The 63,828-nt window shown below is 41.4% G+C and overlaps 1 protein-coding gene across 1 annotated transcript; it reads right to left on the bottom strand.

The window, feature by feature from the left end:
- Positions 1 to 3,183: 3,183 nt before the first annotated feature.
- On the bottom strand, positions 3,184 to 19,609 carry LOC139643568 (amyloid-beta A4 precursor protein-binding family A member 1-like; the record flags this gene model as incomplete). Its single annotated transcript, XM_071518742.1, has 4 exons — positions 17,990 to 19,609; positions 5,641 to 5,739; positions 5,453 to 5,492; positions 3,184 to 3,329 (listed from the first exon to the last, which is right to left on the bottom strand). Coding segments are annotated over exons 1-4 (1,905 nt in total), but the record flags the coding sequence as incomplete, so codon positions are not given.
- Positions 19,610 to 63,828: the final 44,219 nt, after the last annotated feature.

Here is a 63,828-nt window from a genome sequence, read left to right as displayed (position 1 = left end):
CCTCACATTTAAATGAATTCACTCCTTAATTCATGCAAAATCCCCTTAAAATGAGTTAAGGGCGTTATTAATGGAGGAGACCCATCAAAACCTCCTTAAACACCCCTTAATGTTTGACTCATTACTTTCTAATTTAATGTAAAATTCAGGGAGACAGGAACTTTCCATTAATAACTCATTAATAGCCCTATAAGCCATGCACAAAAGTCTTAAAAAATCCCATGATTTGTAGTGTCTCCATGAACCAACCCATGAATAAATCCCTGAAAAACCCATGATACTAACCTTACTGTTTTTTAAAGCTATGTTATTTTTAACGGATAATTCATGTTTATGTAATGAGACATTGAGTTGTGGATTTCAGCTTTAAAACACGTTCCCTCCGGCTGTTCTATCTATATTTACCGTAACTCTTTGACTAAGGAACATAAGCCTTAATTGGTCATCTAGGATAGATTATTACATGCCCTCCCATGAGCCCCATCACTGCTGAGAAGAAGGGAAGTGAGGATAGATTGTGCACAGGTCCCAAATCTCAACTGAGGCTTTGCGGTGCTGTGACACTATGATAGATAATACAGAAAATCATTTCACTGTGCTTGTGTGTGTGTGTGTGTGTGTGTGTGTGTGTGTGTGCGTGCGTGTTTATGAGCTCCCCCTGAGGCCGGAGGCACTGCATTTTTACTGCTGGCTGAAAAATGCTGAGTCACTGTGAGCTATGGACTGGACGAGTGGTGGGAGGGTGGGGTAAGGGGGCTGATGCAAACAGGGTGATGACAGCAAGACCCTGGTCATGTGACAGGACGTGAGCGAGGGGAAGTGAAACATAGTCATAGTTAAACATTGCAACAGTGTATATCCATAGAGGTCCACTGTTTTTGCTCTTGAGTGAAACCCTGTCTGGAGCATACAAATTAAAAAAATGTTTTTACTGCACATGTATTACATTTCATATATTGCATTTTTACACTAGCCAGTGGAAAGCAGTAGGGTGTTAGAGATTGTCAAATCTGACTATCAGTCATCACAGCTCATGGCTTGGCCAGCTAAAAAGCAAGATACATCGTAAATGCACATCAAACAGTATCAAAACGTCAAACCTCATTAAACTTATAATTCCATGAGGCAGAATAACAATAACAATAAGAGTAATACTAACAATAATAAACGTTATTTATATATATTTATGTAATGCGTAACTAAAAGTGGGATGGATAAAGTGCTTTACAGAAAAATTAAAACTGAGAATATTAAAATACATTATGAGGAGATAAAATTAGGAAGCATTTTCAGGAGATAATGGGTTATAAAAAAAGCTTAAATAAATACATAAAATGAAATGAAATTGACAAAACACAAGAAACGACACAAAACTAAAAGAAGGCAAGATAAAATACAATTATATAAAAACGAGTCTACAAAAATAAATTTTAAAAAGTGATTTAAAAGATGAAACTGAATTAGCAGCCTATTCCTCACGCAGGACATTCCCACAGTCTAGTGGACGTGATGGAAAAATCACCTTTAGTCTCGAGTGTAGACTGAGGACAGTCAGAATCAATAATCATTAGTCTTGAGTCTAGACTGAGGACAGTCAGAATCAATCACATTTAGTCTTGAGTCTAGACTGAGGACAGAATCAATCACCTTTAGTCTTGAGTCTAGACTAAGGATAGTCAGAATCAATCACTTTTAGCCTTGAGTCTAGACTGAGGACAGTCAGAATCAATCACCTTTAGTCTTGAGTCTAGACTGAGGACAGAATCAATCACCTTTAGTCGTGAGTCTAGACTGAGGACAGTCAGAATCAATCACCTTTAGTCTTGAGTCTAGACTAAGGACAGAATCAATCACCTTTAGTCTTGAATCTAGACTGAGGACAGTCAGAATCAATCGCCTTTAGTCTTCAGTCTAGACTAAGGACAGTCAGAATCAATCACCTTTATTCTTGAGTCGAGACTGAAGACAGAATCAATCACCTTTAGTCTTGAGACTAGACTGAGGACATAATTAACCATCTTTAGTCATGAGTCTAGACTGAGAATAGTCAGAATCTATCACGTTTATTGTGGAGTCTAGACTGAGGACAGAATCAATCACCTTTAGTCTTGAGTCTAGACTGAGGACAGTCAGAATCAATCACGTTTAGTCTTGAGTCTAGACTGAGGACAGTCAGAATCAATCACTTTTATTCTTGAGTCTAGACTGAAGACAGAATCAATCACCTTTAGTCTTGAGTCTAGACTGAGGACATAATTAACCATCTTTAGTCATGAGTCTAGACTGAGAATAGTCAGAATCTATCACCTTTATTCTTGAGTCTAGACTGAGGACAGAATCAGTCACTTTTAGTCCTGAGTCTAGGCTGAGGACAGAATCAATCATCTTTAGTCATGAGTCTAGACTGAGGACAGACAGAATCAATAATCTTTAGTCTTGAGTCTAGAATGAGGACAGAATCAATAATCTTTAGCCTTGAGTCTAGACTGAGGACAGACTCAATAATCTTTAGTCTTGAGTCTAGACTGAGGACAGAATCAATAATCTTTAGTCTTGAGTCTAGACTGAGGACAGTCACAATCAATCACCTTTAGTCTTGAGTCTAGAATGCAATTCTGAACAAAGTCTTGTCAACTGCTTCACTACAGAGCTAGTAACGTCTTGATTGCCTGGGCACAGCTCTGCAATACAGTCATATGGGGCCGATAGACACTCCAAAATCAACCACAAAGCAGTCAAAGCATGTCTTTTTCAACACATTGATTACCACTCTCTAATGATACAGGCCAGTACAAAAGATGTAAATTAAAATTGTCAAAAAGTCATGGCTTTCTCCTACAGTTTTGATGCTACCTTGGCCAGTGCTTAGGCACTTCCCTGTTCACTCTGTTGGGGTTGGGGTAATGAAGCAGTTGATGAGATTTTGGTCATAACCGATCGTTATGATTAAAAAGATGGGACAATAGGGTCCTAGTCAAAAATGTCAGTTATGCTTTAAAAATATAGATTGTCTCTTCGTTTGGTACCAGTTAAAAACCAAGCTGCTGCATTCTGAATAAGCTTGAAACGTGTGAGTGATGTGACCGAGGCTGGCAGAAGGAGATGTCTTAGGACTTGAGGAGAGTGTGTGTACATACGTGTGTTTGTTTGCGTGTGCACTGTGTGTGTGTGTGTGCTTTTCACCTTGATGCGGCTGACAGCCTCCTGGGCCTGCATCATGCGAACATTCTTGGAGGGCGTCTTATCCGACAGCAGCTGGGTGGAGCCCAGGTAGTTGGCCGCGAAGATGATCCCATCGATCAGGTCCTCGGGGTCACACGGGCCCGGTACTGGTAGGGGATGATGGGAGGGAGGGAGAGATGGAAGGGAGGAAAAGTGGAGACCAGGAAGAAAGACGCAGGGAGTGTTTTCATTCTGAACTTCTGGCTGGGAGAGAGACCACTGAAGCAATTTGACTGGAACCTCTGTATCCTTTACCTTCCCTCTCTTCCTCACCCTCTACCTCGCTCTCTCTCTCCCTTACCCTCCCCTCTCTCCTTCTCAGTCCATACTGGCTCTAGAAATCCTTGACATTTAGAAAGTGCTGACGCGGCATTCACATCAGGCTTAGATCAGCAGTGCAGTTCAATAAGCTGTGTATTAGGAATCAGTGGGGAATCAACAAACACTGACAGCAGACGGTCTACAAGCGCAGAGGTTTAAGAAGAGTGTGCGTAAGCCATCCTCTATCCGTCCTGCATCTCCATGTCCTGATGTGTCTAAGAGCCTGTAGGGTTTTTTATTAGGTCCTTGTTGAACTGCCATGTCTGAAATGCCTGTGGTAGTGACCTTTATAGATCAGCTGATGCTTTTGCTGCCGCTAGTTTCCACTACATTGGAAGATTGATTTTTCCATTTTTCCAAATTTCAGATTTCTTGTGGAAGCATTTAGCTAGCTAGTAGGAGATTCATTTCAAGTTCCCTGGTTTCCTGAAATGGTAAGCTGTGTCATTTTTCATTAGATTGAGTTAATTAGGATTTGTATATTTGTTAGACTTCTTTGTTGTAAATGGGCTTAATCCTTTGTTGAACATGTAATGTTAGCAGCAACATTAGTTATGAAGTTGTATTTATTTCATTTTTCATTGTTATACATAGTGGGTTTTCAAAACTGGAAATTGTGTCGACTGTTTTGTGTTCTTTTGTTTGTAAGTGTTCAGCTTGGTTAACACTGGTCAACACTGTTGGCTGTGGTAACTTTGTAATAACCTAGACGGCTTGGTAGTGACGATGTGTCTAAGAGCCTGTAGGGTTTTCATTAGGTCCTTGTTGAACTGCCATGTCTGAAATGCCTGTGGTAGTGACCTTTATAGATCAGCTGATGCTTTTGCTGCCGCTAGTTTCCACTACATTGGAAGATTGATTTTTCCATTTTTCTAAATTTCAGATTTCTTGTGGAAGCATTTAGCTCACTAGTAGAAGATTCTTTTCAAGTTCCCTGGTTTCCTGAAATGGTAAGCTGTGCATTTTTCATTAGATTGAGTTAATTAGGATTTGTATATTTGTTAGACTTCTTTGTTGTAAATGGGCTTAATCCTTTGTTGAGCATGTAATGTTAGCAGCAACATTAGTTATGAAGTTGTATTTATTTCATTTTTCATCGTTATACATAGTGGGTTTTCAAAACTGGAAATTGTGTCGACTGTTTTGTGTTCTTTTGTTTGTAAGTGTTCAGCTTGGTTAACACTGGTCAACACTGTCGGCTGTGGTAACTTTGTAATAACCTAGACGGCTTGGTAGTGACGATGCTCACAACTAGCGAGCAGTGAACTAGTTCTAAGCTAGTTTTCAACTGTTCAGACAGTGAACATGGCCAAGAAATTTTTGACACCAATACATCAGGCCCAGCCATCCCCCGTGTCTCAAGATCTTTTAAGACTTCTTCACTTGAGCCGCATGTCTGAATTTAAAACCATGTGGTCACAGGACATGAACAGGCTCAGGAAAATCTATGTATTCCAATGATGACATGAATTTAATTAATATGGATACTGATATGACTGAAAAATATACAGTTTATTGTGTTAGAGAGCAAGAATTCTTTTGAGGGCACTGTGCAAATATGCAATACGGCATTAACTCTCTTGACTTATCAAACACACAACTCTGGAGTAATTAATAAATTAGCACCTGTATCATTTAACACTTGACTGATAACAGATACAACACACGGACATGCAACCAGACACTGAACTGCTCACGGTTAAAGAAACGATTCGCTCTGAATTTTGGAAAGGTTCGAATGGTGAAGTACAACAAAACCAAACATGCACACTTGCTGAAAAAATAAGATTTGCAGTAAAAATCAAGCATCAATGTCCCTGGAAGGAGCTTCTCCTTCAATCAGTGAACATGCGTTTCTGTCTCCTGCAGCCAGAATGTCTATGAATGCACCATAACATGAAGCACTCACCTTCTACGTATGTGGGGAAGGATGCAAGGCTTCTCCTAGACTATGAATAAATAGACAGGACAAAGCGTTATGATTTATTCAAACATGATTTCAATCTGACAGGCAAAAGTGAAAATCAGATGCACTGCAAGCTATAATGAATGAATGTACAGTGAATATCTAACTGTATATTGCAATATTGAACACACCTCTTTATTGGAGGGAGGGGATTCAAAGCTGTCATCCTGTAACAGATGTCGGCTGGATGACTCGGCCCCTGGAGGAGAGGACGAGCCTGAACCAGGAGACTGGAGAGAGAGAGAGAGAGAGAGAGAGAGAGAGAGAGAGAGAGAGAGAGAAGTCCCACTAACTGAGATGCCATAGATTCATCCTGCACATTTTACAGCCACCTTTAAAAGAAATATAAAAAGGTATCAAGTTACATCAAAGGAAGGCCACTTTTTGTGGAAAACGTTAGATCTTTTGCCTCTTTCGTTTCTTTAGTATACTTTGGTATAAAGCATCTTGGGCTTGGGCGATATCCAAAAATGTATATCACGATAGTGTCCTGCCAAAATATCATGATATACAATATTATCGTGGGGGTTGTTTTTTAATAAATTTTTTTCAGTTTTTTTTTTTTTTTGGGGGGGGGGGTTGTGTTTTTTATTTCTTCAAAATTACATCAAATTTTGAAAAATCGATATCGCAGGAAATATCACGATATTCACAAACTATCGCGATAATCGATAATACCGAATATTGGCCCAAGCCTAAAAGCATCACAGACCAGCTGGATTGGTAAATGAGGGGGTCGTGGGGGTTGTTTTTTTATTTATTTTTTCAGTTTTTTTTGTTGTTTTTTTTGGGGGGGGTTGTGTATATTATTTCTTCCAAATGACATCAAATGTGGAAAATTCGATATCGCAGGGAAATATCACGATAATCGATAACACCGAATATCGGCCCAAGCTTAAAAGCATCACAGACCAGCTGGGTTGGTAAACGAGTGCTGTGTGCAGTTTACTGATGTCACCTTTCCATGGACGCCCAACAGGCTGCAGCTTTGCATTCCAAGACTACAGCAGCTGTTTTCACTGATTAACCAGAGAATTATAACTAATTAGTGAAATCATCTGGGGCAGTGATTGGTTGGAATGAAAACCTGCCGACTCTTGTGCCGCGTTCCCGTCATATCAGAAGAAGCGGAAGAAACAGATGCCGTCTCATTGCTACAACTTGGAAGCATTTACGTGTTAAACTTGCTGGTACTCCCACATCCAAAATCATTTTCATTTATGAATTTAAAATCAACCTGAAATAAACTCCAACAGCTGTTATCATACTGCAGTATTACCTTGGACTGCTAACATCGGTCGATTTGCTGCAGTGTTTGAGGCTTGTGTTGACACACTTCCACAATTCATGACTCAAAGTGGAAGATATCGGAGCCTGCAAAAAAATCCTGCAGCCTACTTGTAATTAAAACTAGTGGGCTGATGTGTTTTTTCCCAGTTGGAATTGGACTAGGCCTGAACGATTTTGAAAAAATATCTAATTGCGATTATTTTGACTGATATTGCAATTGCGATATGATTTGCGATATTAGAGGGAATGATCATTTTTACATCATTATTCTCATTTTGATTGAAAAACTTATTAAAATGATTATGGTGTGATTTTTTACGGGGGATCTGTACCAAACAAAGATGTTTTCTTAAGTCTGTAGAATATGATGTGTAGGCCAGGACATCTCTGCAGCACCACAATATTTCATTTAAAATGCTATTTTGACACATTTCACCTTTGACAAATATTGCGCCTCCTGCGATTTGAAAATTGCAGCAGGCCATATCGCGATTTCGATAAAATTCCGATTAATTGTTCAGCCCTAAATTGGACCTTGATGGAACACATGGAACCACTGCGTTGCCTCATTTCTGGGTTATGAAATCCTCAAATTTCAGTTACACCACTGTCATTTGGGGCTGCTAATGTGCAAAAAAAACTGGCGTAGTGCAGCTTTAACGCCAGCAGAAGACATAAAGCCAGTGCCCCAAAACACGAAGACAAGAACACACAAATCAGCTCGGACACTTCACGTTGCCCCAACGCAAAGCGCGTCTACCGGTTACATGACAGCATCCATCTTGTCCGCTCGGAGTCTAAACCACTTGGACAACGGTAAGGCAAAACACACACACACACACACACACACGCTGTGACGAGGTGAGCCGAGACGCACCGGCGAGACGACTCACCGCTCACAGGCAAAAACATCACAACTCATCACCTCCACGCGGGAGAAAGAGCAGCATATGTCCAAAACACAGAAAGGGAACACCCACCCGCTTTTGGATCGCAGCTGAAATGAACAGCATATGTGGTAATGTCTGCTGCAGTGGATTGGGAGAATATACACACCAGCATGAATCACTGGTTCTTGCCAACTGGGACAAATAGGCCTATGTGTCTATTTAATCAAATACACGTTAGGGCTGAGCGGTTAATCGAAATCTTATCGAAATCGCAATATGGCCTACTGCAATTTTCAAAGGAGGCACTATATTTGTTAAAGGTGAAATGTGTCAAAATACCATTTTAAATGAAATATTGTGGTGCTGCAGAGATGTCCTGGCCTACACATCATATTCTACAGACTTAAGAAAACATCATCTCTCCGCAAAAATCCCACCATAATCATTTTAATACGTTTTTCAATGAAAATGAAAATAACGATGTAAAAATGATCATTCCCTCTAATATCGCAAATCATATCGCAATTGCAATATCAGTCAAAATAATCGCAATTAGATATTTTTTCAAAAATCGTTCAGCCCTAATACAAGTTTCAATATTAAAATATTAAAATCTAATCGGATATGATTATAGCTAGTTCTGGTAATACCTTCTGGTTTTACAATTTTTTCACAAAATTCACATCATTTTCATGTCACTACTGTGTCAATTCCATCAAAATCAATACAGCTGTATTTCTATTTTGTACAAAACAGATTTAGAGCCAAAAACCTTCCTTTCTGCCCCATATATACATAGTATATGTGCAATTAAATGTTGATTTATGTTCATTTACTGTATCACACTACACCAAATATACTGCTTTTAAGTCTCCCACCTTATCTAACTTTATCTTTAGCATTACAGATAATCATTTTGAACATCAAAAACAATGTTTTGAAGTTTAAAGAGATAAATGCTCCGATAGTTTATCTCTCTCTGTCACGCACAAACACAAACATAATTCACCTGCTGCATTCATTAATCCGGCATTTCAAATCCACAAAAAGTCCATCTGACAGATCTGGCAAGGTGACAGTGGGCTATTCTCTATTTTAATATTTTAATTACTCCATTAATTAGTCGATTATTGTTCAATCCGACTGTGTAAACAAATTCAGTTAAAACGTGAGAATCATCAAAGCTAGCGTGACAGCAGTGGTATATGCAGTATAGGAGTTGTGGAGGGAGTTTTTGGACATTTAGAAATGTAAGGCCAATACATATCATTGATAATAAAGTAGAATTTGAACAATCAAATTTGAACAGAATTTGATCATCATAATATAGAGGGAGACAGAGGGTGTGAGTGTGTGTGTGTGTGTGTGTTGGGGGTGGGGGGTGGGGGGGGGTATTGTTACGACAGACAGCTAGATACCTAAACCTGCCTAGTGTGATGTCATTTCAGATGTAAGTGGAGCAGTGTGCTTGTGTGTGTGTGTGTCCCTTTTCAGTCTCAGTCTGTTGTCTCAGTGTCGGATCAATGAGAAATGTGATGCCGTATCAGTGTCAGATTTGAATGAAACTAACATTGGAGTCCTAACGTTGATTCTACGTTGATTCAGTGTTAGTTTTCTGCGTGAGACGCCAGAAATCTGAAAAAAATGATGAAAATAAGTACGACTAACATTCCCATTTGAAAGCAAGACTTAGTGCGAGGAATATCAAGAGGTGACAGTGATCTGATGGGAGGCTTTTTTTCTCCGGCTCAAACACAAACTGTAGCGGTGAGCGTTGCCAGTAACAGACAGAACAAGAGCTCAAAGGGTGCAAGGGAGCGTTAGATCACTTTAATACTTTTTGACAACTTGCAAGCTATTTAATTAGCATTAGCTGGCTAACCTGAAGCAACGACAGGGATAATGTTGTCGAAAAATAAAAATGGACAGGAGAGAGTTAGCAACTGCTCTGCTTGCTGTTGAAGAAGTGATTCTCGACCTTTTTCATATCAAGGACCCCTAAGTTAGTCCACATTAGGGCCACTTTTATTGTTAGATATGATTTTGTCCAGAATTCCATGATTATCTGTATTATAGGTAGAGAGATAACGGTGAAACTATGATCAAAACAATCATTCTTCTACATTCCCTAATTGTGTTAACTTCTTGTAAATGAAATAATGCTGAAGTTTAACAATTCATCAATTTGCTTGGGACCCCCTTGGAACCCCCTCAAGGACCCCTGGTGGCCCCCGGACCCCACGTTGAGAACCACGCATAGTTTGGAAGAGACGCCTGCCACAACTAACCCATTGAAAACAACTGGAAAAAAAAAAAAAGGGCCCAGGCTCCCCTTCGCGATCACGGCTGACTGGCGTTGTCGAAAAACCAACCTGCTATGAAAGATAAATAATGAGCGACAGAAGTGCCATGAAAGGCCTCGTCGCAGCAGTGTGCAGAGTGTAATATGTGGAATAGCATTATTTACAGCCTGTTTCATAACACCTAATCCCTTTACACACCCATAATGCTTTAAGTGTGCTAATGCGGAGAATGTCATCCGTGGTAATAGACTTTGTAAAGCTATAGAAATGATAATGCTTGGAATGTAGCCTGCAATAAAATACACTCCTGGATGTGCGCTATACATGAAATAGAGCCAAACAGGCAACCTATTGTAGGTGCAGCCTATTCAAAATGATTCACGTGAAAGCTAGTTATTACAGTGCTCTTACTCTATAGGAAATCTGTTTCTCAACACTGCAAATTTGCAAACAGGCATCATTCCACAAAAATATAGGTAACACTTTACAATAAGGGTGACTAAGTTAAGGGTTACCCTTAATTAACAGTTAACTAATGTGTCTGGTAATCATTTAGTAATGGTGTTCATGTTAACTAAGGTATTAATTTATACATGATTTAATAGTCATCTTTATAAACTATTAAATAATGTATAAATTAATACCTTAGTTAACATGAACACCATTAGTAAATTATACATTAGTTAGTGTTAACTGTTAATTAAGGGATAGTTGATGCTTATTAAGCATTAACTAACCCTTAACTTAGTGACCCTTACTGTAAAGTCTTACCAAAATATATATATGGTATATATGGTGATTTGGCTATACATTTATTTATGCAGCTTATAATGGGGAGGAAAGGGACCTGTAACCTTATAATTGTCCAAGACCATCTTTCCACTTTCCACTATTTCAAGCTAATAGGGTCAGCCATTCCTTTAGCCTATGATTGTTGGTACAGTGTGGTTTTTGAACTGTTGAGTGGGCTGTTTCAATTGTCGAGACCGATTATTGGGTGTAATGTTGTGCGGAGCCTGCTTGATAACCAAAATGACACTCTTTATACTAGGATTTTCAATAGGTGCTAAGTAAAATAGCATAAGGCACAGTTACATGATCAGATACTGTGTATTGGCAAATGTCTCAATATTTCTATAAGCCATTTTAAGACGTCATTAATGCTAACTGGAATTGAATTCAAGACCAGTTTAAAAATTTAAATAATGAAACAAAGCTGTCAAAACCAGCCTATTCCTGATTGAACATGGCTAATGAAAGTTGTGAAACTATAAATTGGCAGAATAAGAAAAAGGACACCAGGGAATTAATTGTTAAAGGAATAGTTCACCCAAAAATGAAAATTCTGTCATCATCTCCTCCCCCTCATGCCAGTTGAAACACAGGTGAAGTTTGTCCATATAACACACAGGGAGGCTGCAGCACAACTCCATAGCAGCCTTCTCCAAAACAACTGAAGTCAGTGGGGACCAGTTCTTCAGAGTTCCAAAAAGACCTACAGTATATTTACACCATCATTTAGTGCAAATCTTAACTACAGCTGATTGATTTGCAACAAATAATGGTGTATAGGTCTTTCTATTCACAGTGTGATTGTTTGGCTGTTTTTGTTTTGGAACTCTAAAGAACAGGTCCCCATTGACTTCAGTTGTTTTGGAGAAGGCTGCTACCAAGTTGTGCTGCAGCCTCCCTGTGTGTTATATGGACTAACAAATTTCACCTGTGTTTCATTTGGCATGAGGGTGAGTAGATGATGACAGAATTTTCATTTTTGGGTGAACTATTCCTTTAAGTGACATGCAATCCACTTGTGCTTAGTAAAGCGGATAGGATGGATATTGTACTACTAACTTTGTTCTGTATCCAGAATTGACATGCAGTACTCTGGATACAGAAAAAACACAACCTCTGTAGTTTAAGACATTTTAATACTTTTTAAGGCTTTACATTTAGATTATTTATTTTATGACCTTTTCAGACTTTTTAAGCCAGTGTATACTCTGCCTTAAGATATCGACCATGTCGATTAACAAATTAAAGTTGATGATGTAAGAAATATGAAGCCACATTTGGCTTCAAATTGAAAATTTTGTGCTTACAAAAATTAACAACTTCAATTCACAACTTCCCACATGTCATAAGCCTCTTCAAAGAATTGATAGACACTGCCTCTGATTCAACTTTGACTTTTGTACCCGTGTATCCATCACTTCAACACAGGGACGCATTATAATAAACTCTTCAAAATGTCCAAACCCGATCTCCATCATGATCTTGGTCAGGCTGCTCCTGCTGCTTGGCTTGTTCCTCCTCGTGCCTCTCTACTTGGTACATCCAAAAGTTCTCCATCGCTCTCAATGAATGGGCAATTCTGGCTGAACCTGTTAGCGCTTCTAGGAACTTCTAGGTCCGAGATGAACAGCGGCTTACTGTTGAGAGTGGTACTGAATAGTTAACATAGTCTGCAATAGATGGCTACGAGCAGGCGGGCAGCTACTCAGGTGACACTCAGGTATCAGGATTCACCATGGAATCAGTGGGGTGTGCCTGTCTGTCTTTCTGTTGGTCTGGATTTGATTTGCTAAACATGACGCTAAAAGAATGAATGTACATGCCAAATCATCAGGGAAATATTCCTCTGGTTCTATAAAAAACATCTTGATGTGGAAATGCTATCCAGTGCAAACCAGGCTACAGGTATGTTCTGCGTATGTGTGTGTGTGTGTGTGTGAGTCATGACAAGCAGCGGAAAACAGCCGATCTCCTCCTGAGTTATTGGATCCTCGCTGAATTATTTAACCTCTCTCACCCTCCATCTTTCTCTCTCTCTCACCCATGCTGAATAAATCATTGGGAGGGTGGGGGGGGGGGGAGCAAAAATAACATGTGACAAGAATATACTAGAGGAGGTGGAGAAGGTGAGAGAGGGAGAGAAATGATATGACTATTCTGGCCTAGAGCAAAGTCCAGAAAAAAACCACCCTGAAGATACAGCTGCGTAGGGAAGCCCGGTAAAATGAGGGTCTGCTGCTCTGTTGCAACATGGCTGAGAACAGCTGACTGTGTTTCTACTAGCTAATGTTACGTAGCTAGTAGTGGCTAGTTGCATGTTAACATTAGTTGGGAGTCATTACTATGTTCCCAGGGTCCTATGTTCCCAGGGTCCTATGTTTCCCAGATTTATATGACACATAATGGGAACATGACAAAGGGTCCTATGTTCCCAGGGTCCTATGTTCCCCAGTTCTAGGGTTATGTTAGGGTTAGGGTTAGAGACCTTCAAAATCAAATAAAATGAGAACCATTGGTTTTGTTGTGTTTATATAGCTGTTTTGAAGCCTTGTTCCAATAAAAAAAAACCTGGATAATATTTATGAAATATTTGAACTTGAAACGGGTCAAATTTGACCCGAACACAATAGGAGGGTTAATGTGTGTTAACATAGGACCCTGGGAACATAGGACCTTGGGAACATAGGACCTTGGGAACTTAGGACCCTGGGAACATAGGACCTTGGGAACATAGGACCTTGGGAACATAGGACCCTGGGAACATAGGACCCTGGGAACATAGGACCTTGGGAACTTAGGACCCTGGGAACTTAGGACCCTGGGAACATAGGACCCTGGGAACATAGGACCCTGGGATGTGTGGGAACATAGGACCCTGGGAACATAGGACCCTGGGAACATAGGACTTTGGGAACATAGATACGCTCCCCATTAGTTGCTGTCAGGATTCCCACTGGTCATTGAATATCTGGAATATCATGGAATTTTGAGACGTGTATTCCAGTCAGGGAATTTTATAAATGGGTCACTTTACAGGAATAATACACCAGAATATATTTTCCAAACCAGTCCAAAGCAGAGACTTTAGAAAAACATTATCAAACCAGCAGCCTGATGCAGCGGCTGAACGTGCGTTCAATGTTAGGGTGTAAAGTCTACATCAGTGGTTCTCAACGTGGGGTCCGGGGACCACCAGGGGTCCTTGAGGGGGTTCCAGGGGGTCCCTGGAAAATTGATGAATTTTTAAACTTCACCATTATTTCAGTTACAAGAAGTGAACACAATTAGAGAATGTTGTAGAATGACTATATTGATCATAGTTCCACTGTTATCCTCTACCTACAGCACAGATAGTCATGGAATTCTGGACAAAATCATAACTAACAATAAAGATATTCTCAGATTTGGGTCCGAGAGACAAGATCTCGTCAAATGGGGGTCTGTGGCCTGGATGTGTACTACATTTGGGGTCCTTGATATGAAAAAGGTTGAGAATCACTGGTCTACACTATCATGTTGAAAATAGTTTGACAAAATAGTTTACACATTAGTCTTTTTAACCTGAACCAGTGTTCGCTAGGTTGTCACATTGTATTGGTCAGATTCGTTTCACATTGCCTAATATCAAGCAGACCTAATGAATTACCATTGAACGACACTGTAGTATTCCGGCGGACTTTTAATTTGACCATGTAGTCCTCTGCAATGCGTTAGCGCAACAATAAAGAATTAGACGAGTGTATACATCCTCGTTTTTGTAAAACATTGACCGAGGGAGCGGGTGTTCCGTTTTCCACTTTTGCAAGTTTCAAGTTCCATTATATAGTCTGTTATAGTGATCTTCAACCATGGTCAATCTTGACTCTAGAGTCTAAAGATTTTCATTCCAACCAAACTACAGGATCTGATTTCACTGATTAGCATAATCAGTGAGGGTATCGATGGTGGTGGGGTCAATGGAAGGCCTGGAAGATGGTCCCTGGTAGACTGTGGTGGGATGAGACAGAGGTTGAGATTTCAGCTCAGGATACAGCATGGAAAGTCTCTCAGCTGAGATGCATATGTAAGTGCAGCAGCAGCCAGCCAAATAAAAAGAAACACTGAGGCCCTGATTCACACGGATTGCATTGTGTGGACAAATTGGGCACTTTGCTCTGTCTTGGAGTTCTCATTTCATTCACTAAGAAAACTGTGGAAATGAAATGTTGGCACAGTCATGCCTCCCAAAAGAGCAGTGCACACTTAAAGGAATAGTTCACCCAAAAATGAAAATTCTGTCATCATCTACTCACCCTCATGCCAAATGAAACACAGGTGAAATTTGTTAGTCCATATAACACACAGGGAGGTTGCCAGCACAACTTGGTAGCAGCCTTCTCCAAAACAACTGAAGTCAATGGGGACCTGTTCTTTAGAGTTCCAAAACAAAAACAGCCAAACAATCACACTGAATAGAAAGACCTATACACCATTATTTGTTGCAAATCAATCAGCTGTAGTTAAGATTTGCACTAAATGATGGTGTAAATATACTGTAGGTCTTTTTGGAACTCTGAAGAACTGGTCCCCACTGACTTCAGTTGTTTTGGAGAAGGCTGCTATGGAGTTGTGCTGGCAACCTCCCTGTGTGTTATATGGACAAACTTCACCTGTGTTTCAACTGGCATGAGGGTGAGTAGATGATGACAAAAACTTTATTTTTGGGTGAACTATTCCTCTAAGAAAACATAGCACCTCCTTACCGAACGTGGAGGAAAAAAGAGAAAAGAATATCGTTAATGACTCCACGGTCGCTACTGGCTAGTCGATTACAATACCGACAAAACTAGGTTCGACAAACTCTTTCCTCTTTGCTGTACTTTGGCTAAAAACAACCCAAACGACCCACTGTGAACCAATAAAACATTGCGCACATATCGTCATTTCCTCTGTTTGGGTCGGACTTTAAAAAATGGTCCAAATGGAAGAGGGCCTTTTGCAAGTTTTTGTTTTTTTCTGCGCCAGAGTCCATAAGGCGTGTTCACACCTGTCAAAGTTATCTGAACTTAGCAAAGTTTGTTTGTTAGCCAGCGGACATCCGGGCCAAGACTTCCTCTTCTGTGCACCGGTCATTGTTTACAGTCCAATTAGCAACTTGAGACGCGAGAGTCAAATGTTTCTCCACACAATACACAAACATCGATACTTTTTGTAGGTGTTTTAGGTCTAGACGACATTTTGGCTAATCTCTATAAACAGATATCTGCATATGAGACGTCGTCTCTCAACTCCAACTCCATTCTCGCATCTCAAGTTGCTAATCGGACTGTAAACAATGACCGGCGCACGGAAGAGGAAGTCTTGGCCCGGATGTCCGCTGGCTACACCGGAAACCCCGAAATATTGGCCGTCACCCCCAGAGTCTAATCGTCGTCAGACCGATAGACGATGGGTTCCGAGATTGAGTAAAAGATAGAATCAGTAGCTAGCAATGCTATGCTATGGGCTAACCCAGAGGTTGAGCAGCTGAAGCTGTAGCTAACGCTAACCCACTTTAGCCAATACCCTTTAGCCGCTTACCAGCAACATGTTGTTTGTGAGCATATTGCGTGACAGATATTTATTTATGCGCAGCGTGGGGAACTAATGTTTGCCATGTTGAATCAACAAGAAAAGTTAGCTAGCTTGTGTGGCTAACATTAGCTACATTATAGGTTGCTTATCTGTCCAACAAATGTAAGGCCAACTCGGCATCGATCTTGAAAGTCCAGTCTAGACCAGACTGCTTGTTTAGAAAGCTTGAAATCTCAGCAGCCATTGAGATAACAGTGGAGTGACTGGCATTGACAGTAAATTATTACTGATTGCTCCTTTAAGTCTGCACCAAACAATGTAGGTGTGAAAGCCACCTTAAGGCTGAGCCACACCGAAAGCAATGTATTTGCATTCGCCCCACACATTAGTTGCTTCTGGGCATGTCAACAAGTGGTAGCAAGTGGGAGTCAATCAACTTGGTCAAACCGAAATATTTTTATATTCAAAGAGTTTGGATATGTGTAAACTTTTAATTACCAGGCATGGAGTTGGATAAATAAGTTTCAATCAATCCAAAGCAATTAAGGAGAAGCTATTGCTATGGATTGCAGAGATCACTAGTAAATCCATTTTAATAGCCTGTGTAGACCCACCAGGGGCACAGACATCTGCCTCCTTTCTCCAGGCAGAATCTCTCAGATCTCACAGATAGGGAGATCTTCGTACAACTGAGAGATGGGTCGTACAACTCAAGAAACCCTGATACCGCTATAATTTGTGCTCAAAAGACATGCTAGGGTATAGCTAACGTTGCTTCCTGGTAATGACAAAGTGGGTGAAAGCCAGCAGATGCGTTGCGGTCTTTGATGGGCACTGCTGGTCTTTTGCTGGTCTTAGCTGGGCAGAGATGGTCTCATGCTGGTTAAGGTGCTAAATGAGAACACCGATGCTGATACTGGTGCTATTACTCTTGTTCTGTCTGCGCACAGTATGTGAGCTCTATTTCATTCATTAAGTTACTTTACTTGATTTACTACTCTCGCTTTTGTGTGTGTGTGTGTGTGTGTGTGTGTGTGTGTGTGTGTGTGTGTGAGAGAGAGAGAGAGAGTGTGTGTGTCTGTATGTGTGTGTGTGTGTGTGTGTGTGTGTGTAGTTTCAAAAAGCATGACAGATCGTTTGTTAGAGCAAACTCCCTTCTTCATTGCAGAGAGAGTAGACAGGATGAGAGGAGAGGAGAGGAGAGGAGAGCAGAGGAGAGGAGAGCAGAGGAGAGGAGAGGAGACAAGAGGAGACAAGAGGAGACCAGGGGAAAGAAGAGAAGACAAGATGAGGAGAGGAGAGGAGACGAGAGGAGATGAGAGGAGACCAGGGGAAAGAAGAAAAGACGAGATGAGGAGGGGAGAGGAGAGGAGAGGAGACGACAGGAGACCAGGGGAAAGAAGAGAAGGAGAGGAGAGGAGAGGAGAGGAGGGGAGAGGAGAGGAGAGGAGAGGAGAGGAGGGGAGAGGAGAGGAGATGAGATGAGAGGGCTCAATCTTTCCTAAAGGTGGCATCATAACGCTATCAGCTTCATTAAAGTCAGTGAAGTGACCCAACACACTCAAGGATTAACAGGTGTCTGATAGAACAAGAGTAAAAGTATCACTTAGTATCAAAATTCATCAATAAAAATCCCAAACCCCTGCACTTACGTCGCCCCCTAGTGATGGCTGCAGGTCACACTCGGCAGTGGGGCTCAGGTCCTGTCTCATCACCCAGATAGGCTCCTTAGGCTCATCGGGCGTATACGGAGATCTGACCGTGCGGGTCTTCACCTCCTCTATGGCCTCCTTGATGTCCTTGATGGCCAGAGATATGGCATCGCGTTTCTCCTGACTGTTCCTCACCGCGACGGGCTCCTCCGAAGGGCTGCCGGCCTGGTTTCTCTCCCCTCGGTTGGCGGCTTTGTGGTTTTTGTCGAGGGGAGGCGGGTATTCTCCTTGCGAGTCGGGTTGGGGTTTTTCCTCTCCCTGCGGTTCCTCGCTTTCCTCGTCGATGGTGTCGTCCTCGGCGGCCCGGTGGAGGCTCTGCGAGCTCAGGCTCTCTTTGACCTCGGCCACGATGCTGTCGATGTCCTCCTCCTGGTCGTAGCTGTCGGCACGCGGGTACGGCGCGAACTCGGCCTCCTTCTCGGGACTGTCCGACTCGCCGTCCGAGCGCTCGTCGTAGTGGCGCAGCCGGGAGCCCACCGCCTCTTGCTGGTGATAGTCTCCGCCGCCTCCCGCCGGGCCCTCCAGCAGCCGAAACCCGGCCCTCCGCCGCCGGAGGGACTCGGCGCGCTCGGCCCCGTCGGCGGTCGGCGAGACCGGCGGGGGGGCGTCGCCGATCTCCTCGTAAACGTGTTCGGAGAGCGAGTAGATGTCGTACGGCTCGGAGTAGGCCTCGTCCTCCGGTCCGACCTCCGAGCTCTCTGAGCTCCGCGCGGCCGAGGCGTCGGCCCGTCCCCCGGAGCGGCAGAGGGGCTGGGTGTAGACGTAGTTGGAGTACCCCGGGTTCATAGCCTCCTCCGCTTCGTCCTGTCTCTGGGGGTGCTGAAGGTCAGGCAAGGGTTCGCGCGGAAGAGGCGGCGGCTGAGGAGGGTAGTTGGGGTGGGGATGGAGGTGTTGCTGTTCGGCCTCGGCGCTCTCGGTGTACCCCTCCGCCTCGGGGCGTAGCTGCACTCCGTAGTTCCCCACCTCGTCCTCCACCTCTGGCTGGCCCTCGGGCTCCAGCGACATCATCACCAGGCCGTCGTCGCCCTCGGCCCGGTCCGTGTGGGTGTGGAAGCCGCTCTCGGTGCTGGCCGAGCGCGCCAGCACCGAGTCGTCCCTCTCTCGTTCGTCCTCCTGGTTCATCTCCGCGTGGTGTTGCTTCTCCTGTTGTTGTTGTGCTAGCTGCTGTGCTCTCTCCGCCTCCCTCTGCTGCCTCTGTCTGTGCCTCTGCTGCTGGGCCCGGATCCGGGCCTCGCTGTCGCCCTGCCTGCGGTAGCGCGTCACCGCGGGCCGGGGAATCGGCTGGGGCTGCTGGGGCTGCTGGGGCTGCTGGGGCTGCTGCGGAGGCGACTGGGCCCCGTGCTGCGGCTCCGCGTCCGGCTCCTCCTGCGGCCTGCGCTGCGGCGGCCCCCTGCCTCGGCCGCCGGCGCCGCCTCCGCCGGGGGCCTCGCAGCGTCTGTAGCGCTTCTCCTGGTTGCTGTGGTTGCGAGGCCGCCCGTTGTGGTTGTTGTGGCGATGGCGGGGTGGGGCGTCGGCCTCCTCCGTCATCTCCTGGCCGAGCTCCGCCTCCTGGGGGTTCATGGCTGTCTGGGGATCGGTCGGTCCAAAAGGTGACAGGTGAGGGGGTCTAGGAGTCCATCGTCAGCAGACGCCTCAGAGACACACGGTCAGGGCAATGGCTGCTGGGAAGAGACTGAATGATAGAGGGAATAGGAAAGGGAGGGAATAAGAGGGGAGGAGCAAGAAGAGAGGGAGAAATAGGAGAAAAATGGACTGTAAGTATCCAAGAAGATTCTTTACAATCACACATACCAGCATAACAGTTGTACTCATTCAGTTGATTTCTCTACCCGCTTAAACCTTTTGAGGGTGGCAGGGGTCTGGAGTCTATCCCAGCATGCAATGAGACAGTCCATCACAGGGCTAACAGATAGACAGACTCTCCCATTCATACCTATGGGCAAATTCAGAAAAACATAATTTAAACTGGGTTGTCTGGTGGAACAAATTTCATAAGTTTAAGACTTTAGAAACCTTTTCAAGTCATCAAAGCACAAGTCAAAGTCATGTCCAGCGTCACCAGTACTAAAGTCAAGTCAAGTCTCAAGCAATTCAAACTGTGAGTCAAGTCTGACTCGAGTCCAAGTCATGTGACTCGATTCCCCACCTCTGAGAGTCACCAGTCCACATGACTGTGGGAGGAAACCCCGGAAAACACGGGGAGAACAAACTCCACATAGAAAGGACCAGGAGCCCAGCATGTGCAAGTGGACTAGCCAACTGCATTGGATCATATTCAAGTCAAGTCACATCAAGTCAACTATTTATACATAACGCCTTAAACACAAAACAGAAGGTTAAAAGATGAAGGTAACATAACAGTAACCGATCTAAACATTCCAAAGACCAATGCATTCCTAAAAGCAGATAAAACCCATCGGTCACACTGAAAGGCCACAGAGTAAAAGTGTGTCTTTAAGCGATGTTTAAAAATTCAGCCTGAGCTCCCAGTTTGCGCCTCAACCCTCAAAGCTGTGTGTGTGTGTGTGTGTGAGTGTGCGTGCTTGCATATGAATGTGTGTGTGAATGACCTAGTTTAAAAGCAAAGACTACTGTGAAATTCTACAGTGGTGCTCGGTGGGAGAGCTCTTATACCATCATTTCTTTTCCAGTGAGACAATTTAGTCCGAGTGAGTCAAGGGAGTGAATACTCTTACAAATTACATTTTCTCTTATCAGACTTTTACACTTGCGCATACATTTTTTTTTTTTTTGAATTTCCATTCCACTTTGATATATAAGGGATAATGGCATATTTTAACTTGTATTTATCCAGGGAGAAGTTGAATCAGTTCCATGCTTGTTTCCAGCATCACCCTGCTTTACATTCATACAGTTCCACACATTCACACTGGGATCTGCCCAGCAGAGCCACAGTCTTCTACTTCATCAATTACTTTCTCCACCCAGGCTTTCCCAGCCAATGCAGCGACCCAAACTGATTTTGTGGCACAATAATATGGGTCAAGGAGGTAAATACTTTTATGGCACTGCAGATACCAAATGAATGTTACAATGCTCCCTGACCTAGCCTCAACGGCCTCTAGCATTTGCCATTTCTGTGTTGAATACCGTTTTTCCTCTAATAGTGGCCGGTAGTCAATTAAAAGCCGGGTCTCCGATAATGGCCAGGGCCGTGGTCGACACGAACAAATAAAGGCCGGCCCTAAATACAGGCCGGGGAAAAAAACAGGAAAAAACAACAAGGAAAATACGGTGGATACCGGTAAACTCCTGGTGCCTGTTATATAATGTAACTCTAGTTTGTAATAACGTACAAATGCCACAAGATGGCAGTATGCCACAGGATGGCTCGGCCGGTGGAAGTCTCTGGAGCGTGCCGTCGTCGATTACCGTAATTATCATAATGCATTGCAGTAACAAAAAAACAGCTACCTAACGAACCCCAACAGAAGCAGATCAGAAAACAAGGAGGCTTCGTACTAAAATATGAGCAAATATACTTATCAAACAGAGGGAATTAGAAATAAAGGCCTGTCTCTAATATAAGCCTGCTTCCAATAAAGGCCTGGTACCCTCTGCAGTTGAGGTAAATAATGGCCTGGGCCAATATTAGAGGAAATACGGTAGCTGTAATTGTAGTGCCTGACGTTTTTCTGAACATGGAATGCCTACTCAGTCATTTTGTGGAATAATACTTTTTTTTAGGCTTTAGGCTGAGGCCACACTGATCCATTGTGTCTGTCTGTCTCCGTTCATTTCAATTCATTTTCAATGAGAGCTGTCGGTTGTCCGGATAGGACTGATGACGCATCCGTCTCCGTCAGACTTCCATCCGTGTTCCAACCCAGTTGAACTTTTATCTGGATGGACCGATTCGTCATCATCTGTTTAGCCAATCAGAGGCGTTCCTACGTTTGTTTTTGAAAAAATAGCGGCGAACACAGATACAACGGCCTGACCAAAACAAAGATAAAGCGGAGAAAGCCTGGTATAACGTTGGGATGACTGGAGGTTTTCCAGGTCAGTTTCTTATTTAATTTATACTGTCTCTGTTTCTTATTTTTTCTATTAAGTAGCTCCGTTATGAGCAAAGCTAGGCTACTGTATTTCTGCCTCTCCCTCTCTGTTGGGAGTCATTCCTATGTTCCCAGGGTCCTGTGTTCCCCAGTTCTATGTGCTCTCCCAGGGTCCTATGTTCCCAAGGTCCTATGTTACCAGGGTCCTATGTTCACCAGCTCTATATAGCACATAATGGGAACCTGAAAAAGATGTTTAGGGTTTAGGGTTAGGGGTTAGGGTTAGGGTTAAACATAGGACCCTGGGAACACAGGACCCTTTGTCATGTTCCCATTATGTGCCATATAAATCTGAGGAACATAGGACCCTGGGAACATAGATACGCTCCCCCATGTTGACATTCCAAAACAGCCCAATGGACAGAAATCTATCCGTCAATAATTCGGTCCATTTTCTGGCGGATCAGTGTGGCCACGGCCTTAGACGTTAGGCTTTAGCAGGGACAGTTTATTGCTAATTTACAGCTTAGCTAATGGTTGTCCATCAAATCCAATGATGATGTCTGTGTCTTAGTGAGTTTTTGTTCAATCTGGGAAGCACAGGTTTCACCATTGGTTGTGCCTGTGTGGGTAGAGGTGTTGGTGGTCTTTTCAGCCCACTGGCAGTCCTCTCTCCCACACGTCTGGGAGTCCCTGTAACGATCAACATTTTCTTTTTCAGTTGCTATGTGCTCAAATCAATTTCAGCGAATGAATAATACATTTTAAGTTATCCCAAATGATCAAGTAGAAAGGCGATGAAAGGGAAATCCAAAATCAATAGCTGAGATTTCAGCACACTGTGTTCTTATCAATCAATGAAAAACACCAAAAACAATGTGCGTCTTTGCCAAGAGTACAAGGAGAGAGGAGGATGAGAAGGAGAGGTGATATTACCCATTACAATTAGGCTATTACTACAGCAGCAGTGTCAGTGGAAAATATTAGGGGGCAATGGAAGAGATGATGAGATGTTTTTGTAGATACTCTTACTGATACTTTTAAAAACTGCACTCATATATATTTTATCTGCACACATGACCTGCACTTTACATACTGTACTGTAGGATATTCATTACATTAGGGTATTGTATATATTATATTAAATTGCAGTATATTATATTGCATACATTATATTATATAATGTTGTACTTATTGCAATTATTATAGTTGTTTACATTGTCATGTCTAACTGCACTAAATGTAATTCAAATGTTGTAAAGTCTTGTGTATTGTGTATTGTATTGTGCAATATCTCTTCAGGTGCAATAATCTGTTCTATGCAATATCTCTCCAACTATGTTGCATACTGGCTCCGCTTGCTCCCAGGACCGGATATTTCACTCTTTTATTCTGTGTATATACAGTATTGTTTCGTTCTTATCTATTTTATATTTTTGTATGTTATACTCTATAGTGCTTATATTTTCTTATAGTTTTTATCCTTAATTAGGCATCTATAGGCTTGCTCCAAACGACATTTCATTGTACTCGTACAGTGACAATAAAGGTATCTATCTATCTATCTATCTATGTATTGTCCCACTGCACTGTGGTCCTGAAGGAACGACATTTCATTCTTCTATATACTGTGCACTGTATATGGTTGAATGACAATAAATCTGCTTGACTTGACTTGACCTGATGTTTGCAATCGGCAATAATGAATGCCAAGCATGAGCACTGTCTCTGAAGACAGGGAAACATCCAAAGACCCATTTTATGTTACAGGCATACTGAGTAGGATTTTGCTGCCTGTGGCTTGTAAACACAACTTTCAAAGTTGGCCCCTCCCCCTGCAGTTGCCAGAACGGTAAAAAACGGTAAAAACCGGTAAAAGCCGCCACGCAGACAAGGCTTGTTTCAAAACGAATCGGTAACACTTTACAATAAGGGTCACTAAGTTAAGGGTTAGTTAATGCTTAATAAGGGTTAGTTAATGATTAATAAGCATTAACTAACCCTTAATTAACAGTTAACTAATGTGTAATTTACTAATGGTGTTCATGTTAACTAAGGTATCAATTTATACATTATTTAATAGTTTATAAAGATGACTATTAAATAATGTATAAATTAATACCTTAGTTAATGATTACCAGACACATTAGTTAACTGTTAATTAAGGGTTATTTAATGCTTATTAAGCATTAACTAACCCTTAACTTAGTGAACCTTATTGTAAAGTGTTACCAACAAATCTGGGGTTTGCATTTACTTGTTGGAGAATATTTAAGGAGAGGATGAAGAGCTGTTTTCTGTTGGACAGGTAGGTGCCGGTTAGCTTAGCTGCAGCTTCTCTACTACAACGAAGCTACGCTAACGGTAGCTAGCTGCCAGCTCACGACACTAGCGCTGACCATTTGCCCTGTTTTAGAGTCTGAGGCCGCTACCGTAGCCAGTGAGGCTTTTAGATAGAAAACGATTGAGCAATGGTTTTAGTTGCAGCCGCACACACCTGCTGCCAAAAGGTTGACGCCCAGAAACGTACCGAACATTCAGGAATAAGAAAATCCATACGCAAACGCACACACTGTCACAGACTATCAATGGGCCATAAGTAATGATTGAGTAGGATCATTTTTGGAGGAGTTTATGCTATTTCAAGGGGGAAAATCCTGCTCAGTATGTACCACAGCTCACCCTTCCTACCAAGAGACCTACCATTATTTTCATGTGGCAAAAGGATGAAAACTATACTTTAAATAAAATGATTGAATGCAATTAATAAAGATATTGGCCCCCACCATTATGCTTGGATTCCCAAGAGGGCAAACTGCTAGAAAAGTAAGGGGAGGGGAAGCACTTTTTGGGCAATGGCCATTGAGATAAGGATAAGATTATGAGGAATCTCTAAACCTGTTAGATCCCCAATAAAGCAAAGGGAAGGGCGTAATGGAATGCCTATTAAATGTGTCATTTTAATGTCCAAAACTCTTGAATGGTAAAATGAACTCTATGAAGAGTCTTAAATTGAATTAACTGCAAACATCTTATTGTCAACATCTGAATATTTTCACAGACTCTCCACGTTGGGAGGCCTCTGGCAAATTGTAAATCTTCATGCCATTTTTTAATAGGAATAACAAAACTAGCTGTCTTTTCGTGCAACAGTTTACAGATATTTGATAGCTGTTTTTTTGGAGTTACTAATAAGGAGTAGGGATGTGCGCGATTAGTCGACTAGTCGATTAAACGTTTCTACCCTCGCTAATCGGCACCAGAAATACTAGTCGGTTAAACTACTTATTAATAATGTACAACGCCGGTTAACTGTTGCGTCTAAGACGTTACGCAGCCACCCGCCACTAGATGGGGCTGCAGCCCCGGCAGGCGGTAATGCCCAGATGTAAACGAACAGAGCTGACAATGACTTCTCGTAAAACCAGCGCGGTTTGGAAGTATTTTGATTTAGAAAATGAAAATAAGGTTGTATGTAGGCTGTGTCAAAATAAACTGGCATATAACCACTCGACCAGAGCAATGCGTAACCACATTCAGCACAGGCATGTGGACGTTAACCTGCAAGGAGAGCAGGCTGCTGGTGCTAGCACTGCTAATGTTAGCCGCACTCTGCAAACCAATATGACATCGTTTACCACCTCAACCCTCAGACGCTGTGATCCCGCTCGGTCTGAAAAGATAACGCAGCTTATCACGGCAATGACTGCGCAAGATATGCTTCCACTCACCTTTGTTGAAGGCAAAGGCTTCCGAAAGTTAATGGACTATATTGAGCCTGAATACACGGTGCCGGGGTGCAAAATGATCACATCCAGATTGGAGCACAACCATCAAAAAATGACGGAGGAGATGAAAATGAACATGGAGAACGCAGAATATGTGGCCATAATTACAGACGGTTGGACTTCCATGACAACCGAGTCGTGCATGACAATAACGTGTCATTTTATGATAGAAGGAAAACTAGTTAGTAATGTGCTCCAGACGTGCGCACTAGAGGAAAGACATACTGCTGAGAACCTGGCAGCGCACCTGCAAGGTGCTATTAGCAAGTGGGGACTACTGGATAAGGTAATCGCCTGTGTCCACGACAATGCGAGCAACATGGTATTGGCAAACAACGACCTGCTGGAGTGGGAGTCAGTACCTTGTTTTGCCCAAACCCTGCAATTAGCCATAAATGATGGATTGAAGGCGAACGCCATGAGCCGGCTGATTGGTGCATGCACGAAACTGGTGAGCCATTTCGACCACAGTACTGTGGCCACCGTGGCGCTACAAAAAAAGCAGGAGCAACAAGACCTGCCTGCACACAAACTTATACAATCCTGCAAGACATGTTGGAACTCCGTCAACGACATGTTCCAGTGCATCCACGAACAGCGATGGGCCATCACCGCTGTTTTGTCGGACAGAACAGTGACAAAACTAACAGACGCCAGGACGTTGGAGCTGTCGGATGACAATTGGCAGACAATTGAGTCTATGCTCCCTGTGCTGGATTCCCTCAAAAGTGCCACCACTGCTCTGTGTGGCGAGGCATACGTATCGCTGTCAATGGTGTTCCCCATTGCCATGAGTTTGCTGAACAGGTAAATATAATATAACAATTAAAATAATAATTTTTAATGTGGGAGAAGGAATAGATGTCATTTTAAGGATTTTAACATGGTAATTACACTTTTTTTGTGGAAAAAACAAATCAGACACACAATATTGTTCCAAACAGTCTATTTATATGTTTTAACAGATGTCCGGAGGGGATCTCTAACTGATTATACCATATTCATCCATTCAATTATCTCCACTAGGGATCTCAACTCAGCAGGGCGATCCCAGCAAAGTGGCTGAGTTCAAGAACACGGTGGCAGCATCACTGGAGAGACGAATGCGTCCAACAGACAGAGAGAGAGCTGGAAGTGTGGCACTGCTTGCCTCTGCTCTCGATCCCCGCCACAAGCACCTCAGCTTTCTCCAGATGGACATGCAAAGGGCAATGTGTGTGTGTACCTGCTTTTTGAAACTGATTGCTTCAGCACGCCGTTGTTAAATAGCCCAATCTAATGTCACGTCGATTAGTAGGCCTAATTGTTATTGTTTTGTAGGCCTAGTTTTTCTGATGATTGATTATTATTTTTTAATATATATTTTTTTTATATTTTTTTGTATTATTGTCATGTTTTGTAATGTGCAATGTTCATAATGCACTGCGCAAAGTGCCACACATTTCAGCAGCAATTTATTTATTTTAAATTTAATTTATTTTTAACTTTTATTTACTGAGTTGTCATGTTTTGTATGTGCAACTTCATAATAAACGGCGCAAAGTGCCACAGTTATTGAAGAATGTGATTAACGGTTTCAAATGGCTCTTAAATACACAAAATATTTTTTTGGACGTTCTAACCTTATAGATTAAATTGTGCTCGATTTTGACTGCTTTCTGAGTGTTTTCTTACTTTTAGACTAGTCGACTAGTCTAAATTTAAATTTTCGTTTAATCGACGGGGAAATTAGTCGTTAGGAACATCCCTAATAAGGAGTAGTTTCTCTAGTAAAGATGGTTCCAGAGTGAGTCATTCGTATGTTCCCAGGGTCCTATGTTCCCCAGATTTATATGGCACATAATGGGAACATGACAATGGGTCCTATGTTCCCAGGGTCCTATGTTCCCAAGGTCCTATGTTACCAGGGTCCTATGTTCCCAAGGTCCTGTGTTACCAGGGTCCTATGTTCCCAGGGTCCTATGTTCCCCTAGCTGTGTTGTGGAAAGGGGAAGTACCTTTTGCGTTCGCCGGTCAAATTTGACAATTTTTTTTAATTCACCACAAAACACTGAACTGGGGAACATAGGATCCTGGGAACATAGGACCTTGGGAACTTAGGACCCTGGGAACATAGGACCCTGGGAACATAGGACCCTGGGAACATAGAACCCTGGGAACATAGATACGCTCCCTTCCAGAGTAAGTGAATTAATAGAAATTTTTTGTTTTAAGCTATTTTTTTTTAGTTATACAAGCTATAATGACTACTTAATGGTAGATTATATTTTGAGTTTAATGCATCCCAGGACAGAAGAGAACCATTATGAAAGATCTCCTGTAGTTTAAACCTCTCTCTTTCCAATTAGGAAAGATAAAGGGTTTCCATTAAACCATATAGGTGCCAAACTTTCACTGCTGTATTTATTGTTATAAATTACTGAAGCATTTTAGTTTCTTAATCCAGTCATCCAGGTGGAGTAGATTGCCAAGTGGAACTTTACCACATCTGTATCCGGGAGTTAGTTGATCTATCAGAGTTCATCCATTTAATTACATTTTGTAAATGAGAAGAACACCTAATACAGAATTTTTTGACAAAATTAGACTAGAGGCTAAAATGATTTTGAGGTTTTTTTTTTTATAGAAAGCTAAAATTTATTCAGAGACTAACATTTAAGTTGACCAATTAATTATAATTGGTCATGTCTTTGCCTTCAGATAACGAACATAAATGCAAATTCTTCCCCTCTCACCATCGCCCATGCTTCTCTTTACCCTACTGCTGCTGTCACACACACAAGTGCGTATTCCTCATCACAGCGAGCTTTTAGGATTTTAAATGCTGGATAGTCTGTAAGTGAGGCAGGCAGTATTTTTGATGTTTTTAAACCCCCAGGGCCCAAATGCCAGGCAAAAAGCAGACTGACGAATAGAGGAAAATTCCATTTATACCTGGTATTAAAATGCAATGGGAAATGGTGGAAAGACAGGTGGAAATGCAATCTGTACAGTCCGTTGACATTAGCCTACAGGGTAGAAATGTCTTTGGCACAGGTAGAAACGTCACCATCACCGCTAGAAACATCATTGCCGTGGGTAGAAAAGTCATTGTCATGGGTATAAACATCATCTCCACAGGTTTAAGTGTCGTCACTGCAGCTATAAACGTCATCGCCATGGGTAGAAACACGATCACCGCGATTAGAAACACCATCACCAAGGGTAGAAACGTCATCGCTGTGGGTAGAAACCTCATGACTGGTTAGAAACATCACGAACGTACTAGAGAGCAGTAGAGGGCAAAGGAAAAGTAAGTCCAGGCTGTACAGTAACAGCTGCTGTGTGCCAATGATAACCCTAACCCAATCATAATGTGGAGAGAATGCAATAGGGACATACAATTAACAGTAAAATGCAAGGTTAAGTGTTTTCAAAGTATGTCCACAGGGAGCTTGATGTATGTTGACTGGGAGGTTGTTCCATAGTGTTGGGGCTCTGTTGGCGAAGGCTGTATCACCTCTTGACTTCAGCCTCAACACAGGGATAGTTAAAAGAACTTTGTCGAGGCATCCTGGAGGCTCAGTGGTCAAAGGCACGTACCATGTCAACGTGATGTCCTGGGTTCGAATTTGACCCAGGACCTTTGTCGCATGTCATGCCCCTCTCTCTCCAAGTCTTTACTGTTTCAACTATGTAATAATGGCTAGAAATAACTAGAAGGGCACTCGGAGAGTGCAGAGCTATTAAGGCCAGAATACAGAGAATTGCAATAGTCGATGTGGTATGAAATTAGAGCGTGAATGACTTTTTCCATGTCAGAGAAGGCTAGAAATGACCTGATCCTAGATATATTTCTTGGCTAGAAAGAAGACTGAGCAACAAAAATGACTCCCACATTTGTGGCTGCTGGCTTGATATTAGCTGTTAGGCTGCCAAAAGTTTCATTTAGTTTGAGCAACACTTGGGACTTGTTCCTCAAATGTCAGACAAGAATCAAAAATGACTCCCACATGTGTGACTGCTGGCTTGATATTACTTGTTCGGCTGCCAAAATTTTCATTTAGTTTGAGCAGTTACCTCAGAGGGGCCAAATACAACAACTAAAGACTTATCTTCATTCAGCTTCATTCATCTGATTTTGAGACAAATCTAGCATTTATGTCAGCTAAGCACTCCCTGAGATTGTCAAGAAGATTTTACAGGGAGGTATAGTGGTGTGTCATCAGCATAACAATGAAAGGAAATATTACGCCTACGAATTCTTTGGCCGAGTGGGCATGTAAATGGAGAACAAGATAGGGCTGAGGATGGATCCTTGGGGGACTCCACAGGAAAAATTAGCGACGGAGGATGTAGTACTACCCAGGCCAACAAAGAACTGTCTGCCAGTGAGATAAGAAATAAACCAATTGAGAGCTGTATCTGTAATCCCCACAAAATTTCTGAGGTCAGTTAGGATGCGATGATCAACCATATCAAAGGCAGCACTGAAGTCTAGTAGAACTAGAATGGAATATTCATCAGAATCTGCTGTAAGGAGATAATTTGGAACTCTAAGAAGGGCGGTCTCTCTGCTGTTCTCAGACCGGAAAGATTGGAATTTCTCAAATAAATCATTACCGTTCATTTTAATGGTTATCTGATTATAGATAGCCTTCTCTTCTCTTGGCCAAAAACAGGGAGATTAGATATAGGTCTGTAATTGCTCAATCTCGGAACCCATCGTCTATCGGTCTGACGGCGATTAGACTCTGGGGGCGACGGCCAATATTTCGGGGTTTCCGGTGTAGCCAGCGGACATCCGGGCCAAGACTTCCTCTTCTGTGCGCCGGTCATTGTTTACAGTCCAATTAGCAACTTGAGACGCGAGAATAGAGTTGGAGTTGAGAGACGACGTCTCATATGCAGATATCTGTTTATAGAGATTAGCCGAAATGTCTTCTGGACCTCGATATTTGTGTATTGTGTGCGTTCGACTCGTTGTCTCAAGTTGCTAATCGGACTGTAAACAATGACCGGCGCACAGAAGAGGAAGTCTTGGCCCGGATGTCCGCTGGCTACACCGGAAACCCCAAAATATTGGCTGTCGCCCCCAGAGTCTAATCGTCGTCAGACCGATAGACGATGGGTTCCGAGATTGGTAATTGCTAAAACATAAGGGTCCAGACTGGGCTTTTTAAAAAGAGGCTTGGTTAATTTGAGGAAAAAATCTCCTGTTTGTGCTGAAATCTCTTCAAAGGAGCCAAAAGAAGTGCTCACTTTGCGGATCACAATCAACTCATGCTGAGGGGGAACAATCAGATTCCTAACGTTCACAAGTTTCTTGGTGAAGGAGGATAAAAAACTTCTCACATTCTTCTGGAGTGTGCTCAAAATGACTAGGCACTGGAGCATTAACAACACTGTTCGTGGTATCAAATAGAATTCTAGGACTGTGGCGGTGAACGCTAATTAGAGAAATTCTTCTCTCTCGCAGTCTTAACTGCAGTAGTAAATTCTGTCTTCAGTTCCTTCATTGCTACTCCTCCATTTCCTTTCTGCTTTCCTGCACTCTCTTTTAATTGCACGGGTATGCTCATCCAACCAAGGAGAGTTCTTGAGAGTTTGTTTTCTTCTGGTTTTAATTAAAACTTCACTCCTAGTGGAAAACTTGAGTTTCAGGTTGTCGGAGTTGGAAGGTAAACGTAACTTCCACAGCCTGACCTCCACACTTATACTTTCCATTGCGCTATTTCAATGTCAAACTAATACCCGTTTCTAGTCGTGCCTCCTTCACGCAATCCTTTTGCAGTGGGAAAATTATGGGCAGAAATATGTGTCATTAGAAACTGAAATTGAATTATTTATATTTGAATTTGAATTGCTCCAATTGAGACACACATCCTGGTCGTTCAGGAAGAGCAATCGAGTGCAGATTCACAGAACTCCTTTTCGGCCAATCAGCACCTGTATGTTTTTGACCATTTCCTTCATTCCCATTGATCCATGGACTTGATACATGTTGAATAACTTTTCTTTTGATCATGGGTGAGGCTGGGACTGGGCTGTCAAACACGGTAATATCAGTTTACCATATATTTTCACGATCTTTTGACTGTTTAACTGATGTTAACGTTATAGCTATTGTTGTAGAATTCTGCACTCGATTGCTCTTCCTCAACGACCAGGATGTGCGTCTCAGTAAACTGAAATTGAATTGCAAGAACTGAATTTGAATTACGAGAACTGAATTTGAATTGTGAGAACTGAATATGAATTGTGAGAAGTGAATACAGTTTCAGAGCAAATTAATTCAATTTCATAATATTACATTCAGTTTCAAGTTTACTGGAATTCAGTTTCAAACTAATAAATCCAATTTCAAATTATGCTATTCAGATTCAGTTTTTCAATGCAATTATTCAAGTTAAACAATACAAATTCAAATTATGTGATTCAAATTCAGTTTTTTAATGCAATTATTCAAGTTGAGCAATTCAAATTCAAATATAAATCATTCAATTTCAGTTTCTAGTGACACATGTTTCTGCCCACAGAAAATGTATTTCTGTTACATGGAGCATCCATCTATTTGCATTTTAAGATATCGTGCTCATTTCGCAAAATTTCATGGGACCACAGACCAGGCTGCGAAAATGTCCTGGGAAATCTATCCTGTTAATAATGAATCTGTCTGAAACAAGTCCGACTCCAGTCATGCCATTACAGTCAGACCTGTCAAAACATTCAGAGTTGGATGCGCCTCCCTTTCTTTATCAATCTACTGACAGCTCATCTATCTTGGCATCACTCCAGACTGGGCCACTGACTTTGTTGTGATTAATTGCAGGCTCAGTCATTGTTGACGGAGACAACATCAACACTGATTTAACCACGACTTCAGTCGAGTTATGGCGCATTAAATACCACCCATGCTTTAAAAGCCATTGGGGTTGATTCAGTGTGAGAGTGCCTTAACATAAGGGCATAATCACGTGTACACACTGAATTAGGCCCTCATTATAGCAATCCCTTAAAAGAAAGGATTTTATTTGCTCCCTCTCATCGTTGTCCTCATACACCGAGTTCTAGTCATTATGAGATCCTCCCCCATCTACCTCATGCTGAGTCACTCTTGTATCGTTATTGTGGCGAATTATCCATCCAGAGAGAGCATGACAGGAAGAGAGAGGGTGATTCAAAAATTAAAAAAAAATAAAAATGGAAAGAAATTGAGTGGGAAGAGGGAGCGAGAAAGAGAAAAAGACGTGTTTAGAGACCGCGTCCTAATAAAAGCATTGGTGGTAGAAATAGAAAGAAATATTAATGTGGAACCATAGAGAACAGGCCTATTAGTGCCATGGCTGGATAAAGCCATCATACACATTCCATTCAATTAGCCTGCTGCCAGCTAATTAAGGTTGGGAAAATTTCTCACTGCTGCATACTCACTGTGATAGTATAGGACAATTCACTTTACACGGTGGCTGTTGATGTCATACTCAGGCTGGGAAACACTATGCAGAGCACAGTGAAGCAGATGGAAACAACGGCAGAATCAACTGCCGTACATTAATATTTTGTTTATGCGAAATATTCAAATATTATGGGATAAGCCCATATCCTGAATATGAAAAACCTGAATATGCTAGTTGGGATATGGCAATATTAACTGCTATATTCTGGAGTGTAAACGCCATATTCCGTTGGGTTGTTGGGTTTGGTGAACAGCGCAGGCGACAGTGTGTGGAGCACATTGGCAACTGGCGATCAAGCGGGGCAATTTTAAAAGAATAGTTCACCCAAAAATGAAAATTCTGTCATCATCTACTCACCCTCATGCCAGTTGAAACACAGGTGAAGTTTGTCCATATAACACACAGGGAGGTTGACAGCACAACTCCATAGCAGCCTTCTCCAAAACAACTGAAGTCAGTGGGGACCAGTTCTTCAGAGTTCCAAAAAGACCTACAGTATATTTACACCATCATTTAGTGCAAATCTTAACTACAGCTGATTGATTTGCAACAAATAATGGTGTATAGGTCTTTCTATTCACAGTGTGATTGTTTGGCTGTTTTTGTTTTGGAGCTCTAAAGAACAGGTCCCCATTGACTTCAGTTGTTTTGGAGAAGGCTGCTACCAAGTTGTGCTGGCAGCCTCCCTGTGTGTTATATGGACTAACAAATTTCACCTGTGTTTCATTTGGCATGAGGGTGAGTAGATGATGACAGAATTTTCATTTTTGGGTGAACTATTCCTTTAAGTGTGCACTGCTCTTTTGGGAGGCATGACTGTGCCAACATTTCATTTCCACAGTTTTCTTAGTGAATGAAATGAGAACTCCAAGACAGAGCAAAGTGCCCAATTTGTCCACACAATGCAATCCGTGTGAATCAGGGCCTCAGTGTTTCTTTTTATTTGGCTGGCTGCGCTACACTTACATATGCATCTCAGATGAGAGACTTTCCATGCTGTACCCTGATCTGAAATCTCAACCTCTGTCTCAACCCACCACAGTCTACCAGGGACCATCTTCCAGGCCTTCCATTGACCCCACCACCATCTATACCCTCACTGATTATGCTAATCAGTGAAATTAGATCCTGTAGAGTTTGGTTGGAACGAAAACCTTTAGACTCTAGAGTCAAGATTGACCATGGTTGAAGATCACTGTAACAGACTATCTAATGCCTCTATATAGAACTTGAAACTTGGAACAACATAGGACTGAGGGAACATAGGGTTGAGGGAACATAGGGCTGAGGGAACATAGGGCTGAGGGAACATAGGGTTGAGGGAACATAGGACTGAGGGAACATAGGGTTGAGGGAATAGGGTTGAGGGAACATAGGGTTGAGGGAACATAGGGCTGAGGGAACATAGGACTGAGGGAACATAGGGCTGAGGGAACATAGGGCTGAGGGAACATAGGGTTGAGGGAACATAGGGCTGAGGGAACATAGGACTGAGGGAACATAGGACTGAGGGAACATAGGGTTGAGGGAACATAGGACTGAGGGGACATAGGACTGAGGGAACATAGGGCTGAGGGAACATAGGGTTGAGGGAACATAGGACTGAGGGAACATAGGACTGAGGGAACATAGGGTTGAGGGAACATAGGACTGAGGGGACATAGGACTGAGGGAACATAGGGCTGAGGGAACATAGGGTTGAGGGAACATAGGGCTGAGGGAACATAGGGTTGAGGGAACATAGGGCTGAGGGAACATAGGACTGAGGGAACATAGGGTTGAGGGAACATAGGACTGAGGGAATATAGGGTTGAGGGAACATAGGGCTGCGGGAACATAGACACGCTCCCGTTCCATCTAGGAGGCTACTGAAGAAGCCTTCCCTGCTTCTTTGGACTACATGTGTGGGCAGCCATCAGTACACTTGTAGGTGTGGCCCCTCTGTGTGTGGTGTGGTTGATAACTCAACATGCTGTATGTCCCTATGTGCTCATATGTCACTGCAGCAATATGTCACTATGTGCTATATGTCCCAATGTCATTATGTCATTATGTTGATACGCGCCTATGTGTAAAATGTTAGGATGAGCAATGAGTCTACTAAGGCAACAGGCAACAAAGTGAACAATAACAACGAAGATGTGCATTTGAATTAAATTTGAAGTTGAAGTCAGTTATAAGTCAATGAATTATAAGTCAATGAGGAGATGTCAATCTTTCTTATGCTGTGTGGGGGAAGGATTAATTTATATTGTTTATGAGAATTGTTGAGCTTTTGTTTCAAATAATTAACTGAGAACTGTAATTAAGAATTGATTATTATACTTGAGTAATTGATTAGGAGAATTATTGTTGAGTAGAATTTCTTTTGTTTATTACTAGTGTGCAAAATGTTGATTTGTTGGGGTGGGTGGTGTTTATTGTGATTACTGTGTTTTACTGTGTCATATGTTGATAAAGAAGGTCGGGGGATTGAACAGAGGGGCATTTAAATTGTTTGTAATTTTTTATTCGGACTTAAGATTTTATGTGGTTATCTATCTAGCTATCTATCTATCAATCAATGCATTTATTAGAATGATTACAGTATTTTATTATCTTGTGTGCCGTGTGTCAAGTGTGTGTTGCTGCTGCGACATTTGGATTTCTATGTGGGATAAATAAAGTGTGTATGTATCTATCTATCGGTCTAACTCACATGTACTCTAGATTGATCTCTGATATGGACCTGGTTCACTCCCTCTCTTACACACACACACACACACACACACACACACACACAAAACAAAAATAAAATCAGTCTCTCCCAAAGAGCTTTGCCCGCTCACATGTATACATGCAAAACTTAAATGCTAACTAAAGTGCCTGGATTTTTTTTAATCGTTTATCTTATTAGTTTTGTTTGTAACATTCTTTGTAACACTGTTTCAAAAAGTACAATATAAGTGTTTTGTGCTATCATTAGTTAATTCAAATGAATTCAACACCTGTCCCTGGAGCAAGTTACACATGGGGTTTAGGTGGCCTTGCTCAGGGGCATAGACCTTTTTCACAAACATGGCTGCCGTACTTCCACAGCGTGTAGCTCAACATAGTGTATAACACAATACAGGTGTTGTCATCGATATATCTTTCTGTTTCTGTTGTCAGACGACTGCAAAACTATAAAAAGGGATTTGATGGAGGGTCACAAAATGCTAACAGTACAGAAATTAGCGTTAGCCTTGGTTAGCCAGTTAGCATGTTGTGACCCTCGATCAGTTACTTGCACAGTCGACTGACAACAGAAACAGAAAGATATGTCAGTGACAACACTTGTATTGTATTATAGATTATGCTAAAACACAAAATAAGTGATCACAGACAGAGTTATAAGCGACAGAAAGTTGGCTTTTTAACATTGCTGACAATGGTGAGAATCGAGGTAAACCCTGCGGAAGTACAGCAGCCATGTTTGTGAAAAGGGCCGATTTCAGCAGTGTTGGACATGGTATCAAGGCGCAGACCAGCTGCACTTAATCTACAGGGTGACCTCCATAATCAGCCTGCCAACCTACCCATTACTTTTGGTGATAAGTCCACATCTTTGGTGCCAAGCGGTCACGGCTGTGGCGGTTTTTATTTTTTTTTATCTTTGGTGCCAAGCACTCATGGCGTTTCAGCACTGCACTTCCCAGAGATCACCTGTCAATCAAACAGTGTGTCCTGTACTGTAACGTCTTTTTTTCTTGGATGTTCTGTTGATGCAGTTTGAGTTTCTGTCGGTGGCGCTCTATTCTTTGTCTGTTCAGCCATAGTGGCTATCACTGCTATCAATGCTAATTACCCAGTTCTTCTTCTATTTATTCCAAACTAACCATAAGACGCATCACTTTCTGTGCGCCAGAGGATTTTTCCCAGGAAAGACCTACTAGACACGTGTCAAAACAGTGTTAAAGCTTTCATGAACTGGGTATAAGTTGAATCACTATTCTGTTATATCAATATCAACCATAGAGAGTAGCAAAATGGACATTTACTTCTATAAAAATGTTGCTATCTGTTATCATACTATAAAGCAAGGAATCTCTGTCTGTATGTGTGTCCTTCGCATATCTCGAGAACCGTTCGTCCGATCTACTTCACACTTGGCGAGTGTATTGCTGGGGACCCAAGGACGTGCAGTGTCGAGTGTGAAGTTGTTTGGATGAGCGGTTCTCGAGAAAGCTGCACCCAGCAATACCGGAGGCCGAGCAATATCGGCCTGTTCCGAACAGGCATGTTTTGAACGGGCACTGCACTAGTTACTTTAAAGACAGTGTGTGGAGTGCAGTGGCAACTGGTAATCAAGTGGGGGCATTTAAGTGTGCACTGCTCTTTTGGGAGGCATGACTGTGCCAACATTTCATTTCCATAGTTTTCTTAGTGAATGAAATGAGACAACGCAACGCAATGAGTGCATTAGGGCCTCAGTGTTAGTGAATAGTTAACCTCTATTTTGTTAGATCAGTCAGTTTATTTAGATGGAAATGTCACAGATCATTACTTTAAGTATTAAGTGCGTCAGTCAGGCACTCACCTTCTGGTAGCAGATGTAAGTTGGCACTGTCGACTTGTGTTGGCCTTAGTTCCAATAGTAGTTTTAGGTTGGCACAGACAAGTGGTTCAGATCGCTACAAGTCCATCCTGGAACAGAGGGGAGAGGACACAACGTTAGATTAGAAAAAAAGAATTTATTTCCCAGTGTACCCCAGTGTAATTCCCAAATGTACTTTCCGCAACACGTCCTGTTATGAGCTTCTAATGGCTCATAGAGTGTTAAAACACATACCTATTACAGCTGTATTAAGAAATACACAGGGCTTCCCGTTAAGTTAGGGGCGGGCCGAGAGTATGCAGGTTTTCGGTCCAATTAAAGACCGAAAACCTGATTTCCTGAAAACCTGATTTCACTGAATAGACCAAATTACAGAATTTAATTGAGCTTTATGTCAAGGACTCTTATGAGTGTTTGATTGTTCTGAACATGTCTTTTTATGCTCATACAATTCTATCCATTCTCAATGTACATAACACGTGTTATGTGTGTTATGTGTCATGTTTGGTGTCAAACAATTCAATCATTTGTTTTGGGTGTTTACGGCAGTGGTTCTCAACGTGGGGTCCGGGGACCACCAGGGGTCCTTGAGAGGATTCCAGGGGGTCCCCAGCAAATTGATGAATTATTAAACTTAAGCATTATTTAAATTAGAAGAAGTTAACACAATTAGAGGATGTAGAAGAATGACTATTTTGATCGTAGTTTCACTGTTATCGCTCTAGCAACAATACAGATAATTATTGGATTCTGGACAAAATCAGATTTGGGTCTGAGAGACAAAATCTCATCAAATGGGTGGCTCTAATGTGGACTAAATTAGGTTCCTTGATATGAAAAAGGTTGAGAATCTACTATGCACCATCAGCACTGCTTCTGATACATTCAGAATTAAGTTGTAACAATGGAATCACATCCACAGTGACAGGCATTTTACACGCATATACAGATATTTTGCTCAGAAAAATGTACCTAACATAGTGTCCCATACAGTTGCCCAGCGTGTTTAGCTAGATTAGGTTTAATGCTGCGACCAACCAATGGTAGATCAGTAACTTCATTCAGGCTATGGGACATGGCTATATTTTTTTGGGTCATGCTGTAATCATTAGCAAATGAAATGATTAACCATTTGAGTAAATGACGAGTAATGCTGCAATTTCTGTTCACTGGCCGGAGCTTCTTTTCTAAAAGGAAGCCCAGCCAGCCAGTCAGATGGGGCATAAGTGCAATGCATAAGCACTTATCCACGAGTGGCGTGTTTTTAAGAACATCAGGTTGAGTGGTACTCAAACCGAGGCGAGTTCAGCCGGTTCACACTCAGGTAACAATAGTCTACACAGCTGAGTGAGATATTTATTTTATTGACGTGACTAAAAGGGAAACTAGTAGTTATATTTTCTCTATACTACAATCATTTCAATACTTCCTGCTAAGTCTCCCACTGTCATTGGAGTTTTTAGTTTCAAGTTATTATTTAAGATCATACATATTTATTTTTATTTATTGTATTTAGTTGTGTGAATGTAAAGCAGGGGATTTCTGAAAAAGAACAAGAAATAGTGAAAAATATATTGCTGCTGCAGAATTCAATAAAAGCAGTACTGAATCTAAAGAACTTTTCTTTGTCCTTCGATAAGGGATTTGAAAGGATTTGGATTTGATAAACAGATTTGATACTGGATTCAGATTCGATAAAATGCTTTCGAACCCCAACCCTAATAGTATGACCACCTCCTCGAGGTTGTTGCATTTCCGGAACCATTCAAGGAGGATTTCCATGAGCTTTTCATGCTGTGCAAGACAGCCATGTGAGCACTCAATCCAGGTGGGCAGTCATATGGGCAGAAATATGTGTCACTAGAAACTGAAATTGAATTATTTATATTTGAATTGCATTAAAAAACTGAATTTGAATCACATAATTTGAATTTGTATTGTTTAACATGAATAATTGCACTGAAAAACTGAATCTGAATAGCATAATTTGTAATTGAATTTATTAGTTTGAAACTGAATTCCAATAAACTTGAAACTGAATGTAATATTATGAAATTGAATTCATTTGCTCTGAAACTGTATTCAGTTCTCACAATTCAAATCCAGTTCTCGTAATTCAAATTCAGTTCTTGCAATTCAATTTCAGTTTACTGAGACACACATCCTGGTCGCTGAGGAAGAGCAATCGAGTGCAGATTCACAGAACTCCTTTTCGGCCAGTCAGCACCTACTGTATGTTTTTGACCATTTCCTTCACTCCCATTGATCCATGGACTTGATACACGTTGAAGAACGTTTCTTTCCATCATGGATGAGGCTGGGACTGATGGCGTTCAGCTCGGAGTATCATGTCCAGAGAACTGAAGGCATTATACTGCACGAGCTGCATGGAGTAATTTATGGTAATTTTTTGCACTTAAAAAAAAAAAACAGGTCCCCACTGACTTCTGTTGTTTTGGAGAAGGCTGCTACAGAGTTGTGGTGGCAGACTCCCTGTGTGTTATGTGGACAAAGAAACTTCACCTGTGTTTCAACTGGCATGAGGGTATGGAAGAGGATTAGGGCCACATGTGAAAAAGTTACTTGAGTTCTGAGTTTAAAGTCAGAATTCCAAGATTCTGAGATTAAAGTCAGAATTCCGAGATTCTGAGATTAAAGTCAGAATTCTGAGTTCTGAGTGAACTATTCCTTTAAGAAGTCTGGTGAAGGTCTTGGGAGGGTTGTAACAATGAATTGTGTTGAGTATATCTCAATGGATAGAGCATGGCAATAACATTGCCCCGGTTGATTCCCACTGGTGCCACCCACGCAAAAATGTATGCACACTTGGTACTGTAATGTGCCTCAGATGAAAGCATCCACCAAATGACGTACATGTAACAATGATAGGACAAAATAAACCTCTATCAACGGATATCTGTAATTTTCTTTTCCAACTATGAGTATTAGATTCAAAAGAGTCTGGCTCTAATACTAACCATTGCAGTATTACAGCAATCAAACCCAAACAAGCCAAAGTCAAATCAAAAGAGGAAAAGGCGTACACGACTGCAAAAAAAAAAGCCTAGTAATAGAAAGGAGAAGAGAGAGAGAGGGATGTGCAGACAGATGGAAGAAACACATTACAGCTCCTGTCCACCTCGACAAGAAGAAACAGAGATAACAAAAAAGGTCAATAGTAGTACATCCTCCGTGTATAAAGAACGGCTGTTCAGACGTCTCTAACATAATCAATTGCTAAGGACTTGCAACAATGGACTCGGCCCTGCCAAGGAGACGTGACAAAGGCTATAAACAACACAATAGATCCACTGACGAAGACCGTGACAGGCAGAGGGAGAGGAAGAATAAAGCCATATTGCCGTTCTCTAGATATAAACATAACTCTTTATGGCACACAGGGCATTTTTTATGCACACAGATATACAGACAACATCGTGAGCTTAGAATTATAAGCTTCTATCTGCCTTCAGGATAGTTCTGAGATATCGAGCTTCAAAGTTTTCAGCATCCATTGAGTTAAATGGAGATGGGTCCTTTTGTTTTAGAAATTACAGACTGAAAAAGCATTATTTTCAAAAAATAACACCACACATATATCAACAAGGCACTCATAGAATAGGTTCATGCGACTAACTCAGTTTTGACAAAAAGGTCGGATAGAACCATATAATACCAAGGTCAGGAACTCAGTGTTTTCAGCACACAGAGAAAAGTAGCCAGCTACTTCTTCATGCTTTCTGACACCTTGACTCCATTCATAATAATAATTAACTGAGCTATTTCAATCTGTTTACCTTAAAAACTTAAGTACAAGTACGTCATTTAAAGGATAAGGCTGGTGCATTTCTTACCGTCAACAAATTGTATGAAAAGAACAAAATCAGCAATGAATTTGTTTTGTTAATGCCCAATGCAGCCATGTCCCAGCAGCCATAGAACTCCATTGTATTAAAAAAAACACGATTAAAAAACCCGTCACAGAGCCATGCTGCTGCTCTGCAGCATATTTCATCATCATGATGCACCGGGCCGGACCACTTTTTCCTCAAACGACTTAATAAGCCAGCTGTAAACACTTTTTCCATCTCAGGAAAGTAGTTCTGTAGCACAGAAAATAGTCCCCGGCGTAATGAAGAATTTGTTCCCATTTGAATTTGATTTGGTAATAACTACAACAGCCTGACTTTTCATGGTAACAGTTAGCGATTTTTGAAATTGAAACTATGTCTGTGAGCTGTATTTAAAGGTTTTTAGCTTACAATTGGAGCCAATGGCTTCCGGGTTGAAGGCTAAAAATGGAACGTGGGAAGTCGGAAAGTAACGAGAGTGGAGCAAACGCATTGCTGATTTTGTTATTTTCATAGGATTTGTTGACGATAAGAAATTCATTAAAAAACACCAGCCGTATCCTTAAAAGGCATACCGAGTAGGATTTTGCTGCTTGTGGCTTGTAAACACAACTTTCAAAAGTTGACCCCTCCTCCCTGCAGTTGCCGGAACAGTAAAAATCAGTAAAAAAGCACAGCGAAGACTCGTTCCAAAACAAGAGTAAATGTGGGGTTTGTTTTCACCCGTTGGCGAGTATTGAAGGAGAGGATGGGGATGAAGAGTGACGTGGAGTTGGCCTGTTTTCTGTTGGACAGGTAGGTGTCGGTTAGCTTAGCTGCAGCTTTTCTACTGCAACGAAGCTAAGCTAAGGGTAGCTAGCTGCCAGCTCATGATACACACTAGCCCTGACCAGTTGCTCTGCCCAGCGAGGCTTTTACATATAAAACGATTCAGCAGTGGTTTCGGTTGCAGGCGGACACACCTGCTCCCAAAATGTCGACGCCCAGAAACGTCCCGAACATTCAGAAATGATTAAATCCGGGCAGAAGGAAGGCTCTCTGCAGACACACACACTGTCACACTCTACTAATGGGCCATAAGTCATGATTGAGTAGGATCATTTTTGGATGAGTTGATGCTATTTTACGGTGACCAGACGTCCCGGTTTGTCCGGGATTGTCCCGGTTTCAAGATGGGTGTCCTGAGTCCCGACAAATATCTGTAAAACAACATTCACTACCAAATTTCAACATTCACTACCAAATTGTCCCGGTTTTCACCACAATTACATAGACGTTTATCATGTTCTGTCCCTCTCATTATTACCTAACCCAATCAAAAAACATAAACCATGCAACACGCGTCTGAATTCAACACTGATTTGTCTGTATGTGTGTCAATCAATCAATGTGTCGTTGTCAAGGCTGTTGCTAGCCTCTGACGCTCGTGGCTCTGTCTGACAGAATCTGTCAGTACGCTAACGGTTAGCTGTCATGCCGAATGAGAAAGTCGGTCTTTTCTAAAGACCTCCAGAAGGCTTAGTCTTTTCTTCGTGAAGTAGCCGGCAATGAAAACGCTGCGTTCTGCACACACTGCAAGAGAACATTTTCGGTCGCGCACAGTGGAAATGCCGACATAAAAGATCATATTAAGACGGCTAGTGTTACTAGTGTTATTATACAAAACATCATTTTTCGTTTGCTGAGGCACTGTCCATGGTGTTGAAAGGTGCAGTCACTAGAGCCGCTCTTCCACCGCATGGTACCGGCTCAACTCGACTCGACTCGACTTGCCTTTTTTGGTTTTCCATTGGACAAGTACCAGGTACCATATCACCTGGTACCTGGTACTTTTTTTTGGTAGCGCCTCCGTCGAGGTTCCAAGCGACCTGAGGCGACACCAAAAGGTGACGTGAAAACACTGCAGACTACTGATTGGTCAGAGAGAATCGTCATCATTGCGCGACACGGGACATATATGCTAACGTTAGCTACCAGGTTAGCTTAGCCTCTTGCGTCGCCTTTGCGCAGCCAGAGAGCAGTCTGTTGTCTTGCTGCCTTCAGCCTCTTCTGAAATAAAATCTGTCTCCTTGCTGTGACTAACAGCCACATACCCAGAATCAAGAACACCATCCCTTCCATATCGCGTTGAAGATGACGTCACGGCAGTTTCATGCGGCGTCGCTATGACGACCAGTTGTGGGGGGCACATTGAGGGGGTACTATCTGCAGTGGAAAACCAAGTGGTACTACCAAAAGCGAGTAGAGTCGAGTTGAGCCGGTACCATGCGGTGGAAAAGTGCCATAGGTGTGCTAAGCTCTGAAATAATTGGGGGTTTGAAAATGTGGTCACCTATGTTATTTCAAGGGGGGAAAATCCTGCTCATTATGCCTTTAAGTAGATCTTGAGAATTACTGCTTTAAATAACTTGTAACACATTGAGATTAGGGCTGGGCGATATGGACCAAAAATCATATCTCGGTATTTTTGACCAAATACCTCGATATTGATATTGCGACAATATTGTAGGGATGACTATTGGTGCTTTCACAAAATATTTATACAATGAGATTTTTGATAAAAAATCATCAGTAATGTGGATATAATGACTAAGTGGGTAAAGGCAAATAATAGAACAGCTAGAACAGTCTGGTAAGTTCAGAAAATGACATCACTTTACTGTAATGCAGCCTTTAAAACCAGGAAAAGACACTTATGCCATATCACGATATTACGATATCCAAAATCTAAGACGATATCTAGTCTCATATCACGATATCGATATAATATCGATATATTGCCCAGCCCTAATTGAGATGAGCAAAAAAATGGCAATAAAATTAAGGTGAAGACGTCTCAGCAGTGCAGCCTCGCTATGACGCACGCGCTCACAAATCCGAAATCAAAACCTAAATCCCACTTGCGGTGAAGAGGGGGTGAAGAGGGGGAGAAAGGAGAGAAAGAGAGACGAGCTGGGAGAGGAAAATCTCATTCATCACTCTCTCGTTGTCCCCCTCTCCAGCGCCGCACAGTAGCGAAGCGAGGAAAAAAAATCATTCTTTTGTGTCCTTGTTAAATCTGAAGTTTTATGATGTGGCTGTTGCACCTCTGTGACAGATGAAACAGCGGGGCTCCAAACAAGCAGACTGACACGACACACACACACACACACACAGTGAAGCATGTACTCACACACTCACGCATGCACCCGGGCACACACACACACACACACACAGAGCACGACAACTCAATTTCTCAAAGCGACGTTGGTGACTCAACTGAGAGTTATAACCCAGATTTCCTCGGCGCACAGAACAGATATTTGGCTCCTGAAGTGAGTCTGTTTTCTATTTCCTTTCAATTACCTCTCACAGCTCTGGCTCCCTCAGACAACTGTCTAAAACTGTATTACAGAATTACAGGAATACGTCAATAACAGTGGCTTTAGATAACGAGAGCTAATTGATAGCCAACATGGCAACTGAATAACGTGACTCCCTTATGCTCAAGACAGGTCTGACGTTAGCTGCGTCATAGCCCAAGTTGGCTAACATTGGCCCTCAATGGAGTCATTCCTATGTTCCTAGGGTCCTATGTTTCCCAGTTCTACATATGTGCTCTCCCAGGGTCCTATGTTCCCAGGGTCCTATGTTCCCAAGGTCCTATGTTATCAGGGTCCTATGTTCCCCAGTTCTAGGGTTAGGGTTTAGGGTTAGGGTTAGAGACCTTCCAAATCAAATAAAATGATAACCATTGGTTTTGTTGTGTTCATATAGCTGTTTTGAAGGCTTGTTCCAATAAAAAAAACTGGATAATATTTATGAAATATTTTAACTTGAAAAGGGTCAAATTTGACCCGAACACAATAGGAGGGTTAATGTGTGTTAACAGAATATTGAACTGGGGAACATAGGACCCTGGGAACATAGATACGCTCCCTCTCTCAATACATCATAGTAGCTTATAGTAGTTAAAGCAATATTCCACTTAGTTTTAACATGGGGGTTATTTGGCACTTGACCGCCATGAAAACCAGAATATAAACTGATAACCAAGATCAGATGCAGCTGGACAAGTTTGTAGTGTTGGGATTTTTCCTTCCCATTCATTTGAATGAGGCCACGAAAATAGCCTGAAAACTGACATTTAACATTCATGAACAGATTCAACAACAGATCCTGCTGCTGTGATTTTCAGCTGACTGTTGGTCCAAGGTTTTAGAACATAATTTCGCCAAATATTTTTATTGATAGAAGAGAGCATAGCGGAGGGATACCATTTAGGAGAGATAGTTCCTGTTTGGGAGACTGGATCTACTTTTATTTTTAAATACTAATTTTAGTGTAAACCAAGAATAAATATAGTTAATATTTGATAGTGTTAACCTCGGGAATATCAAAATTACGCGTTATGAGTTATCTGGTTTACTTATAACAGTTCACCTTTATAAGTCCATTTTGATGGATCATGCACATCCCTGTAGTAAACAACTGCTGTACAAACGCAGCAATTCATTTTTACTGATGCTAGGATTGAGTTGTAACAGAACAATAAATAGAAGACTAAATAAATTGAACCTTTGCACATCTTTAATAACCTCAAGTGTACAGTCCTGTGGATTTATTATTAGTACATTATTCGGTGAATGCATTCTTGGCTTTACAATTCAGTTTGTGGAATGAGGAGATTTTGACACACATTTTGACACATTTTGACAACACTCCTCCAAGTTAAATAGCCATAAACATTTTCTATTTTCCTATTTCACACGTTTTTGCGATATTAGACTCTCCTCTTTAACCCATAATGCACAGCGCTTCCTGTAGTTTGGTTGAGTCAACACACCATGGTTGGTTTGGAAACGTAGCGAGAAACCTCCCCTTTAAATAAAGGGTAACACTTTACAATAAGGTAGTGTTGTAGTACTCGAGATCGGTCTTGGTCTCGAGACCGGTCTTAAGACCACATTGTGATGGTCTCGGTCTCGTCTCGGACTCGACTGCATTTTTACTCGGTCTTGACTCGGTCTCGGACAAAGAGGACTCGGAATTTTATTTCAAGACCAGTCGAGACCACAAGTGCAGTAACATCATTACCTGCCGGTGCATTGTCTGATTTATTTATTTTTTACTGTGATTGGATATAAAACTTTCCCCTTCAAATTGCAACCGATAACTTGGCTTATTTTAAGTTTGAAAGTTTATTAACAATTAAACGCTGCCACCCTCACTCACCCCCCTCTGAGCTGCGCCAAGAAAGAGAACGCAGGATACAGGAGGAGAGAGCACCATATGTGGCTGAAGAGGAGAGAATGAGAATAATACAATTTGCCTACAGAAATCACAGAGAGTTTTGCAAATCAGTTCTAAGAACAAGCACCGATTCTATACAGGCACATGACGCGTTCAATTCAATGCGGTGCATTAAAGCATTGCAACACAGTTATCGGTTAAATTATAATTTCACTAATGTTAGGCTTAAATTCCACAAGGTAATAACGTTACCGTTAAAGTCTGTAGTGCAGCAGAAGACGTGTTATCAGGTTACTGTTTATACCGTTACTAACACAGGAGAGTAAATTGTGGAATTTTAAGTTTCACTTTCGTCTGCACAGTGGGGCTCTGGCAGATTGAGTAGGGGAGAGCGGGGCAAGTTGTCACATTGGTCAAAGTCAAAACACTATAACATAAGCCTATACATGACAGTAAGTTTATGTTTCTTCTCATTTCAGGAATCAAAATAATTATACATTGTGACATAAAAGCAAGGGTCAGCTATAACCTGATAATAATTTTGAATGTTTTAGTGAAGCTATCTGCTCAGGGTGTTTTAACACTTCTGTTTCATTCTGCCCGCTGTCTTGAGCCTTTCCAAAGGTCAGTGAAATCGAATTGCAATGTTTCAAAGGATTGCCTTCTGTCACTGAGCACATACTGTACATCCATTTGTATTTTACTTAAATTCCTAACTAATGCTTTCTTTCTTTTTGAATTTTAGCAGAGAAATGGTGTAAATGTTGAGCCATCACTCTGATTACATGGTCTTGAAAATAGACTCGCATTGGTCTGGTCTCGGTCTCGACTCGGTCTCGCCCCCTCAAAGTCTTGGTCTTGACTCGGACTTGATACGCTCTGGTCTTGGTCTTGACTCGGTCTCGGTTAAGGTGGTCTCGACACTACAATAAGGGTACATTAATAATAAGCATGAACTAACCCTTAATTAACAGTTAACTAATGTGTCTGGTAATCATTTACAAATGGTGTTCATGTTAACTAAGGTATTAATTTATACATTATTTAATAGTCATCTTTATAAACTATTAAATAATGTATAAATTAATACCTTAGTTAACATGAACACCATTAGTAAATTACACATTAGTTAACTGTTAATTAAGGGTTAGTTAAGGCTTATTAAGCATTAACTAACCCTTAACTTAGTGACCCTTATTGTAAACTGTTACCAAATAAAGTCTCAGTCTGATTGGTCAGATTGTTTTGTGCTCATACAGCCAAACAAAACAAAAGGGGAGAACGCTCCAGGGTTGGACATAATTGCGCTTTTAATTCAGTTTTCTTCCTTGCCTCTTCAGTTTTGGTTAGGATGCCTGCAAAGATTGAACTGGAAACTTGCCATTGGGATAGTAATTGAATAAAAACATAGTCAACAAAATCTGAATGAAAATCTGCTCAATGTCCTGATGGTCACATGAATACAGCTGATGGCACCAATGACATTTGGACATTTTGGGTGTGTCTGCAGTAACATGTTACCTGGAGTAACATGGAGGGATGTGGGCTGGTTTGAATTGCTTTAAATGCCATTCCCCATTGTTCATACACCAATCAACAGCATTGCAATAGGCAAACTCATTTCCCCCAAGTTTTCGTGACGTAACAGTTCATATCCTGTTGATGTCATCGCTGTTCATTAGTGTGCAAATTTCTTGTTTTGCATAATTAAACCGACGGGAGCACTAGACATAGTGCGGCGATTCGGGAAAGGAGCAAACAAATTGACTTCGGGGTTAGTTAGATATTGGCCTGTCATAACACGAAGACGGACATGCCTTGATTTACATACTCGTCAATTCAAAGTCTCATCTTGCAGGAGGCGGTGATTCTCCAGAGTAACTCCCAAAGTTTGGAATTGGTGGAGTGTAAAAACGGAGTCGCGCACCGATGCACAGCACTTTGGTAAAGGTCTGAATCCGGTTCAGAGAGGCAGACTCTTGCTCTACAGTCAGCCCATCTTTTTATGCGGTGCTGCAGGGGTTAGCTGAGATTGCCTGTCTCAGCATGATGTGTAGCTGGCCAACACAATATAGCTTGTCTCCCCACAGCACACGTTCAAAGGTTCATCTTAGAGCAGAGCTAGGTATAATCTTTGTTACTGTTTAGACAGACTGATACAACGTTTATGACATGTTTATGAATATGTGGTAACACTTTACAATAAGGGTACACTAAGTTAAGGGTTAGTTAATGCTTAATAAGGGTCAGTTAATGCATAATAAGCATTAACTAACCCTTAATTAACAGTTAACACATTTTGATGAAGTTTGTGAATATTTAAAATGTATATACTTTCATTTAAATAACAGATGACAAAACCTTATGATTTTCATTTTGCAACAATCAAACAATTCAAGAACAATCCAAGTAAAAGTCAGCTTGGGGTATCAGTATTCAATATTCCATGTTCATTATGTGATCAAATTCCAATTCTTTCAACATATTGATTTCATGTTCTACAGAACCTACTTGAACACCTATATTCATATAGTCATATACTGTTATATTTACTTTTTGCTTAATTGCAGTTAATCGTCTACATATGGTTTAGGTTCAAAGACAATTGTAGCCTACAACTACTACTACTACTGTCTCTGAACCATTCTGCATAGCAAATTTACAGTCCAGTAAGGTATTATTGGAGACATAATATTTCTAATATTCCAACCAAGCTAATTCCATGCAATACAGGCTACATGCTACTTTAATTTAATTAATTTATAATGTCCCATTACATTGAAAACGTCTCAAAGCAACATTGTTCCCCCAGCTTATTTGCAATGAAGTAAAGCCTTTGTTCCCTGAGAGCTAGTCATGTTTTGTCAATTACATAATCTCATTTGACCAGACAATGTAGTTCTTTTAAATAAGACAGAAAAAAGCCTGACAGGGCGTATTGCTGGGTGACCAGGCTGAGGCCCACACAGCACATGTAATGTTGGAGGTTTGAGCGCTGAAACATTTTCTGCAGTCACAGAAATATCTCAATGTGACATCATGTTGTCTTCATTTGGCCAGTTACCCATAAGAATAAGAAAAACATACCACCAAACAACAAGCAAATAGTAAACATGTTGTCCCCCACCGGTGATGTAGTTCCACCCTTGGGTCAGTCAGTGATTGCTGAGTGTACTTGAAATATGAGTGAAATTGTATGAGCATTTTGGTATGGGACAATGAAAGTACAGATTGACCATATATTTCTGTTGCCTACTCTCCTCAGAATTAGGCTTACAAGTTATATCTTGAAATGTAGTAATTGTAATTGTCCTGTTTTTACTCAGTACAGTACAAAATATAAGAACTACAATACGCAATAAATACATTCTGTACATTACACAATGTACACTACAATACAATTTATAATACAATATACAATATAACATACAACACCAGGAGCGTGAGTGTTATGAATAATATAAATGCTAAATGATAAGTGATATATGGTATTGCACAGTAGGTAAGTGGTAATATGATATAAGTAGTCAACACTGAGGCACAGTGGTAGTGCAGTGATGATGCAATAACAGTACAACAGTCCAACAACTGTACAATAACTACAGTGTCTTGTGGTTAGAGGTTTGCCCAAAAATTCTCCACTGACTCTCACTTCAACACATCAACCCAGTCTGATGTCTCCAAGTGTGTAGCGTGTGTAGACTATTATGTTACCTATGATAACTTTAACTGTATTGCTTTACCACTGAGTCCCCATTCATTGTCCCCCACATTGTATGATAACTTTAACTGTACGACCTGCTTTACCACTGAGTCCCTATTCATTGTCAATGCCGCCCCCTAGCGGCACAAAGTCAACATTGCAGTGTGACTAACTAACGAACGAACAAACAAACTAACGGACGGAGACCGATCCATAGTCCCCCCTTTGGTGGGGGACAAAAACATACCACCAAACAACAAAATGGACCCAGGAACGCAAGGTACATCACCAAAAGCTATTTTTAACAGTGTTAAAATATTTTAGAGTGGATTTTCCCTAATATTTGATTCAACAGTGAGTTGCAGTTACATACTGGCAACTGTTTCACGGCAGTAGGTCTCAAAATGTTCAACTGGTCATTGTCAAATTAAATTCTTGATTTGTATTGATCCAGGTTTGTATTCTAAATGACCAAACACATGGTTGCATGCACCACGCAAACAAGTAAAAACTAGCTACTAAATACTAGCTACTACGCTACTCCCATGCTAGCCAGCTGGGTGTCTGGGTAAGCAATGTAAAAAGTCATGGATACAACACCTCTAAACTTTTAGTAACACCACTTATTGAGATCGCAAAGGGTTTGGAGTAGAAACATTTTACAAGTCATTCGTTTACAGTTTTGGATAACATCCCCTAAAAATGACCGGATTCATTTTTTCCGGTAAAGGTTGCAGTTTCTGTTGTTCACACAAGACATGCCTTTCTGCTGTTTTACCATAATGCTACCATTCACACCACACTGGCAATACTGTTAAATTCCTCTGTTGTCATTCCCTGGAAATTACATTTAAAGGAGTAGTTCACCCAAAAATGAAAATTCTGTCGTCATCTACTCAACCTCATGCCAAATGAAACACAGGTGAAATTTGTTAGTCCATATAACACACAGGTAGGTTGCCAGCACAACTTGGTAGCAGCCTTCTCCAAAACAACTGAAGTCAATGGGGACCTGTTCTTTAGAGTTCCAAAACAAAAACAGCCAAACAATCACACTGTGAATAGAAAGACCTATACACCATTATTTGTTGCAAACCAATCAGCTGTAGTTAAGATTTGCACTAAATGATGGTGTAAATATACTGTAGGTCTTTTTGGAACTCTGAAGAACTGGTCCCCACTGACTTCAGTTGTTTTGGAGAAGGCTGCTATGGAGTTGTGCTGCAGCCTCCCTGTGTGTTATATGGACAAACTTCACCTGTGTTTCAACTGGCATGAGGGGGAGGAGATGATGACAGAATTTTCATTTTTGGGTGAACTATTCTTTTAACCTTTGCACCAGAGTCACTGCAGTTTGAAAACACAGCGGGTGAAGACACTTGGCACAGTGCTATGCTATTTTGTCATAAAGAGCCGACTCCCTAACCGTCCCTGAGAGCTGCTGGCTAATCTTTTCGTCCATTTGACGCAGTCTTCTTTCCACTTTTGTCCAATTCAACATTTTTCCAATCCTTCGTCAAAAAAGCCCGTTGTATAGTTTGCATTTCCCTCCGACATGTGGTCTTCACGCGGAATAAACCAGTCATCTCCTTGAGAACTTTGTGATTGGCTCACACAGTTTGACAAGAGAGCGTCCTACAACAGAGCCTCCTAACGTTGTGCGTGCTTGTGCCATTAAAGGTCCCTTATTGTGTAAAACAGGACTCCCCTTGCCTCTGTGATGATAAAGGAGTTGGATGGTCTATCTGAACATGGTGAAAGTATCAAAACGCACGGTCGCCACCTAAATCCACACAATCCATATTAGTGCAGCGAGCCTCTAAACGAGCCGTTTGGACTTCTGTAACTTTGTGGCGTCACAAAGGTTCGCTCATTATCATTTTTGTAAGAAATAATAGACTAACAAAGTGTTTTTTTTAAGCGGTTGAGCGGTTGTCATGTTTATTACCGGAGAGTTTTCCCTACCTGTAGCTGCCGTGTCTGTGGTATCTCACGTTTCACTCTCGAAACGGTTAGCCAATCGGAACGGAGGGGTCGTTAATATTAATGAGCCTTAAAGACACGGCGGCAGAAACAGCCTGTTCTTGGTAAGGCTCAGAGAGATGCTGGAAAATGAACGTGTCAAAATGGATTGAGAGTGTTTTTGATACATGACACCACACACACAGCTTTGAATGGACCTCAAGACATAAAATTTAACACTGGAAAGTGGAGAATGTTTTGGTATTGTTCACACATATGGTCGATACGGAACTTTACCAGAAATCTTACGTCTTGAGCAGTGAAATTGCCAGAAGTGATCTGCCAGCATTTCTATTTGCACATAACCCCTACGCCGCTAAATTTACAGAACAAGCTGCATGTGTGAAAGGGGCTCATGACCAGATTAAGATTAAAAACACATATTGATAATCTCCTTTTTTATAATGCGATTGAAATATAATGATTCTTGATAATATGTTTAATAAAAAGGGCGTGGATGTGATAAAGTGTGCACAGCTTAAGAGGGCTGTAGTTGACATAAATAATAGTCACATTTTCTCACTATAGAAACTGAGATAGCTAATTAGAGCAGAGATCCAACAGAAATTTCTAGTGAAGAGGTAATATATCACCATGTTAAATACTTGAATAATAATAATACTAATAATAATATTTGCTTTTTAGAGGGACATATTATGGGCAGTAAGAACATTACTTAATGCCCCTTTAAAGGAGACTGCTAGATGTTCTATTTGCATGATTGGATGTCCATCATAGCAATCGGTTATATATGGAGTCAACTACTATAATAAAGTAAGTATATAATGTAGTAGTAAATATTACTGAAATTTAGACATGCCAATATATATTTAGCTAAGAAGTTCAAGTGATTTTCAGTCAAGCTGGTTAGTTATGATAGTTTTGAATGATTATTAGTGACTAGCGACCCTAATAAAAGTCCTACAGTCACTTTACAAGCATAAAAAGTTAATATTTGCTGTTTTGATAGCCAATAACATTTGACAGCAGGCAGCACCACTGAAGGCTGGCTGATCGTCATGCTTCCCCTCTCCCCCCCTCTCGCCCTCGGAGCACAGGCGGTGGCAAAACCGCCGGTTGTCATGGAGACGGCAGGGTAATTACTCTCTGTGGGAGGCCAGGTGAGGAGGTGACCTCTCTAGGGGGGGTAAGCACTGCTCTCCCACCTCCGCCAAAATGGCTGTCTCTTCCTCGCCTCTTCCAATCCACCAGAAAAATCTGGACGGGAGAGGCATGGTGGATATTCATACATTCATTCGTTGGGCCTCATTTATCGTAACGTTCGTAAATTTGTGTGTACATTCCCGCATTAAAATAACTAAAATCTTACGCCGCGTTCACGAAACGTTCGGAAGCATCTCTTTTTAATCATATTCACGTGGGTGTGCGGATGAATCCCAAACACTCGTAAATGGGAAGCGTGTTAATTATCAGAAATAACATTATGGCACCACCTCAGAAATGCAATAATGCTGGGGATATAACTAAACACGGAAGGCTTTTACTCTGAAGCAGCTGAAGGCACGTGAGGTAAACCGAAATGTTGTGTTAGCCACCGAGGGCAACTCAATGCTGGATGAATGATTATCTAAATCTATATAAATTTGTGTATTTTTCGCTGCTTTTTTTGGGGGGCTGATCTGTTTGTAACATCGCAAGCTAGGAAAGGAAATAAAATTCCCAAAGACGAGTTATCGCAGCTCATGCTAACTACCCAGTTCTTCTTCTGTTTATTCCAAACAAACCAGAAACATAACACGCATCACTTCCTGTGCACCGGAGGATTTTTCTCAAGAAAAACCCTACCAAATGTAAAACACAGCAAATGTAAAAGCTTTCTTGAACTGGCTATGGGTTGAATCACTACTGTGTTATATCAATCGGTGAGAGAATAGAGTGTGGCGAAAGGGACATTTATGAAAATGTCACAGCTTATTATTTCAGACAATAGTGATAAATTATGGAACTTTGACATTTAAAAAAAAAAATGTCAAAGAAAAATGCTGCACTGCCCTGGAATAAATGCTTTCCTTTATCAATTAGCTCAACTGGTGTGTGTATGGCACAGGTCTCATGTGTGTGAGAGGGACTTGCCCTGACATTAACACACATCCTCGGTACCGCTGATGATTTTTTTCATTCACAACTTTTAGATTAGGAGTAGAAGAAATTAGGGCTGAGCAATTAATCAAAATTTTATCGAAATTGCAATGTGGCCTAGTGCAATTTTCAAATCGCAGGAGGCGCAATATTTGTTAAAGGTGAAATGTGTCAAAATACCATTTTAAATGAAATACTGTGGTGCTGCAGAGATGTCCTGGCCTACACATCATATTCTACAGACTTAAGAAAACATCTTTGTTTGGTACAGATCCCCGCAAAAATCACACCATAATCATTTTAATACGTTTTTCAATGAAAATGAGAATAATGATGTTAAAACTACCATTCCCTCTAATATCGCAAATCATATCGCAACTGCAATATCAGTCAAAATAATCGCAATTACAGATTTTTTCAAAATCGTTCAGCCCTAGAAGAAATGAACCTGAATGTTGACTGTAAGTTCTCCAGGACAGCTCCAACCATGCATTAGGGCAGCTGGTCCCATTTGAATGAATGGCTGTGGCAGCACAATGGGTTTTCACGGCAAACACAGGCAGTTAAGAGTTGTTTTTACATTTTTTCTGAGAAACTGCAAGTCCAAATCACAGTGATCAAAGTCTTTTGGTGTCTCTGGAGAATCCTTTCAGAACAACAATGATAGGGCTAAAGATGGCAGCAGAGAAATCAAAAACTAAGGCACGGTGCTTCCTTATGTTCTGTTCACAACAATGTGAGTCTATATAGCAGTGATTTAGAAGTTACCATTCACATGTACTTGTAAATAGTTTTGGATGACACTTTTGAAGGGTATCCTTTAATGGTCTAGGGTCACAACAATGCTCCAGCACTGAGTATGTGATGTGTCTTTATGGGAGCAGATCATTCACTTCAGACTCTCTGGTCCCTTTCACTAACGTAGAGTTTGGTATATTTATCTGAACTAAGGTCCACAGTTAACACAGCCGTCAAAAATCTTCATCATTTTGTAAAACTAACTGTAGTAATGTATCAGTTTACAGGTCGATAATTTACCGTTGTTACAGCTCATTAACCTGACGTTTATCAGTAACCACACATTAAGAACACAGTAATGTGCAATAAATAAAGCTTAGGAGCCAGATACTATGGTAAATGAGATAACGTTATGAGCCTAAATTTCTCAATAATGTATTAAGTCATAATCGGTTTGGAGATGAAGGATTATTTAGTGTCATAATATCCTGTAACTGCAGGTTAACAAAAAAGGCTAACAGAAGTTGTGTATGGTGTATTTACAGTGAAATTAGCCACTTATGAACGGATAATTTTGGGTCTATTTTTATGCCACACTACTCAATAAGCTAACCCCCTTCTGCCTAGGAGATATAGGCCATTTTGCATGCTGAAGTCATGATATGACATGTGACCTTACAGCCATAGAAAGCGCTTTAATGTTAGCTCCTAGTTAGAGCTAACCTGAATCCAGCCTGAGACAATCCTACATGAAGAACAGACTGCTCTCTCTCTCTTGTCTGATGAAGGAACAGTTTGGAAATAAGCGTTTCCTAAAATGCTGTTTCCCAAAGTGAGGTCTGGAGACTCCCGGGGGTCCTTGAGGAGCTTCCAGTGGTCCTTGAGGAGGTTCCAGGGAGTCCCCGGCAAAATAAAGAATGGTTTGTTTGATTTCAATATCATTTCAGTCACTATAAATCAGCCCATACAACTATGAGTGCAATCCTAGGTGTCCTATTGCTTTTTTCATATTCACATATACAGTATATTAGAAAAACAAAAACAGGCCATGCTATTATTGTGCTTTCCTTATATGTCCAGCCATGTACATCATGTTTTGCCTGAGAAAGAGTAGGCTATTGACCTGCTCTCTCCATTTCTTCCTTGCTCTCTATCTCTCCTGAGATTTCTTTCATCCCTCACACTTATTTTCTTTTTAGCCGTCTTCATCCCACCCTTCTACTGCCTTCTGGCTCTCTCTAGAGAGTAAGTCTTTGATGTCCCTGTGGGGCAATTTGATTTGCAGGAAATAGTCCAAAAAAAAAAAAAACACCACAAAAACATAAAACAGTATATAAATACAACAATAGATGAACATTAAAAAATAGGCCTACATACAGCAACAGCATCACTTAATGAGGGCAACTCAGAACTAGTTTGGATTCCTTTGGCCAACATAACCACCATGGCCTCTTTTTGCTTAATTATTTAAAAACTCAATAGCTGCTGAGACAAAAGGTTTCCCACACCTATTGGTCCCACAACTGGAAAACTGAGCCTTGCCCAGATGGAAGCAGCTGGAAGTCACCATAGAGAAGGTGAGGGGAGTCCAATGAGGCTGCATTCTGGCTCATAGGGGACTAACATGTTAGAGATGTAACTAGGCCCTGTAAAGATTTAAACATTATCAGTAAAATCTAACCATGACAAGATAAAAGCATGGATGAACTCCTTAACGTCAGCAGGGGATAAAAAGGACCAAATTTTTTTTTAGATGTTCCTCAGCTGGATGAAACGTGACCCTCATCACTTCACTATCAAAAAAAGAGGTCAGAACCAAAAAACACACCCAAATCATGGGCAGCATGCTTGAAATTGGTGGACATGCTGCCAAGATCATTCTGGATGATGCTGATTGAGCTCGAAGGGCCGAATAAAACAATGTCTGATTTTTTTTATCATTGAGCTGGAGAAAGTTCTGCAACATCCAGCACTTAATATCTGAGAGACAAGCCATAATACGAGTTAAGTTGCCTGCTACACTGGATTATCGTCCGCATAGCAATGGAAGTGGATACCGTGTTCACGAATTATGTGCCCCAGGGGAAGCATGTAAATTGAAATAATGAGGGACCAAGTATTGACCCCTGGGGAACACCACAAGTGAAAGAAGAGGCCTCTCCAATTACAATGGAGAAAGTTCTGCCAGTGGGATAGTAGGGAAACCGAGAGTCAGGCCCCTGATGCTGACTAATTTTTCTAGCCAATTGATTAGGATTGTGTGGTCAAGCATGTCATAAGGCAGAGCTAAAAGCCTAGTGGGATTAAAATCAAACAGTCACTGGAATCAGCTGCGAACAGAAGATTACTAGTGACTTCCGCCTACATTGAAACACAAATCGTGTGGAATCTATCTACTCAAAAATTTTTGATAAAAACAGTCATTAAGACATTGGTCTAAAAATAAAAAAAAATAAAAAAATAAGAGGGTCCATTTTTCAGCAGCAGTTGAATTATTGTATGTTTAAGGCTGGAGGGGAAAGAGCCAGTGTGAGCTATTAGTTTGAAATCCCTCTTTCAGGAACCTGGCAGGGATGTCGTCTACCTCTATGGTCAGCAGAGATATTTTCTCAAAATGGGTCAACATGGCAGGGGGTTCAAAATGAATAGGGAGGTCTCAAGAGAAATCTGAAGCCTAAGAGTGGAGAAGCTCCTCACACTTTATAGGGGAGGCTTCAAGTGGATGGCTAGGAGGACTGACAACACAATCAATGGTCTGAAATATGACCCTGGAATTATGACAATTGCTGTCAACAACGTTAGAGAAATAAGAAATCTTTGCATCCTTGATACTCCAGAGTTTGGTGTTATTCTTAAGACTAAGATGACCGATTGCAGATGAAATCCGTGTTTGCAATCTATGGAAATCTATGAACATCTATGAACATCTCTGGATACATTCAGTTGTAGGAAAGACCGCTCACACCAGCTAACAAACTCTTCTACATCTGATCCTCATCATGACGAAGGCTGACAATAACAGAATCATCTGTAAACTGCCAATGACGTCTGGAGTCATGACTGATTTGACCATAATTTGTGTATAAAACAACTAAGTACATGGTCCTGTGACTCAATCATCCTCTTCCTTCTCTATCCTCATCTGTTTAGTTCTTCCAGTCCTTTTCAGCATTCATTTCTATTCACCACCTCGCTATTTCTGATGTTCCCTATGGAGTGGCATACATTCAATTTGCTTCCTTTCCCCTGCTAGCTAGTGAGAGTTTCTCAGCTATGGCAGCTATACAATGATACAATATTGACTCAGAACCGGACATGTCTGATTGACTTATATGTCAATACACAGCCCTCATACCTTGCAAAACCCATGGCATTAAATATAGAGACAGTGCACACTGGATGAGGAGCAATAAATCTTCGTGTCAATTTACAGTATTTACTTGAGAATTATTTTCCTCTGATTAAATAAAACTCCCTTTCTCTCAAATACAACCTATGTTGCTTTAATAGAAGGATTTCAGGTGATGTAACACAATGATTCACAATCTTTTTCATATCAAGGACCCTAATTTAGTCCACATTAGAGCCATGGACCCCCATTTGATGAGATTTTTTCTCTCGGACCCAAATCTGGGAATATTTTTAGTGTCAGATATGATTTTGTCCAGAATTCCATGACTATCTGTACTGTATGTAGAGAGATAACAGTGAAACTATGATCAAAACAGTTATTCTTCTACATTCTCTAATTGTGTTAACTTCTTGTAAATGAAGTAACGGTAGAGTTTAACAATTCATCCATTTGCTGGCGACCCCCTGGAATCCCCTCAAGGACTCCTGGTGGTGGACCCCACGTTGAGAACCACTGGTCTAGGTTACTTGGGAAGTGTCAGCATAGTACTAGCTTACTGTAGAACTAGGTAGAACTAGTACAACTGAAAATAACTGTGTTTCTAAATGTACAACTTGGCCGTCTCCACAGATTTCAGTAGATATAGCTAAAGGAAAAATCCAAGCGATGTACCTTTCATTTTTGGGTCAATTTTGATGTTTGGTGGTGTATATTTCTTATTCCCCAAATGTAGACAACATTGCATCGCGTCGATATTCCCAGCACTGTTACAGAGACGGCACAAGTCTTGCCCGTGAGAAAACGAAACTTCCAACACATACACAAAAGGAGAATGATCCAGATTAAACGAGGCTCCGCATACTCTGGCCTATTCTTGGCTGCTGTGTTGTTGTTGGCTCCCTCCTAATTATTTCCTCAAGTCAGAACCTAATAGACGCAACACTCCTCTCTCCTTGTGTTTAGGACCGGACCCCATGGAATTGCCACTAATGCTATTGCGCTATCAGTTGAAAGGGAATGCTAAATAACGTCTGAACCTAGCATTAAGCTAACTAATCGAGAGAGAAGTCTATCCATTCCTTCCATCTCTTCCACGGTGCTAATTGGATGTCTAGAGGGGGTTTGGATCAACCGAACTTGAAGTTTGCCAAGTGAAACTTAGCATGTTTAAATAGCATGTCTACGACGCCCATTAAGAAACTGATGAATATTCATGACAGCCAGATCTCTCTATATACTACATAGAGAGAGATGAGGCTAATAGTGTTCCTTAGTTCACCCTGCATATATTCACAACCTCTCTCTACCCATTATTAGCAAATCAAGTGGAGAACTATATTGGTACTTTGCAAACACAATATTAGTTTCCACTGTTATGCTGATAATACCAGCTGTAGCTCTCTGTAAGCCATCATACTGCAGGATACAGTCTAAATGGAAAGAATCATTTTATTGCGTTTGTGCTGTGCAGCAGTTCTTAACCAGCTGTTTTTGATATTTCTACCACTGAGACGCACCTGTACAGTATTATTTGTTAACAACAGACCTGCTATAACTTTTCTCAGCATGTCTCGGATCCATTGAGTGAAAAATGGCATAAATTGGAGTGTGAAATCTGTGTTCTGTTGAGGGTCACAGCGGCAAGCGGCAATGATTAGCAAGGCCTAGTTTCTGCAAGCAAACTTAAAGGTGAATTGAAATAATATGGAGGCAAGTGGTCAAAGCTAGCTTGCTAGACTTTGCATTAGTTCAATATTAAAACAACATAGGTTGGATTCAAGAGAAAAGGCAGAGGGGAAAAGAATTATTAGCCCCTTTCACACATGAAGTTAAATTTACGGAACAGGCTCCCACCTACTTTGACTGATACTCATTTGCAATTGGCTGATGCTGATGTAGATGGCATTCAAATGTCAACCATGGTATTCTGACTCAACATTAGCATTGTCCGGTCAGGACCGTGAACCGGACCTGTACAAATAATTAGAAAACCTGACATTCCGTTCCAAAACCTGTTTCTGGAAGCCCTAGCTGTGGGTGGACAGAGGCCAATCAAACATGTGCAGTTCTGAGTCAACACTGTATCTTTAAGTAGCTGCCATAGCAAAGTAACTAGCAGGGAAATGGAAGAACTTGAATTGAATGTACAATATATAACAACCAGGCTAGAAAAAGAGAGATTCCTGAAAAGATTGTTGTGGTGTGAGTGTAGGTCAGTTCAGTGAATACTTGGATAATGTAGATTTGTTTACAGATTTGGGTTACTGCGACATTGGAAAACCATACTGCAAAGCACTATCAGTTGAAACTTGAGACGAGTCTGCTCAGATAACCCAAACAAACAGCTGATTTTTGGCTTAGGCCCCATGTCCACCAAAGACCTGTGAAGCGGGTCGTAAGCGCTAGGTACCTCTCATCAATGTCACTTCAGAGTTCTACCAACCAATGAGGATCAAGCAGGGGCGGGGCCAAGAGGCTAACGTTTATCATAGCAACAACACCCGCAGACGTGTTCTCAGCTCCCCGCTCCAGCGATGCCAAAGCGCTCAGCACCAGGGCTTCAAGCACTCAAGAGGGCGGTTGGTGGACACGGCCCCTAACAAGCCAGCAGGCTAATTTAGCAAAGCAACCAATGTTGATGTTAAAGTGCTAGCTTCCACTAGAGTCGTCTTAAGATAGATCTTAAGAAATCACTGACCTAGACCAGTGCCTTCAACTATGTGCCTTTGTTCAACTACGTCCCAAGAGTTTGCAGGTTTTCATTCTAACCAATGACTACACCAGGTGAGTTTACTGATTAGCTCCTCCTCTCTGGCTGAAGGCGAGCTAATCAGTGAAATCTTGAACGAAACATTGTATGCTCTCGGCCCTTCATGGCACATGATTGCCCGCCCCTGGACTAGGGTCACAACAGACCATGGTTGGAAGCCACTGGTCTGGACTCACCCCAGACCCAGCACTGGGTCCACCTCAATACACCCTTCTCAATTACACAGCCGCTCACATTAAAGGAATAGTTCACCCAAAAATTAAAAAATTCTGTCATCATCTCCTCCCCCTCATGCCAGTTGAAACACAGGTGAAGTTTGTCCATATAACACACAGGGAGGTTGCCAGCACAACTCCATAGCAGCCTTCTGCAAAACAACTGAAGTCAGTGGGGACCAGTTCTTCAGAGTTCCAAAAAGACCTACAGTATATTTACACCATCATTTAGTGCAAATCTTAACTACAGCTGATTGATTTGCAACAAATAATGGTGTATAGGTCTTTCTATTCACAGTGTGATTGTTTGGCTGTTTTTGTTTTGGAACTCTAAAGAACAGGTCCCCATTGACTTAAGTTCTTTTGGAGAAGGCTGCTACCAAGTTGTGCTGGCAACCTACCTGTGTGTTATATGGACTAACAAATTTCACCTGTGTTTCATTTGGCATGAGGGTGAGTAGATGATGACAGAATTTTCATTTTTGGGTCAACTATTCATTTAACTCACTCTATTAGTAGCTGGAGTGGAAGCACTGGAAATGGCCACAAGAGATATGGCACTGAAAACTGTGATTTTTGCCTCATCAGAACCGTTTTCAATTTCAATGAAATAAACCTTGGTCCAGGCGCATTTGCTGTAGCTGACTTTCAGAACTTTATTCATATCTGTTACAATTAAATACTGCTGAATGAGTCTCTCATTCATAATTGTGGTTACTAAAAATGTCCTGATATCAACCCTCGTTGCTATCCGGCGAGTTAATAAAACATGAAGCAATAAAACATGCAAAATGCAAAATAGGGCTGAGGCATCTCATTTTCCCCACAGTCTCCCGTCCATTTTTCACACCAGTGAAGTGTGAGTTTAAAAATGTCTGATTTATACACTCACGGCAGACTAGGAGCTGTGGGCGGCCAAGCAGTGAATGTAGCTAAGAATGAGGATAGTCCACATGGTCAGCAGCCTGACAGAAAGGCAATTAGCCACTCCAAACAATTATGATATCAAGAGAAACCAGAAGACGCACTTAAAATGGCTGTGGTGCTGCATGATTCCACAATAGGAGGGAATGGGCGCTCGCTAAATTTGATTGTTGTTTAGTTTGAATGAATACTGCATTGATTGTCAACCTTTTTCAAATCAAGGACCCCTAATTTAGTACATAATAGGACCACAGACCCCCATTTGATGGGGTCATTTCAATTGGAAATTCTGTCTCAGAACCATCTGAGAATATTTTTATTGTTAGATAAGATTTTGTCCAGAAGTCCATAACTATCTGTATTGTAGGTAGAGAGATAACAGAGAAACTATGATCAAAACAGTCATTCTTCTACATTTTCTAATCGTGTTCACTTCTTGTAAATGAAATAATGGTGAAGTTTAAAAATTGATCAATTTGCTGGGGACCCCTGGGAACCCCCTCAAGGACACCTGGTGGTCCCCGGACCCCACGTTGAGAACCACTGGTCTAGGTTACTTGGGAAGTGTCAGCATAGTACTAGCTTACTGTAGAACTAAGTAGAACTAGTACAACTGAAAATAACTGTGTTTCTAAATGTACAACTTAGCCGTCTCCACAGATTTCAGTAGATATAGCTAAAGGAAAAATCCAAGCGATGTACCTTTCATTTTTGGGTCAATTTTGATGTTTGGTGGTGTATATTTCTTATTCCCCAAATGTAGACAACATTGCATCGCGTCGATATTCCCAGCACAGTTACAGAGACAGCACAAGTCTTGCCCGTGAGAAGGTCTAAGAGAGAACCACTCTCTTAGACCTCCACTGCCCTCCATGTCCAAGCTACCCTCTAGAGCAGTGATTCTCAACCATTTTCATATCAAGGACCCCTAATGTAGTCCACATTAGGCCCACGGACCCCCCATTTGACCCAAATCTGAGAATATTTGTATTGTCAGATATGATTTTGTCCAGAATTCCATGACTATCTGTATTGTAGGTAGAGAGATAA

The sequence above is a fragment of the Centroberyx affinis genome, unplaced genomic scaffold (genome assembly GCF_046629955.1).
Source record: "Centroberyx affinis isolate AG114_WGS23_722 - 3 ecotype Tasmania unplaced genomic scaffold, CSIRO-AGI_Caff_v1 ptg000626l_1, whole genome shotgun sequence".
Classification (NCBI taxonomy): Eukaryota; Metazoa; Chordata; class Actinopteri; order Beryciformes; family Berycidae; genus Centroberyx; species Centroberyx affinis.
The sequence above is the reverse complement of the archived record's forward strand: the minus strand, read 5'-3'. Positions and strand labels throughout refer to the sequence as shown.